Source organism: Bufo bufo, chromosome 7 (assembly GCF_905171765.1).
Source record: "Bufo bufo chromosome 7, aBufBuf1.1, whole genome shotgun sequence".
Classification (NCBI taxonomy): domain Eukaryota; kingdom Metazoa; phylum Chordata; class Amphibia; order Anura; family Bufonidae; genus Bufo; species Bufo bufo.
Window position 1 is genome coordinate 15,394,878 of NC_053395.1, and position 72,089 is coordinate 15,466,966.

General features: G+C 45.1%; 4 protein-coding genes across 5 annotated transcripts; 2 read left to right on the forward strand and 2 right to left on the reverse strand.

Annotated features, from left to right (window-relative positions):
- The first annotated feature begins 4,975 nt into the window (after positions 1-4,975).
- LOC121008700 (E3 ubiquitin/ISG15 ligase TRIM25-like) lies at positions 4,976-6,553 on the forward strand. Its single transcript, XM_040441397.1, has one exon. The coding sequence runs from the start codon at positions 4,976-4,978 to the stop codon at positions 6,551-6,553; it is 1,578 nt and encodes a 525-aa protein (XP_040297331.1).
- Positions 6,554-28,976: 22,423 nt separating this feature from the next.
- Positions 28,977-32,756, reverse strand: IGFALS (insulin like growth factor binding protein acid labile subunit). The gene is made up of 2 exons (XM_040440488.1): positions 32,246-32,756; positions 28,977-30,947 (listed from the first exon to the last, which is right to left on the reverse strand). The coding sequence occupies exons 1-2, from the start codon at positions 32,262-32,264 to the stop codon at positions 29,131-29,133; spliced, it is 1,836 nt and encodes a 611-aa protein (XP_040296422.1). The 5' UTR covers positions 32,265-32,756; the 3' UTR covers positions 28,977-29,130.
- Positions 32,757-42,296: 9,540 nt separating this feature from the next.
- Positions 42,297-51,305, forward strand: CCDC78 (coiled-coil domain containing 78). 2 transcript variants are annotated; one of them, XM_040440634.1, is made up of 15 exons: positions 42,297-42,540; positions 45,535-45,666; positions 45,970-46,056; positions 46,243-46,422; positions 46,681-46,839; positions 47,388-47,438; positions 47,582-47,670; positions 47,755-47,833; positions 47,929-48,054; positions 49,185-49,387; positions 49,638-49,812; positions 49,899-49,933; positions 50,448-50,523; positions 50,678-50,778; positions 51,022-51,305. In XM_040440634.1, the coding sequence occupies exons 2-15, from the start codon at positions 45,595-45,597 to the stop codon at positions 51,143-51,145; spliced, it is 1,557 nt and encodes a 518-aa protein (XP_040296568.1). In that variant the 5' UTR covers positions 42,297-42,540; positions 45,535-45,594; the 3' UTR covers positions 51,146-51,305. The 2 variants fall into 2 exon arrangements, with proteins under 2 accessions (XP_040296568.1, XP_040296567.1); XM_040440633.1 differs by lacking the exon at positions 42,297-42,540 and adding an exon at positions 44,850-45,210.
- Positions 51,306-51,760: 455 nt separating this feature from the next.
- ANTKMT (adenine nucleotide translocase lysine methyltransferase) lies at positions 51,761-56,888 on the reverse strand. Its single transcript, XM_040440761.1, has 6 exons — positions 56,839-56,888; positions 54,583-54,746; positions 54,373-54,477; positions 54,156-54,296; positions 52,902-52,952; positions 51,761-52,662 (listed from the first exon to the last, which is right to left on the reverse strand). The coding sequence occupies exons 2-6, from the start codon at positions 54,742-54,744 to the stop codon at positions 52,474-52,476; spliced, it is 648 nt and encodes a 215-aa protein (XP_040296695.1). The 5' UTR covers positions 54,745-54,746; positions 56,839-56,888; the 3' UTR covers positions 51,761-52,473.
- Positions 56,889-72,089: the final 15,201 nt, after the last annotated feature.

Sequence of the window (72,089 nt, forward strand, 5' to 3'; positions counted from 1 at the left end):
GGGACCCACATCCCATACTCCCTGCAGACCCCAGAAATGAACAGAGCAGCCGGTCTGGCATGCGTGTGGCTGCTCCATCCATTTCTATGGGAGGCCGGAGATAGCCGAGTACAGAGCTCAACTATTTTTGGAACTCTCATAGAGTACCGGCCCGTCCAGGTGCTACATTAATGTCAAGAGGCTGCTGGGGGTATGGGGGCCTACGTTCTCATGATGGGTGGAGGTCCCAGTAGTAAGACCCTCACCAATCTAATAGTTATCCCCTATCCTGTGGGGGATCTGCTCGTCTGAGGAGCTGAGAGCTGCCTTTCCACGCAGCAATCACCTCTCCAGTATGGAGGATACGGAAATTTTTCTTCCTCATTCAGATTTAATGTTTGTGGGCAACAGATTGCTGCTTAGATGGCGCGATCTTCAGGATTTTGTTCCTCTAAACGTATTAAGGATATTGGGGTGCAATAGAAGGTGGAAAACTTAACCTTTGCCTAGATCCCCCAAAAGGAGTCAACACTTTCCAGAAGGTCAGCACTTTCCTGACTTATTCAGAAACCCTTTCAGTGGTATATTGTACCATCTGCCATACACTTCATGGTGATTAGAGCCTGTAGTCATGTAGGCAGCTCTCTGTTGGGTGGCATAGGCGTATTTAAGTCTCTTTGCCGTTATAAAATATGGAGTTGTAAGACACTGGGTTGAGGGTTCTGCAAGCATAGAGTAAAGCGCTCTAATCTCACCTGTCCAGTGTGGAAGGTAAACGCTGGAACTGGAAGAGTCAATAGAGTTGGAGACAATCAGTTGCCACTAGGGAATATTTATTTGACCCAAAACCTTTTAGACTTTATTGATAATAGAGGGGTTGGACCATGACAATACTTTCCAATTGGGGGCCCAAGGAACCTGTCTGACTCTGGTTTTAGGTACAAGTAACATTTTCTAGATGGCCAATTTACCACACCCAAAAGTTTTAAAGATTTATCCAAGTTATTTAGGTCCTTTTGGATCCGGGAAATTAGGTGAGAATCCCGTAAGAGTCTGGATGAGCAGAGGAGTGCTGTTCCTTCAGTATGGGATTGAAGTGTTTTACCAAGAAAACGGAAAAGGGTCTGGAGGGATATTAATACAAAAAAATTGTGACTAGGATTTAATTGTGTAGTATGATATTGTACTAACTACTATAAGTGTGATACATCGATACTATAGAAATTACTGGGTTCTGGAACAGAATTATAATGTCATCTGCAAAGTCTAATTGCATGAGTGGTGCTAGCTCCTGGGATTCCTTGTATGAAGAGATGGCTTCTTATAGTTTCAGCCAGAGGACCTAAGATTAAAGCAAAGATAAGTGGGGAAAGAGGACACCGCCAGGATCTATTCCTATCTGGCTACGGAATGGAGCAACGGATGAGGACAGTACATGGTGTGCTGTCCGCATCTTTTGCAGTCCCATTGAAGTAAATGGATGCGCTCGGATGCAGACCCAAACGATGTTCATGTGCATGAGGCCTAATCGGATGTCCCTAAGTGGGTACCAGTTCACTACTCTACTAAAATGTAGTCATCAGGTGCCGTTCTGAACAATCCCGCACAACTACCTGTGACAATTCTTTATAGATTCTATACATAGGTTATAACTGACACAGACTGAACAACTCGTCCGGTATTGGTGGAAAATGTGTGAATGGAGTCAACTGGAGAGCGTATCATAGCCCTGGTACTGAACAGCCAAAGTTCTCCATTTCTGCTTTGAGTCCTCTGGGGACCAATGTTCGAAAATCAAATATTCTGGGATTCTGCCCTTGTCATCTGAGATGTATGGTCCTCCTCTCTCCAATCTCTATCTAATGTTTCAGCTGCTGCAAACATTATGTCCCAGGATTGTGATTGTGTATGAGCGTAAAATGGTTGGATAATGTCTGCTTTTCATCACCTGCTCTTCTATTCTAGGTTGTTCTAACACCTTTTATTAAAGTTCTAGAGGTTCTCCCGATATATTGTTTGTTATACGCTATTATGTGAATAACGTTTTTCTAGTGAGTTTTCACGTTATACGGCCTCCTGAAATTGTCCTTTATTTAAAGCCCTTTTTGCACTTGAATGGGGCTAACCTATGTCTTCTATGAGCGTTTGTTCCCAATCATAGCCCTGTGTAGACATCCCAACGATCAGCTGCTACGAGCAGAGAATTGTGAGTCGGATCTCTAATGCGGACTTAAAACTGCTCACAATCACTGAACACTGAGAACGATCGCTGCTTGTTAGGGGTAGAGGATATGTTGGTGTAAAAAGACCTTGGGTTCCTTTATATGGACAGATTTCTGCCTAACGATCGATGATACAGCATGTTGATCTGATAGCTACATGCAGAGATGACCATGAGAATGGGAACAAACAATTATTAATACGATCATTCATCCCCATACAGTTTTCTTTTGTTGGCAGGACATCCTATGTTTATAACAGGGCAATGTTCTGCAGTGATTTTTGCTTGTTTGTCGGGTGATTGGTCAGCAGTAGAACAAACAAACATCTGGTGAACATTCCTTTCACAGTATGGTAGGACTAGGGTTTTTTGGGCCCACCAAAGGAAAATATTCTTGGCGCCCAACCCTCATATATAATCAATAAAGTCTAATAGGCCTTGATTCAAAGAAATAGACCCTTGTGGCAAATTGTTGTCTCCAATGGCAGCATCAAATATTTTTTTTCTTTTGGGTTCTTTATGATATAAGAGCTTAGGCCCATTGGAGGATCCCTTGGTATTCTGGTGAGCCAGTCTGATGCAGACAGGTTAGTCGCTCCAGAGGAAATTATTCTCATCAATAAAGTCTTATAGGTTTTGATTTAAAGAACTAGACCATGTCGGTAACACTGACATGGAAAAGGATCTAGGAATTTTAATAAACAGCAAACTAAGCAGCAAAAACCAGTGTCAGGCAGCTGCTGCCAAGGCCAACAAGATAATGGGTTGCATCAGAAGGGGCATAGATGCCTGTGATAAGAACTAAGTCCTACCACTTTACAAATCGCTAGTCAGACCACACATGGAGTACTGTGTACAGTGCTGGGCTCCTGTAAACAAGGCAGACATAGCAGAGCTGGAGAGGGTACAGAGGAGGGCAACTAAAGTAATAACTGGAATGGGGAAACTACAGTACCCTGAAAGATTATCAAAATTAGGGTTATTCACTTTAGAAAAAAGACGACTGAGGGGAGATCTAATTACTATGTATAAATATATCAGGGGTCAGTACAGAGATCACTCCCATCATCTATTTATCCCCAGGACTGTGACGAGGGGACATCCTCTGCGTCTGGAGGAAAGAAGGTTTGTACACAAACATAGAAGAGGATTCTTTACGGTAAGAGCAGTGAGACTATGGAGCTCTCTGCCTGAGGAGGTGGTGATGGTGAGTACAATGAAGGAATTCAAGAGGGGCCTGGATGTATTTCTGGAGTGTAATAATATTACAGGCTATAGCTACTAGAGAGGGGTCATTGATCCAGGGAGTTATTCTGATTGCCTGATTGGAGTCGGGAAGGAATTTTTTATTCCCCTAAAGTGGAGAAAATTGGCTTCTACCTCACAGGGTTTTTTGCCTTCCTCTGGATCAACTTGTAGGATGACAGGCCGAACTGGATGGACAAATGTCTTTTTTCGGCCTTATGTACTATGTTACTATGTTACCATAGTGGCAGGTGATTAGCTCCAAAGGCAGCCTTTTTTTCTCCTGGACATTTGAGGCCACTATGGTATCAGAACCTGGGAACACAACAAGGACCTTCTGGTCCTCTGGTGGGCCGGTCAGACACTGCTCCACAGACACGGCACATTTTAGTCCATATTGGCTGTTAGAGTTGTTCAAATTACCCACCAGATGATGGATGAAAGATCTTTCTAGGAATGTTCTTTCAAAGAAAGATCTTTTGTCCGGTTATTGCATGAAAATATTAAACCAACCCAACTTTTTTTCAAAAGATAATGTGAATGGTTGGCTAATTTCACACGGATGAACTTAAGTTTTAATTGACATTATCCATTTTTATCCACTAATGTGTATGGCCACCTGTACACATTGTACCTGCCGGGTGGGATAGTAGTCACACCCCTGATTAGCATCTGTAAGAGATACTGAGGGGGGAACTCCAAGACCTCTGTATGTGAGGTTCAGGGTGAACAATGGACATTTACATCCTGATGAGAGTCATTCCATCCAGACATCGAACCAAACCCATGGCTCTCCATCCTAAATTCACATGAAATGAAATACCGGATATAAAATATAATACATCACAGTATACGGGCCTTTTACATGGGAAGATACATTATAAGACGAGCCTTTGTATTGTACATTTGTGTGTTTTATTACGTTCTCCAATGCCTCTCTTTTCTAATGTCCGATCTGCTCTAAAGATATAGTTCTGTTATAGTAATAGGCAATTAGTTTACTTTAGGGACTTCTGTCAGTCTTTTTTATGGTAGGAGAGGATGTTATTATTATTATTATTATGTTCCTCTGCCACCAACCGACCCAGAAGTGATATAATAATGAAAGCAATGTACGGAGCCGTGTAGTTCTGGCTCCTGAGCTACAAGGTGATAGCTGAACGGCAGGGAGTCAGACCTCGCCAATCTGATATGGGTGGCCTACCCTGAGGATAGACAATCAGTATCAAAACCCTGGACAACCTCTTTAACAGAGGTTCACATGATGAGACTCCTCTTCTCCTCCTTCAATACACCTTCATATTTATAACTTCAGTTTTCTAATTTCAACTTCTAGTTTTTCATTTTAGACCTTGAAATGGAACTCAGTGGGAATGTCTCCTGTGGCCATTTTACCATTGTCTAAATCACTTCCTTTCATTAAGAGAGGGGGTGGGGATGGGAGGGGTTAATTCTTCTTAAGAAACCTCATGCCCTTCTTATGTAAATCCTTCCTATTTAAGCTTTCGATTCCTGCTTCTCCGTACCACAATGGCGTCTGCTGATCTGAGGGCCGAGCTGGACTGCTCCATCTGCCTGAGCCTCTATACAGATCCTGTATCCCTGAGATGTGGACACTACTTCTGCCGCTGGTGTATTGTGAGTGCGCTGGATGCACAGGAGGCAGCCGGAGTGTATTCCTTTCCTGACTGCAGAGCAGAATATTCGGAGCGTCCGACCCTGGAGAAGAACAGGAAGCTGGGGAACATAGTGGACCGTTTCTTATCTGCTCAGCCTGATATGGAGGAGACCGGGATCTTCTGTACTTACTGTACTAAGTCTCCTGTACTGGCTGTGAGGACATGTCTGCAGTGTGAGGCCTCGTTCTGTGAAAAGCATTTAAGAAGACACAGTAAGTCATCAGAACATACTTTGGTTGAACCTACTGTTACCCTGGAGGACAGAAAATGCTCCACGCACAAAGAGGTTCTAAAATATTACTGTCCGATGGACGCCGCCTGTATCTGTGTGTCCTGCTGGGTGGCTGGAGACCACAAGGGACATGACGTGGAGCTACTGGACGTGGCCTCCGAGAAGGAGAAAGAGAAACTTAGATCTGTGATTGAGAAAGTGAAGTCTGAGAGAGAAGAAGCTGGAAGAAGAGTCCAGAATCTAAAGGATCATAAGACAGAAGAGGAAGAGAAATCAGTCAGACTCGCTGAGAAAGTCACTGGTCTTTTTACTGATCTCAAGGAGAAGCTGGATGATCTAGAAAAGAGAATCCAGGGTGAGATTTCCAGACAGATGGAGCAGGTGTCACTCTCAGTCTCTGATCTGGTGGAACAGGTGGAGCTACACAAAGATGAGCTGACCAAGAAGATTAATCAATTTGAAGGATTATTTAATTTCACAGATCCACTGACTTTCCTAAAAGAAAATGTAAACAGTGTTGACATCAGTGATAGGAGCTGTGATGTCGTCGGTGATGTAAGAGACGCTCAGTGTCTGGGTGAAGACTTAGTCTCACAGATATTACACAGAGGACTGTTACACTTTGCCAAGAATCTTACTGATATGAAGAAGAAGAGACAGTTCCCAGTGATGGAGAAATCCGACGTACTGCTGGATATAGACACGGCTCATAATAAGATTAATATATCACGGGATCTCAGATCTGCGTTTTATACCGCGACATCAAAGGGCAGACCCGATGGGCCCCAGAGGTTTATATCCTGTCAAGTTTTAAGCTCCAGCAGCTTCTCCTCTGGGAGACATTACTGGGAGGTGGATGTGAGTCGGGCAGAGAAATGGATCATTGGAGTGGCCGAGGAAAGTCTGGAGAGGAAGGTTTATGGAAATGAATCTTTTATTGGTTATAATGAGAAATCCTGGGGTTTGATGTTAATTAATAGTTTTGGTGTGCGTCATAACAATACCTATAAGCCACTGGTGTCAGATTCTTCTGTGAAGGTTGTCGGGGTCTATCTGGACTATAAGGCCGGGCGTCTGTCCTTCTATCAGCTGTGTGACCCAGTTAGACACTTACACACCTTCACAGCCTCCTTCTCCGAGCCGCTCTATGCCGCTTTCTCTCTGTTTGAAAATTCCAGTATTAGAATCATGAAATAAAACTAAATTATGTTTTAAAGTGAATCTTTGCCTTTTTATTATCCTTTGTGTGAGATATAACACTTACTATTAGCTGCTGGACCATGCCCGCATCTCTCCCTATACTGCTCCTCTCCTCATAGAGTGGTGTGCTCTTTATAAACGTCTAGGCTCCATTCCTGGGAGAGGAGCAGGTCCCAGAGGTGAGACCCTTACCAATCTAATAGTTATCCCCTATCCTGTGGGGGATCTGCTCGTCTGAGGAGGTGAGAGCTGCCTTTCCACGCAGCAATCACCTCTTCAGTATGGAGGATACGGAAATTGTTCTTCCTCATTCAGATTTAATGTTTGTGGGCAACAGATTGCTGCTTAGATGGCAAGATCTTCAGGATTTTGTTCCTCTAAACGTATTAAGGATATTGGGGTGCAATAGAAGGTGGAAAACGTAACCTTTGCCTAGATCCCCCAAAAGAAGTCAGCACTTTCCAGAAGGTCAGCACTTTCCTGACTTTTTTCAGAAACCCTTTCAGTGGTATATTGTACCATCTGCCATACACTTCATGGTGATTAGAGCTTGTAGTCATGTAGGCAGCTCTCCTTTGTTGGGTGGCATAGGCGTATTTAAGTCTTTTTGCTTTTTTAAAATATGGGGTTGTAAGACACTGGGTTGTGGGTTCTGCAAGCATGGAGTAAAGCGCTCTAATCTCACCTGTCCAGTGTGAAGGTAAACGCTGGAACTGGAAGAGTCAATAGAGTTGGAGACAATCAGTTGCCACTAGGGAATATTTATTTGACCCAAAACCTTTTAGACTTTATTGATAATAGAGGGGTTGGACCTTGACAATACTTTCCAATTGGGGGCCCAAGGAACCTGTCTGACTCTGGTTTTAGGTACTAGTAACATTTTCTAGATGGCCAATTTACCACACCCAAAAGTTCAGCTTTATCAAAATTATCTAGGTCCTTTTGAATCTGGGAAATTTGGTGATAATCCTGTAAGAGTCTGGATGAGCAGAGGAGTGCTGTTCCTTCAGTATGGGATTGAAGTGTTTTACCAGAAAAGGATCTGGAGGGATATTAATATCAAAAATTTGTGACTAGGATTTAATTGTGGGGGATTGAGTCAGCACAACCTGTATGTAGGTGCACATCACTATGGCGAAATACATATACAAACGGAAAATGTGATTGCACTCTGCATCCAGCATTCTGCCCTGCCTCCATGCTAGATGAGACATTGGTGTACATTTTGGCCAAAGCGTAATAAGCCACTCACCACGTCAAGGTCGCCTCTATGGAGTGGTCCCTAACACTAGTTCCTACCTGTTTATGGGCCATGACAGCCACACAAAGTCCAGGGAATGCAGGTGCAGCATGCACGCCAAGCACACTCTGCTTTTTACCCCGTCCGGTGCCATTACAGCTTTCATCGGATCCAGGGATGCAAGTACCAACATGCATGCTGAGCCCACTATATACTTCTCCTGAAGCCAAATGGCTACTGGTAGGTGCTATATAAGCAGACTCAGTTTTATACTGACTTTAAAACCAGCCTCCAGGACAGATTGACTGGTCAGGTGTGCATGACTCCAAGGAGATCGCCACGCCTCCAATATATACTACAAAGAGAAAATGTGGGGGATTCAATCAGCACAACCCTATATGCAGGTGCACATCGCTATGGCGAAATACACATACAAAGAAAAAGACACAAATGCAATAGCACTCTGCAACCAGCATTCTGCCCTGCCTCCATGCTGGATGAGGCATTGGTGTACATTTTGGCCAAAGCGTAATAAGCCACTCACCACGTCAAGGTCGCCTCATTTGAGTGGTCCCTAACACTAGTTCCTACCTGTTTATGGGCCATGACAGCCACACAAAGTCCAGGGAATGCAGGTGCAGCATGTACGCCAAGCACACTCTGCTTTTAACCCCGTCCGGTGCCATTACAGCTTTCATCGGATCCAGGGATGCAAGTACCAACATGCACGCTGAGCCCACTATATACTTCTCCTGGAGCCAAATGGCTACTAGTAGGTGCTATTTAAGCAGACTCAGTTTTATACTGACTTTAAAACCAGCCTCCAGGACAGATTGACTGGTCAGGTGTTTATATAAGCGTTGCCACACCATGTGAAAGAAACAGCAACTATCGTACCCGCAACAGGTACATTGAGGACTAGTTAATTTACGTATCTTAAATAATCTGCCAGGTGTTTAGTACAACACAACAACTGTGGATCCCCACGTGTGGCTCAGTTCTCCAAATCTACTACATCGTGCCTCCATTTGGTATAAGATCTATCAATCTGAGAATCTTGCTCAGCCATTAGTGTTGCATATAAAGTGGACACTGGTTTAGCTACTTGTGCTCTTCTTATCACTGCCTCCGCAGATCCACATTCCAGCCTCAGTGGACCCTTACCAAATTGATTAAGGTAGGCATGTCTGAGCTGAAAGTATCTATACAGGCAATGTTGGGATAAATTACATTCTTGTTTCAGACTATTAAAAACATGAATAGACCCTTATCATAAAGTTGTGTGAGATACTGCAATCCTTTCTGAGGCCAAAATTCAAAGTCTGCAAATAGCTTGGGGGAAACATGGCGGCCTTCTGCAGAAAGTATGGTGAATGGACTGCTGAGGACTGGGGCAAAGTTATATTCTCCGATGAAGCCTCTTTCCGATTGTTTGGGGCATCAGGAAAAAGGCTTGTCCGGAGAAGAAAAGGTGAGTGCTACCATCAGTCCTGTGTCATGCCAACAGTAAAGCATCCTGAGACCATTCATGTGTGGGGTTGCTTCTCATCCAAGGGAGTGGGCTCACTCACAATTTTGCCCAAAAACACAGCCATGAATAAAGAATGGCACCAAAATACCCTCCAACAGCAACTTCTTCCAACAATCCAACAACAGTTTGGTGAAGAACAATGCATTTTCCAGCACGATGGAGCACCGTGCCATAAGGCAAAAGTGATAACTAAGTGGCTCGGGGACCAAAACGTTGACATTTTGGGTCCATGGCCTGGAAACTCCCCAGATCTTAATCCCATTGAGAACTTGTGGTCAATCCTCAAGAGGCGGGTGGACAAACAAAAACCCACTAATTCTGACAAACTCCAAGAAGTGATTATGAAAGAATGGGTTGCTATCAGTCAGGAATTGGCCCAGAAGTTGATTGAGAGCATGCCCAGTCGGATTGCAGAGGTCCTGAAAAAGAAGGGCCAACACTGCAAATACTGACTCTGCATAAATGTCATGTAATTGTCGATAAAAGCCTTTGAAACGTATGAAGTGCGTGTAATTATATTTCACTACATCACAGAAACAACTGATACAAAGATCTAAAAGCAGTTTAGCAGCAAACTTTGTGAAAACTAATATTTGTGTCATTCTCAAAACTTTTGGCCACATCTGTACAATATTAAGGGCATTTTAGCCTTTTTTGCTCGACGTGTTTCTTAGTTGCAAAGATAACCAATTTAGTCATCAGGAGCATATAAAGATAATCGGGAAGCCATAGCAACAAACAAACAAACAGTGGATGTAGCACGCTCTCGTACACAGCGTGCAGACCCGTAGCCTACGGCACTGGGACGGCTGTAGCGCGGCCGCCCAATGTTGCTCCTAAAGAAGAAGAAGCCATGCCCCCCCTTGGACAAACGGAGAGAAGTTGAATTTTCCCTTTTTCTCTGTTATTGTATTGTTACTATTGTGTCTGGATGGTGCATATGATGTGAATATGCGCCTAGTTTACTAGGGTTAGCAGTATACCCAATTGTTGTTTAGTTTGTGTCGGTGTGTGGGGGGGTATGAATGTTTGCTCCTCCACGGGACTTAAGGATGCAGCTGCATTTTTCTGGTGGTTGTGTGGCGTCAGTTAAGTTGATGTCCTGGAATGTCAGGGGTCTTAACGATAAAGTCAAACGTTCATTGGTCTTCAATTACTTGAAAGGCTATAGCCCTGATATAGTGGTACTATAGGAAACACATCTACGAGGTCAGAAAGTCTTGGCGGGATCCACTTATCATGCGGTATACTCCAATTATGAGAGGGAAGTTTCTATTTTAATTGCTAAAAGCCTTCCGCTCCAGTTTATGTTAGTTCAAATAGATGTATCTGGAAGATATGTGTTATTACAGGCCAGTATTAGAGAATTGCAATATCTGATTGTAGGTCTATATATACCACCCCCATTCTGTAGGGAACTTCTCGATTCTATTATAAGTCGCAATGTTTTCAGCAACTCCCTTTATCATTATGGGTGATTACAATGCAACTTTGGATCCACTCAGAGATAGGCTACATCCTCAGGCTTCACACAATGGATCACTCTTACATTGGGCGGAAGCACATGGGCTCATAGAGATCTGGTCGCCACCTTCATCTTACCTCTACACAATTCTCATGGTACTCGGCCTCCACTGGTTCTACGTCTCGTAAAGACTTAGCTTTTGTCAATAGGGATCTGTTACCTTATATTAGAACCAGTGATTACTTGCCCCCCTCCTCTTGATTTTATCGCAGCCATTGACCCCTCCCACTAGATGGTGGGGGTCTAAATCCAATATGGCTAGATGTCCTCCCAGTGGCGAGCAGTTGCTACGAGACTATGGAACAATACTGGACGGAGAACGAAGGGTCCTCAGACCCTCTGCTAGAATGGGATGCCTTTAAGTCTGTGATGAGGGGAGCATTAATTCATGCGATAGCCTCGCACAGGAAAGAATTACGCGGACTAAGCTCGAGGTAGCGATCTCCGATAAGGGGCAAGAATTTCTAAAAGATCAGAGTAGCGAGTAGTAGGAAAACTATTCTGCTCTATATGCTTCTAAAACCACTTGTACTACAGCGAATATAACCAGTTTTTTAGCCGGCATTCCACTTCCCACTCTTGCACGAGAGAATAGGGAAGCCTTGGCGGCACAGATCACGGATGCGGAGATTAAACTGGCTATTAAATACCTGGGGATTACTATTCATAGGGAGGCTGCAAAGTTTGACCAGCTTAATGTAGTTCCCACCATGTCATATATCACTAGGAAAATTGAGGCAAGGGAGAATCCGCCCCAGACTCTGATAGGTCGTGTTAATGTTATAAAGATGATCCTCCTGCCTAAATTGTTATATCTCTATAGAGCGGCACCGCTGGCGTTACCGAAGAGACATTTTGTTCTTATGGATAAAATGTGTCCCAGAATAGCGAGACATACCCTTCAGGCGCCGTATGGACGGGGAGGCTTGGTGCTGCCGAATCTTTCCCTCTACTATGCGGCAGTACAGCTGAGATATGCGGCGTGGTGGATCAGAGCCGATACTAGTAACCCAGCGGCAGTGTTGGAAGCTGCTCTGGTGGGGTCTTATGAGCCCCTTACGAACTTAGTATATAGGAAGGGGGCCTACGCAGCGCGCCATTATACCCCTACTATGGCGATTTGGGTTAAGTGGGTGAGCGTACATACAGTTTAGGGTGGCGGAGAGAGATGGTCACCGTATGTGCCGATATGGAGGAATAAAGAATTATTCTCTCTGACATGGTGGCCCAAGTCACATAGTCATCAACCCAACCTTAATAAAATAAACACACAGACACAATCTATGTGGAAAAAAATGGCAGCGATGTTTATTAAGGATAACCTTATAATTAATAATTACATTACCATAATAAATAATTAGCATAAATTAATCAATGAAAATTCATCCCATATAAAATCACCAATTAAACTTCCAGCAAACCATAACTACCAGTCCACCCAGCATTAGCTGGGCGACAAACTCCCACTAATAAATATCGCGACAAACAAAATTAAAGGGCTTCTGTCACCCCACTAAAGTGATTTTTTTTTTTGGGCTAGTTAAATTAGTTATATTGCGATATATGACAATATAATTGTGTTACTTACTTTGATCCAGCAGTTTCTACAAAAAACAAGTTTTATAATATGTAAATTCGGTCTCTACCAGCAAGTAGGGCGGCTACTTGCTGGTAGCTGCTGCAGAAATCCGCCCCCTCGTCGTGTTGATTGACAGGGCCAGCCGGGATCTCCTCCTCCGGCCAGCCCTGTCGGCATTTCAAAAATCGCGCGCCTGTGTTCATTCGGCGCAGGCGCCTGCGCCGATGACGTCTTCTATTTCGGTGATGTCATCGGCGCAGGCGCACTGAGGGAGTTCTGAGGAGACGAGCCTCCTCATCTCAAAGCGCCTGCGCCGAATGAACACAGGCGCGCGATTTTTGAAATGCCGACAGGGCTGGCCGTAGAAGGAGATCCCGGCTGGTCCTGTCAATCAACATGACGAGGGGGCGGTTTTCTGCAGCAGCTACCAGCAAGTAGCCACCCTACTTGCTGGTAGAGACCGAATTTACATATTATAAAACTTCGTTTTTAGAAGAAACTGCTGAATCAAAGTAAGTAACACAATTATATTGTCATAAATCGCAATATAACTAATTTAACTAGCCCCCAAAAAAAAAATCACTTTAGTGGGGTGACAGAAGCCCTTTAAGGGAGGGGGGTGGGGCGCTGATCCAGGTCTTCTTCTCTTCTTCACAGGCACGGACCCCAGCGGAACACTCCAATATAAAGGAGAATCTTAACCACTAACAACGCGCGCATCTTATTCAATTTATCTTCAGGCAACCTAAACTCCATCTTAGCAGAATCAATAACTATACCCAAAAATTCCAAACAAACACAAAGTCAAACTGTATTTTCTAATGCTATAGGAATACCGAACAAACGAGAAAACTCTTCAAACCTGACTAACAATCGAAAACACATATCGGACCCTGAACTACCTACAAACAAGAAATCGTCTAAGTAATGCAAGATCCCTCCACCTGACAACTCAAAATCAATAACCCAATGCAGGAAACTAGCAAATGATTCAAAATAACTACAAGATTTTGAGAAACCCATAGGCAAACAGCGGTCAAAATAAAACTTCCCTTCAAATTGAAAACCTAAAGAGTTAAAACCATTAGGATTCACTGGCAACAATCTGAAAGCTGATTTAATATCAGCCTTGTCCAATAAATCACCCTGCCCAAACTGACATAACAAAACCAATGCCTGATCAAACGAAGCGTATTCTCCCGAGGCTTCGGATTTGTCCACCTCGTCATTAATGGAACTCTTATCTGAGTATGACATATGATGGATCAACCTGAAATCACCAGAATCCTTTTTGGGAACAATGCCCAAAGGAGAATAACGACAAAATGTCGATAAATTCCAAACGACAAATGCGCTCTTTAATAACGGAAGGCAGATGGTAACCTAACGGTGAAACCTCGCAAGGAATAAACTTTCCACTACACCTAAACTTTTATCAGATCTAGGTAACCCACCGACTGAAAGTTGTCCAAAACTGGCCCCAGCGGCGGGCATAGACGAGGTCACTACCGCCAGGACCAGCCCAAACCCCAGCAGCCGAAGGGTTAACAGACTTTGACATGAATTGTGAAAACATTTTCATAAAATCAAGGACTGTATTAGAGTCAGACTGCACATTGATGTTCTCACCACTAGGGGCCGCCTCCTGGCTTCGTCCAGAGGAACAGTGTGCAGGCTCTTCACCCACAACACTAGAAGGACAGGGGATCACACTTGAAGAGGTCTTCTGGGTCACAGAGGTAAGTAAATCTTCTCCCAATCTTCTAGGCAGCTGAAGGAGGGGGGGGGGGAAGCATCGCTGAAGAGGAGGGGGGAGACGTCGCACGCTGCAGCTGTTCGGCCAGCTCAGGATCCCTCTGCCTGCTACCGCTGCTCCTCCGCTGCTGCTCAGCTCTGCCACCAGGACCCCGCTCTCTGCTGACAGAAGCGCTGCGATCCCCAGCAGATACAGGACGGGGAAGCGCCTCACCGGAACGTCCCCTGGCTCTAGACACTGGCACACGACCTCCGCTGCTCTTCCTCCTGCTGCTGGCATCTGAAGGGGGAGAATATACTTCCCTAGCCTGTCTTAGTGTCACGGATGGTGTTGCAGAAAGCTGGAACTTATAAATAAACATCCGACTGGCTTGATCCCAAACTAAGGAGCATATGGGTGAGCCCTATAAAAACCCTAGAGCTCTCCCTGACTGCTATGCCCATGCAAAGGTCTTTATGGTAGACGATTGCATGTCCACGTACCTTATACTGTGTGACACCTGAAAACCCTATAATAGTGAGGGGACATGACCACCGACTCCCTACACTTAATACGGACGGAGTCAGGGTCACCTAGAATCAAGCCAGCAAGGAAACACAAATAAAGGAAAATGACTTATCTGAGGAATCAGGAGAAGGAGCATCCAGCAGTGAACAACTCATCCAGGAAGAAGTATAAACCGCAAAGTGAGGCAGTATGGGAGGGAATATAAAGGGAGACAATCAGTGCAAATAGGTGACAGCTGGGAGAAGGAAAGGAGATGACAAAGCGAAACCAAAACAAAGAACGTCATGCAAGAGGTAGCGAAGAATGTCTAACAGACCTTCTCACAGAGCTGGCGGTGACACTGAGGCGTTTTGCTGGCTTCACGCTGCGATCCTCCTCCTCTGCTATCTCCCCAGCTTTGCTGACAGGACCGGACCTCTGCGCTCGTGCCCCTTCTTCTAACTCCTCCGCTGCTGTATGAGGGCGCCCCAGACACGACCGCAGCCACTGTTCACCGCCTTCAGCTTCAGCCCACAAAATCAGCTCCTTCAGTAGGCTTTCCATCGCAAAGGTCCTCCCGCGCTGATCCAGGTCTTCTTCTCTTCTTCACAGGCACAGACCCCAGCGGAACACTCCAATATAAAGGAGAATCTTCCCGCCGTTTACCTCCTGCACCAATCAGGAACACAGAATCTTCCCGCCTCAGAACTGGACAGGACCAGAATTAACCACTCATGCCAAGCACAGTTGACCTCCAGATGACCAGGCCGATAAGTACCACTGAAACACAAGAGGGTGGGAACACACAAAAGGGGGGAGACACCAAACCGGCCATATAGAAGCCATATATATATATAGCCATATGGACCAAACCATTACACCTTCAATTTAACATGACAGTGACTAGGCCACCATGTGTCCCCCAAGCTATTTGCAGACTTTGAATTTTGGCCTCAGAAAGGATTGCAGTATCTCACACAACTTTATGATAAGGGTCTATTCATGTTTTTTAATAGTCTGAAACAAGAATGTAATTTATCCCAACATTGCCTGTATAGATACTTTCAGCTCAGACATGCCTACCTTACTCAATTTGGTAAGGGTCCACTGGGGCTGGAATGTGGATCTGCGGAGGCAGTGATAAGAAGAGCACAAGTAGCTAAACCAGTGTCCACTTTATATGCAACACTAATGGCTGAGCAAGATTCTCAGATTGATAGATCTTATACCAAATGGAGGCACGATGTAGTAGATCTGGAGAACTGAGCCACACGTGGAGATCCACAGTTGTTGTGTTGTACTAAACACCTGGCAGAATTTTTAAGATACGTAAATTAACTAGTCCTCAATGCACCTGTTGTGGGTACGATAGTTGCTGTTTCTTTCACATGGTGTGGCAATTATTCAGAACTTTTGGACAGAGGTACACGCTTATATAAACACCTGACCAGTCAATCTGTCCTGGAGGCTGGTTTTAAAGTCAGTATAAAACTGAGTCTGCTTAAATAGCACCTACTAGTAGCCATTTGGCTCCAGGAGAAGTATATAGTGGGCTCAGCGTGCATGTTGGTACTTGCATCCCTGGATCCGATGAAAGCTGTAATGGCACTGGACGGGGTTAAAAGCAGAGTGTGCTTGGCGTTCATGCTGCACCTGCATTCCCTGGACTTTGTGTGGCTGTCATGGCCCATAAACAGGTAGGAACTAGTGTTAGGGACCACTCCATAGAGGCGACCTTGACGTGGTGAGTGGCTTATTACGCTTTGGCCAAAATGTACACCAATGCCTCATCCAGCATAGAGGCAGGGCAGAATGCTGGATGCAGAGTGCAATCACATTTGCATTTTCTGTTTGTATAGGATTTAATTGTGTAGTATGATATTGTACTAACTACTATAATATACGTGATACGTCGCTACTATAGAAATTACTGGGTTATGGAACAGAATTATAATATCATCTGCAAAGTCAAATTGTTTGAGTGGTGCTAGCTCCTGGGTTTCCTTGTATGAAGAGATGGCTTCTTATAGTTTCAGCCAGAGGTCCTAAGATTAAAGCAAAGATAAGTGGGGAAAGAGGACAGCCCCAAGATCTACTCCTATCTGGCTACAGAATGAAGCAATGGATAAGGACAGTACGCGGTGTGATGTCCGCATCTTTTGTGGCCCTATTGAAGTGAATAGGTCCGTGAATGGTGGGACGCAGACTGAACAACTCGTTCGGTGTTGGTGGAAAATGTGTGAATGGAGTCAACTGGAGAGCGTATCATAGCCCTGGTACTGAACAGCCAAAGTTCTCCATTTCTGCTTTGAGTCCTCTGGGGACCAATGTTCCAAAATCAAATATTCTGGGATTCTGCCCTTAACATCTGGGATGTATGGTCCTCCTCTCTCCAATCTCTATCTAATGTTTCAGCTGCTGCAAACATTATGTCCCAGAATTGTAATTGTGTATGAGTGTAAAATGGTTGGATGATGTCTGCTTTTCATCACCTGCTCTTTTATTCTAGGTTGTTCTAACACCATTTATTAGTGTTCTAGAGGTTCTCACGATATATTGTTTCTGATACGCTATTATGTGAATGACGTTTTTCTAGTGAGTTTTCACGTTATACGGCCCCCTTAAATTGTCCTTTATTTAAAGCCCTTTTTGCACTTGAATGGGGAAAACCTATGTCTTCTATGAGCGTTTGTTCCCATTCGTAGCCCTGTGTAGACATCCCGACGATTAGCTGCCACGAGCAGAGAATTGTGAGTCGGATCTCTAATGCGGACTTTAAAATTGCTCACAATCACTGAACACTGAGAACGATCGCTGCTTGTTAGGGGTAGAGGATATGTTGGTGTAAAAAGACCTTGGGTTCCTTTATATGGACAGATTTCTGCCTAACGATCGATGATACAGCATGTTGATCTGATAGCTACATGCAGAGATGACCATGAGCAAACAATTATTAATACGATCATTCATCCCCATACAGTTTTCTTTTGTTGGCAGGACATCCTATGTTTATAACAGGGCAATGTTCTGTCAAAAAAGCTGTGATTTTTGCTTGTTTGTCGGGTGATTGGTCAGCAGTAGAACAAACTAACATCTGGTGAACGTTCCTTTCACAGTATGGTAGGACTGGGGTTCTTTTGGCCCAACCCTCATATATCATCAATAAAGTCTAATAGGCCTTGATTCAAAGAAATAGACCCTTGTGGCAAATTGTTGTCTCCAAAGGCAGCACCGAATATTTTTTTCTTTTGGGTCCTTTATGATATAAGAGCCTAGGCCCATTGGAGGATCCCTTGGTACTCTGGTGGGCCAGTTTTATGCAGACAGGTTAGTTGCTCCAAAGGAAATTATTCTCATCAATAAAGTCTTATAGGTTTTGATTTAAAGAACTAGACCATAGTGGCAGGTGATTAGCTCCAAAGGCAGCCTTTTTTTCTCCTGGAGTGGAAGCATCTATGGTATCAGATCCTGGGAACACAACGAGGACCTTCTGGTACTCTGGTGGGGCGGTCAGACACTGCTTCACAGACACGGCCCATTTTAGTCCATATTGGCTGTTAGAGTTGTTCAAATTACCCACCAGATGATGGATGAAAGATCTTTCTAGGAATGTTTTTTGAAAGAAAGATCTTTTGTCCGGTTATTGCATGAAAATATTAAAACCACCCAACTTTTTTTCAAATGATAATGATCTGTGAACGGTTGGCTAAATTTCCACTGATGAATGTTAGTTTTTAATTGACATTATCCATTTTCATCCACTAATGTGTATGGCCACCTGTACGCATTGTACCTGCCGGGGCGGGATAGTAGTCACACCCTTGATTAGCATCTGTAAGAGATATCTGGGGGGAGACTCCGAGACCTCTGAATGTGAGGTTCAAGTGAACAATGGACATTTGCATCCTGATGAGGTTCATTCCATCCAGACAAACCCATGGCCCTATATCTTAAATTCACATAAATGAAATACCGGATATAAAATAAAATACATCACAGTACACAGACCTTTTACACAAGGAGATACATTATAAGACGAGCCTTTGTATTGTACATTTGTGTGTTTTATTACGTTCTCCAATGCCGTTTACACGAGGAGAAGTTCCTATGACAAACCATAATAAAAGATGTGACAAACTACAAATAATAAAATTATTGTTCATTGTTAGATCGCGACGTCCGGTCACTAGAAAAGATTAGAACAAACTCTCTTTTCTAATGTCCGATCTGCTCTAAAGATATAACGTAGTTCTGTTATGGTAATAGGCAATAAGTTTACTTTAGGGATTTCTGTCAGTCTTTTTTATGGTAGGAGGTGTATGAATGTTGTTATTATTATTATCATTACCAACCGACCCAGAAGTAATATAATAATGAAAGCAATGTACGGAGCCGTGTAGTTCTGGCTACTGAGCTACAAGGTGATAGCTGAACGGCAGGGAGTCAGACCTCGCCAATCTGATATGGGTGGCCTACTTTGAGGATAGACAACCCTGAACAACCTATTTACCGGAGGTTCACATGATGAGACTCTTCTTCTCCTCTTTGAATACACCTTCATATTTATAACTTCAGTTTTCTAATTTCAACTTCTATTTTTTCATTTTAGACCTTGATCACATGAAATGGATCTCAGTGGGAATGTCTTCTGTGGCCATTTCTGTGGTCTAAATCACTTCCTTTTATTAAGAGGGGGTGGGTATGGGAGGGATTAATTCTTCTTAAGAAACCTCATGCCCTTCTGTAAATCCTTCATATTTAAGCTTTTGATTCCTGTTCCTCCATACCACAATGGCGAGCTGGACTGCTCCATCTGCCTGAGCCTCTATACAGATCCCGCATCCCTGAGATGTGAACACAACTTCTGCCGCTCCTGTATTGTGAGTGCGCTGGATGCACAGGAGGCAGCTGGAGTGTATTCCTGTCCTGACTGCAGAGCAGAATCCGGCCCTGGAGAAGAACACAAAGCTGGGGAATATAGTGGAGCATTTCTTATCTGCTCAGCTTGAAATGGAGGAGACCGGGATCTTCTGTACTTACTGTGATTCTCCTGTACCGGCTGTGAGGACATGTCTGCAGTGTGAGGCCTAGTTCTGTGAAAAGCATTTAAGAAGACACAGTAAGTCATCAGAACATACTATGGTTGAACCTACTGTTACCTTGGAGGACAGAAAATGCTCCACACACAAAGAGGTTCTGAAATATTACTGTCCGATGGACGCCGCCTGTATCTGTGTGTCCTGCTGGGTGGCTGGAGACCACAAGGGACATGACGTGGAGCTACTTCCGAGGAGGAGAAAGAGAAACTTTGATTGAGAAAGTGAAGTCTGAGAGAGAAGAAGCTGGAAGAAGAGTCCAGAATCTAAAGGATCATAAGACAGAAGAGGAATAGAAATTAGTCAGACTTTCTGAGAAAGTCAATGGTCTGTTTACTGATCTCAAGGAGAAGCTGGAGGATCTAGAAAAGAGAATCCAGGGTGAGATTTCCAGAGAGAACGATCAGATGTCACACTCAGTCTCTGATCTGGTGAAACAGGTGGAGCTACAAAAAGATGAGCTGACCAAGAAGATTAATCAATTTGAAGGCTTATTTAATTTCACAGATCCACTGACTTACCTAAAAGGAAACGTAAACTGTTGTGACATCAGTAATAGGAGCTGTGATGTCATCTGTGATGTAAGAGAGGCTCAGTGTCTGGGTGAAGACTTAGCCTCACAGATATTACACAGAGGACTGTTACACTTTGCCAAGAATCTAACTGATATGAAGAAGAAGAGACAGTTCCCAGTGATGGAGAAATCCAGCGTACTGCTGGAGATAGACACGGCTCATAATACGAATAATACATTGCGTGATGTCAGATCTGCGTTTTATACAGCGACATCAAAGGGCAGACCCGATGGGCCCCAGAGGTTTATATCCTGTCAGGTTTTAAGCTCCAGCAGCTTCTCCTCTGGGAGACATTACTGGGAGGTGGATGTGAGTCGGGCAGAGAAATAGATAATTGAAGTGGCCGAGGAAAGTCTGGAGAGGAAGGTTCATGGAAATTAATCCTTTTTGGTTATAATGAGAAATCCTGGGGTTTGATGTTAATTAATAGTTTTGGTGTGTGTCATAATAATACCTATAAGCCGCTGGTGTCAGACTCTCCTGTGAAGGTTGTCGGGGTCTATTTGGACTGTGATGCTTGGCATCTGTCCTTCTATCAGCTGTGTGACCCCATCAGACACTTACACACCTTCACAGCCTCCTTCTCCGAGCCGCTCTATGCTGCTTTCTCTCTGTATGAAAATTCCAGTATTAAAATCATGAAATAAAACTAAATGATGTCTTAAAGTGAATCTTTGCCTTTTATTATCCTTTTTGTGAGATATAACGCTTACTATTAGCTGCTGGACCATGCCCGCATCTCTCCCTATACCTCTCCTCTCCTCATAGAGCGGTGTGCTATATCTATCTACCAGGACGGAAGACACAGCATGTTGTATTATACCTTTATATGCACAATTTTTAATCAGATGAAATTGAGCTACTTTTGATTGGTCTTTTCCATCTGTTTATGGATTTCTATCCTAAAGTCCATGTATCCAACTTATGCTTCCCTTTTAATAATAATCATCTTTTTATGGTGCTAACATATTCTGTGGAGCTTCACAATCAGACGTGAAAATGAGGTTTAGATCACAAAACGCGTTGTCTTGGAAGCTTTTTAAGCTGTTAATTTGTGTTTGTCAATAAAAGACATGGTTTTATTATCCACGGACACAGAGCCGTTTCTTATATGCGCGCTGTCCTGGAGCCTGGTAGGACGAGAATCACTTTCAGAGCCCTTTGGAAGAGAGATTATGTTATTTGGAAATTCAAAATGTGAGTATATAAGGCCGAAAAAAGACATTTGTCCATCCAGTTTGGCCTGTCATCCTGCAAGTTGATCCAGAGGAAGGCAAAAAAAAACAAACTGTGAGGTAGAAGCCAATTTTCCTCACTTTAGGGGAATAAAAATATCCTTCCCGACTCTAATCAGGCAATCAGAATAACTCCCTGGATCAACGACCCCTCTCTAGTAGCTCCAGTAATGACAAGTATACATTGGTTAGGTTACAACTGCTAGATCAATAGGGGTCCCAAAGGATGAAACCCCACAACAATTGTCATGGTCAGACATACACACTGGTGCTCCATTCCAAGCCCATGGGACTGGTGGAGATGGCTGAGTAGAGCACTCTGTCAGTCCCATAGACATTGAATGATGTCTTATTGACCACTAGTCCTTCAGGCTAGGTTCCTGACACAGGATCACCCTCATCAGGTCAGCTAATACATTATAGGCAGTCAAAAAAGGAACACTTCTGGACAAGGCCCTTGTTCTGTGTCCTATTTCCTGCCATAATGGTATGTTATTCCAGAGATGACCTCTCGTGATATACATTTTAATGATTTTAATGCAAAGTAAAGCAGAATCTAGGACAAATATATTCACAACTCACAAGCCAAAAGTGGGTGGACAAAATGTAGTGTTCTGGTGACTTTAAACACAACCGGACTGCAGAGTTTTTTCTTCTACACAAAATCTCCACCCTTCCAATGTAAAGAAATATTTTAGGTTTCGTTTCTTGCTCCTCAGTACCGCAATGACGTCTGCTGAGCTGAAGGACAAGCTAAACTGCTCCACCTTCCTGAGCCTCTATACAGATTTGTATCCCTGAGAGTGGAGCATTGCTTATCTACTCAGCTTGATATGGAGGAGACCAGGATCTTCTGTACTTATTGCGATTCTCCTGCACCGGCTGTAAGAACATGTTTGCACTGCTAGGCTTCGTTCTGTGAAAAGCACTTGAGCAAACACAGTAAGTCATCAGAACATTTGTTAGTTGAACCCACTGATTCCCTAGAGGACAGAAAATGCTCCACGCACAAGGAGGTGCTGAAATACTATTGTCCAATGGACACCATCTGTATCTGTGTGTCCTGCTGGGTGGCTGGAGACCACAAGGGACATGACGTGGAGCTACTGGACGTGGCCTCAGACAAAGAGAAAGAGAAACTGGTAAACATTATGGAGAAACTCAACTCAGAGAGAGAGGACATGGAAAAGAAAGTTCACAATCTACAGGATTATAAGAAGGATGAGAAAATGAGGTCTGCGAATATCACTAAGAGAGTCATCATCTTGTTCAAAGACCTCAAGGATCAACTGAGTGCATTAGAGAGAAAAGTTCTTTGTGAGATCACTAGGCAGGAAAATCAAGTTTTGTTGCCAATCAGTGACATGATCCAAGAACTCGAGAAGCAAAGAGATGACCTTGCAAGAAAGCTCCTTCAGGCAGAAGGATTGTGTAAGCTCAGTGAACCTCTCACCTTCTTGACTGAGCTTAGTAAAAGTGACAAGATCAGTTACAGGACCAGCGATGTCACCAGAGATGTAAAAGATGTTGGGACTCAGAACCACGCATCAGTCTCTCAGATGTTACACCGGGGACTTGCACACATTTCAGACGGCCTGTTTATGAAGATAAAGCGACAATTCTGAGTGATAGAGAAATCAGAGGTTTTTTTGGATATAGACACAGCTCATAATAATATTATTATATCTCAGGATCTCCAATCTGCTTCTTATACCGGTACACCACAAAACAGACCTGATGGGCCCAAGAGGTTCAAATCTCGTCAGGTTTTAAGCTCCCACAGCTTCTCCTCTGGGAGACATTACTGGGAGGTGGATGTGAGTCAGGCGGAGAGATGGATGGTTGGGGTGGCCAGGGGAAGTTTGGAGAGGAAGGTGGTGGGTAACGAGTCATTCATTGGTTATAATGACAAGTCTTGGGCTTTATGTGCAAATTACTTTTTCAGAGCACGGCATAACAATATCCACACAAATTATGGCTGCTATTCTCCTATGAAGGTTGTTGGAATTTATCTGGACTATGCGGCCGGGCGTCTGTCATTCGTTAAGGTGTGTGACCCCATCAGACACTTACACACCTTCACCACCTCCTTCACCGAGCCTCTGCATCTCGCCTTCTATCTCTTCCCAGGTTCTTCTCTCAGGATCCTTAACTCATCTTAGGTAGCTGCTATATGAGCACCATGTCTGTGCTACGTGTACATTTGCCAAGGTGGCACTGTGCAGAAACAGTCTCTCTGCCCATAGCTGTGATTGTCCCTTTCAAACACGCCAAGAATCATCCAAATGAGTGTTCATAGAAACGCTTGTTCTCAGTCATTGCCCTTTGTCAGCCGAAATCGATCAGATGCTCGAAAAGCATAAAAATGTCCGCTAATCAGCAGCACATCTCCCAATGTTAATGTGTTCCTCACATGATGGAAACTACACGGGGGACAAACCATCATAGTAACAATAGTTTATCGGCCGGTGCGAAGGCTCTTTAAACGAGCAGCACCGATCAACTTGTTATACTGCTGATTGGCTTCACTTTGGCCCCACATCAGCCTGTCTAGAAGAACCCTGGGTCAGGCACAGGTAGACCTTATCTCAATTATGATGCCAAATGCTCTTTGGCAGTCTTTTGCTTATAATTTTTTTGGGCCAGAAGATGACATGAAGGGTCGACAGGGAAATCAGAGAGTCTTGGGGAACGGCCAATAATTTTGGGACATAAACCACCAGATTTCCCTGAAGTCCATTTCTAAATGTTGGCTAGTATGTATGTGCGTATGTCTTTTGCACTGAAGGTGTGTTTGATATGGGGCAGGGTGTGGGCCGCACAGACGCCTCGGCTGTATTTCTCATCCTCTTATGAACCTGTACTTCATTTATTTATAGGATATTTTGTTATGTGTCTATTTCTTGGTTCTTTGAGGAATTACTGTACTGGTGGTTTGCTTTTCTTATTTGATAGGACATATCTCTAGGGTGAACTTGTGAGGCTTTTATAGGGCTTTATCAGGACAGCATAAGATAGTTAAGGGCCCTTTACAAGGTGAACAATTGTCGGGAAGGAAACGTTCCTTTCTGACAATCACCAGTTTGTCAGTGGAGGAGACCGCTGCTATTCCATGCAGCAATCTACATGACCAGTTATTAGAGGGAGAATACTATAGAGTATAATAAAATTGTAAGCTGTTGTGCTGCACCGCAGGCTAGCCCCCACAAAACAGTTGTTCCTGATTTTAGCGTAATAACAGGTAAGGCATGCTGTTTTAGTTGACCCTGCCAGCAGGTAAGTTACTGCACTTACCTCCAGCATCCACCAGAGCTGTGCAGCACAAGGGACTTAGCCTTCAGGCTAGGTGTATGTACATTTAATTGTATATTCCCAGCATTTGTGGTTGTGCTCATTACCACGTTTAAGTAAAATACTGTTTTAGCAAAAGCTGGTGCTGGAGTTGCTTTCCTCGTTTGTGACTTCGCTATATCCAGGGGAGCCCACCTCGGTACACGGCTTACATCACCATAGATACTGATATTAATGAGGTGTGCAATTTGTTAAAAAAAAAACTAAAAACTTAAACCTGTTGTTATGGAGACAGATGCAAAAGAAGGTTTTTATATATGAAAAACATTTTATACTAGAATGTGCTAATGAGGCCGAGCCCGGTTTATATTCACAGAGAGGTGCGATCGCCCACAAAACAGTAGTGACCGGTCCGCCTTGTCATCAGCCTCACAATAGCAGCTTCCTAATTCTTTCATTCGAATGGTATTTTTTCTCCCTCGCTTCCAGCGATCGTATTGTAGATCTCTAATACCAATATCGGATCATGTAAATGGACCTGAACACTGCAGACGTGTTAGGAAATAAATAGTAAAAATTATCACCCCAGTAACTAATAAATCGGAAGCTTAGAGGCCATATTACTGCCTGCGAGGAACAATCCAGCTGCACACGGCCAGAAACCTCCTACAAGGGGTCGTCCCATAACCAGGACTTATCCACAACATTCAGCTCTAGTTCCCTTAAATTTCTTTACCATTTTGCCGGCTTTTAACCCATCCTGGTGTGGGATAGTCAAATATAAAGATGGCAGCGAGGATGGTTCTGTCCGGTAGGGTACCTAGTGCTAATAGTTTATTTAATAGGTCCGTTGTATCTTGAAGGCAGGTGTCTGGTTTCCATCACCACAGATGTATGAGGACCTGTCACTCATCAAGAAATGTTCTCAGTGATCGTACCTACAAATTAAATGATCGATCTCCCTGGATTTCCAGGTTTGTGGATTTTGGGAACACGTGTAAAATGTGCATAAATATGTGGTTCCTCAGATATCATCTTACCATGCCTGATGAAGAGATCTCAGAAGTCTCCAGAGCTGCTGTTATCTTTTCTGTTCACCATTGAAAGGTATCAACGACTGAGGACTCTCAGTCTTCCATCTTCCTTTTTTGCCGGCTAACATGGTATACAGATTTTTTTCTTAAAGAAGACCACAGGGGTTAATTATTCTACAGGAGCTCTCCACCTTCTTGAGAAGAGACTTTTGCACTTTCGATTCCTGCTCCTCCGTACCACAATGGCGTCTGCTGATCTGAGGGCCGAGCTGGATTGCTCCATCTGCCTGAGCCTCTATACAGATCCTGTATCCCTGAGATGTGGACACAACTTCTGCCGCTCGTGTATTGTGAGTGCGCTGGATGCACAGGAGGCAGCTGGAGTGTATTCCTGTCCTGACTGCAGAGCAGAATATCCAGAGCGTCCGCCCCTGGAGAAGAACACTCATGCATGCCCCTGCGGCTCGGACGCTGCGCCAGCTGGGATGGACTGGCCATAGAACCTATGAAGAAACTTCCCAATGGGCCAATGCCACGAGGGCTGCTTGAGTCCCCTTCAAGGCCACCAGCTAGAGAATTAATGGTCTAAGGCTACATGCACATGACGAGAAAAAAACAGCCATTAAAAACGGACACATTGTCCGTTTTTCATGGCCATTTTTCAACCATTTGTGCATCCATTTTCTGGATGTCTGTCCGTTGTATGCATGTAGCCTGAAACTCCCACAGTTAATTAATCCTGGGGGCATCATGCACTTAAGTACTTGGCCGGCAGCCTCAAGTGTCCTCCTAACTCCTGAAATCAACTGTATTACCATCCTAAGGCAACTGCAGAAGATGGAACGCAGCAGCTGGCACTGGCCACCACAGAGGGGCAGATTCTTGGGAGGTATTTTGTGCTGCACTCTGGTATTTGGTTCTGCTAGGGCAGTACTTTGTGCTGAAATGTGGTATTTCTGGCACCACCTACTTGTGTTGACCCTGCCTTCTTTCAATTTGGACCTACCTACAAATGGGGCCACTCTTCCTTTTTTTTAAGTCCCCAGTCCGTCTTGTGGTCCGGTACTACATTTTCATAATATGAACCTCGGTTCTGCTGAATGACAGTAAGATTTACCTTCATTTGTTGTCGATAAGGAAAAAATATCCTTAAAGGGGTTGTCCAGCCTATATAATTTTTTAAAGGGTTCTAATGGCAAAACAAAATTAAAAAAATAGATACTCACCAACCCCCCACTACTACTCTTCTGACGCTTCCTAGGTTCTTGGCGCTCTCTGCTTCCCGATCCTTCTCCCACTCAGGCAGTCATTGGCTGCAGCAGTGGCCCGCCTCAGGAACTGATTGGCTAAGCAGCGATATGCTCTGTGCTGAGAAATCTCAGGAAGCCGAGACCAGCAGTGACCTGGTAAGCATAGAGGCGGGAGTGGTGGGGATTGGAGAGGCGGATATTTTATGCTATTCTGGGCCCGTTTCGCTATACATGATTGGGCCATTTTTTATTCAGGTTGGCATTTTTTTTTTTGTCAATCCTCCCCAATCCTAATACAGCAGGTTGTAGGTTCTTGAGCTGGATAATTACACTGTACTCGTTATGTAGTAGATATATTCCACCTCCAGCCAGCAGGTGGCAGCAAAGTCCAAGCAATAGTGTCTCCCCCAAATAGAGAAAGAGGGAAATTATAATGGGGGGCTGGCTATGAGCAGGGGCAATATAGCTATCACTATATTAGGCCACACTGTGGTCATTTCTGCATATGGGGGGGGGGGGGCACCTTATTTGGGGCAATCTTCTGCTCATGGCTTCAAGATCTGACTAACAGCTCATCTTCTCAAGCACCCCATGCCTATGCCCTTCTCAATAGGTTGCCCTTTTTATATCTACACACTCCTGACCTTCTAGGGACCCTGGATGGTGGAGTTGCCAGTCCTGGATAGTATAAACTCTTCTCTTGAATGTTGAAAAATGTCAAATCTACGTAATCCACCTGCAGTATTCCTCCCTCTGTTACCTTAAATTTCAAGTCCTCTCCAAGAACCTGTTACTTCCCAGCCCCTTCTGACTAGTTGGCCATAGGTACCCGGCCCTAAGGAGATCTGATCGATGATATAACACTTTGATTGGCACTGGCAGATGCAAACTGAAAAGGGGCCAGTCGTTAATATGATTGTTCATCCCTCATTCTGTATATATATTGTTGGCGACACATCCCACATCTGCAGACCAATGATCGTTCTTATCACTCCACATAATTGATCTAGTCAACCTGTAGGTTGATCGGTGGGATCCTTAGATGAACCAGATTGTTCAAGATTTTTTGGCCTATGCAATAGGCCTTAATATATCTCAAACATTTACTTTTCTTCCTGTTTTGCACAATGGCATCTACAGATCTGAAGAATGAGCTACAGCGGAAAATCCCAAGTGAGATCTCCAGATGGGAAGATCAAGTGTCACTGTCAGTCTCTGACCTGATCAACCATCACAGAAGATGGTGCTGTCTTAAGAAATCAACAAAGCATAAGAGTTATACAATATTACTGGTCCCATCCCCTTGATGAGAAAAGACCTAAACAGTGGTGACATTATTCATGTGAGTAGTGAAGTAATTGACACGCAGCATCTGGCATTGTCACACTGGTGTTACCCAGGGGACTGTCACACTGTGGACAGTCTGATTGTTCTCAAGATAGAGGGATGGTTCTCAGTAATGGAGAAGTCAAATGTATTGTTATTTTTAACCCTTTTTTTTTTATACAAAATTTTTACACTATTCTGGCTACTTGCAGCCGCCAGTAGAGGGTGCTCATTGCATACTGTGTATACATTGAATAGTTTAATGGTATGCAGTAAGATGCGCAAAGTAGTGGCTAAAGATAACCAGAATGTGAAGGGGATGTGGAGCTCTGTATTAGAAAAAAAATGGAGCTCTGACAGCTTTAAAGATTTTTAGGATTTTTAATCTGTCTCTAAAGTGCTTTTACCTTGTAAGAGCCTTGTGCTTCTTGTATCTTGCTGAGACAGTGTGGTTTCTACCTATATCTATGTGGCAGTAATAGCAATGACATATAAGTTCCGCACAAGTGAGAAAAATTTATAGGGTTGACTACATTTTACATTTCCAAAAATGGTTGAGTCTGATGTCCTAAGGAGGTATCATCATTATAACATTGTAACATTGTGTAACTGGCATAAATCACCCCAGGTTTGTTGCCCTACCAACTTTATCAAGGACATTTAGAAAAATGTTCATCATTCAAATCACGTAAGTCCTGTCCTACAACCTGTGGAGGACTTGCACAGGTGATGTTGTTGTAGATGTAACTAGGGGGACTGGTATCATAACCCTCTGACACAGACTGTACCACTCTGGGGACAACGGTGGCGTTTCTTACGCAAAAATCTCTTAGGTCTTTCAGGGAACAGCCACAATCCCAGTGGTTCCCATGTAACCAGAGCTGTTGGATTGGAGAACCCATAAGCAGGGAACTAACTGAGATGGTTTTCAATGGGTTCCTTTGAAGGCTGAGATATCGAAGACGAGAAAACGGCTGAAAGATGTCTGTAGCAAAAACATTCAGCTGATTGTCTGAAAGGTCAAGCCACTGTAGCCTCTGAAACAGACTGAAGGTCTCTGAAGAAAGAGTCTGAAGTTGGTTGTTGGCCAGAAAAAGGTATGAAAGATCTTTAAGTCCTGTGAAGGATTTGGCTGAGAGTTGAGTCAATTTATTGAACCTGAGGTCCAATTCTAGTAGATCTTGAAGGTCAGAGAAGCTGTTGTCATCAATGACCGAAATGTCATTGCGCTGGAGAAAGAGCCTCCTCAGATTTGAGAGGCCCGTGAACATGTGTGGCTTTATCCTACTGATACAACTGTTCTCCATGTGCAAGCTGTGAAGCTTTCCAAGTCCTCGGAAGGAATGTTCATAAAGTATCTTGAGACAGTTCCCTGAAAGGTTCATCACTGCCACATTGAAAAGTCCTGTAAATGCTCCAGGACGAATCTCCTGAATGTTGTTGTTATTCAAAGACAGAAATTCAAGTTGTCCAAGACCTTCAAATACCCGTTCGACGAGGGTCCTGAGCTTGTTGTAACTCAGATTCAGCTCCTCTAAGAACTGTAAATCCTTGAAGACCCTCGGTCTTAAGGTGGTAATAGAATTGTTAGACAATCTAAGAACATGGAGACTTAGTAAACCGGCAAAGGTGTCTTCAGATAGGGCAGACAGACGATTTTGTGACAGATCCAACCATCGAAGGGACTTCATACCAAAGAAAGCTCTCGAGGCAATGGTGGAGATGATGTTGTGGTTCAGATACAATTTCTGAAGCTTGTGTAATTTGATGAAAATGTGAGCTTTCAAACCCCGTAACATGTTCCCACTAATGTCCAGCTCTTTCAGTTCCACCAAGCTGACAAACAACGGAGAGTGGACGTACGTCAGATGGTTTTTGGCCAGAATGAGTTCTCTAAGGTTAGGTAGGTCGTGAAACACGGTGTCTGGCAGGGCCACCAGTGAGTTCCATCCCAAGTTTAAGTACCAAAGGTTTGAAAGACCTGCAAATAAGCCATCTTCAATTCTTATAAAGAAATTGTTGTTGAGGCTCAAGGAAACTAAGTTCTGGGTGTGAAGAAAGGTGTTAGGGGCCAAGAACTTCAACGCATTCCGCTCCAAGTGCAAATGGGCTAAAGCCTTGAGTCCATGGAGAGCATGTGGCTCCAGACTAGTCAGATGACTGCTCTGCAGGTTAAGAAAGTCGAGCTGGGATAAGTTTTTGAAAGCTTCAGTGGGCATGGTGGTGAGGTTGTTGCCGTCCAGCCATAAGGCTCGAACATTCGTGGGCAGAAGATCTGGAACACGGGAGAGGTTCCGTGAGCTGCAGAAGATGTTGTAATCTTCATTGTAGTCGTAGCTGCAGAGACAAGGTGATGGACATTTGGGCTCGGGAGATGACGTAGTTGTGTCTCCTTGAGCAGGGCGAGACTCCGATGCCACACAATTCTTTGTCACAAAACTGCAGAGAAGGATCACTGCTACAACCTCTGCGAGGAAGAAAACAGGAAAATGGAGTTAGACAAGGAGTTGTCCCTCCCCTATGCTGTACACTGCAGCTCTGCTTGTTTATATTGGATCATTTCTATAAGCACAAGTTTAGCAGGAAGTCAGTAGATGGAGAGCTGAATAATATAGATTTTAATCTACAATCATATAAGACCCCAGGTAACTACTGCATATAGACTTGTGGGAGGGGCCCTGACAAGGGGGAGGAGCCTGGAGATCACAAACTCCCACATTAACTGAACAGTATAGAAACCTGTCCAATCACTGGGTGGATATAAACATATTGATCTGTGTCCAAGGGATCGAAATCCAAAATATTTCCCCAAGTTCCCCTCATTTGTATCATCTCTATCCATTCCTGGGAAAGCTGGGTCACAACCAACATGGCTGCCAAAAACATGGTGGCGCCTCCTAGGCCGGTGATATGTATATTTGGCCAATGCCTTATAGGACAGTATTCACTATGCAATCCTGAATTTTGGGAAGGTGTCAAAAACCACTGGCATCGCGCCGCCTGCTCCTGACTCAGCATGTCATGCGAGCCCGCAGGCGGAAATATTTGACGGGGAAGAGGGCGTGCATTTGGGATTTTATTAACCCCTCGAGGTAGCCTAATAATTCTGCAGCTGAAGAGACACATTAAAGGTCAATGAATCCGACTTATCACCTATGACTGGAGCCCATCAGCAAGAAGGACGGTGTTTCCTAGAGGCTGTGACCCCCTTCAGCTATACATGGACCCTAGGAGGAGGGAGCTCAGCTCAGGCGCCTTCCCATGGGTGGTTGGAACCCCTCCAAGAGACCCCCATTTTTACAACGGGGTCCTTCGCCTTCATGAATGGACCCTTCTTATATTACACACTATAGATGGATCCTCCGCGGCACAATCAATATGGACCAGGGGGTGCTCCGCCGCCCCCCAACCAGACGTCTGGCAAATGGGGACCCCAAGAATGAATGCAGCTGTCATTGGGGGTCCCAACAGCCAAGTTAGATGTGACTATATATACTGTATTATATAACGCTATGATGCATTCGCAAGCGGTACAGAGTGCATATCCTCAGCAGTGAATGGGTTAACAGTGGGCACCTTATGGGCCACACCCTGAATGGGAAATCATCAGCAGGTAGCCCTGGACGCAGCAGCATCGGGGCGGCGAGGGAAGGACATGGACATCACCAACTTCACTTTGTTTAACCCCAATTCTCCAGGAGCTGTCCCAACCCCCCCCAGAGCCCCTGGACACAGACAACTGGAGGGGTTAGGAGGGTCACCTACCTGCGCCTGTAGGTCCCATACTGACTGTCACATAGCAGAGTGGACACTGCGGCTCCTGGGTCACTGCGAGCACTAAGCGGGGTGATGACAGCGAGCGCTCCTGGCCAGCTTCAAATAGGCAGGGTCCTGGAAAGCGCTCGCCTCATTAACCCTCTCACTGCCGGGGATCGCCAGGTTAACACATTGGTTACTAGGTGGCCGCCTATTCATAGCTGATGATGTCACACACTGGGGAATTAAAGGGACGTGTCCTGGAAAGACTCTGCGTCGTTGGTAACTTATTCGCTGCCTTGGAAGGGGTGAACTGTAACCCATTTATTAACAGCTTGGATGCTGGAATACACCTGGAACCCGTCAGCAAGCTGCTGTTGACGGATCTGCTTTCTTCTGTTGCCGTCTTTGAGTCAAGAATGATGTCCTGCCACGAATGGGCCGTGGATCTGATTGATCTATTAGATGCCCTCTGCAGCTCTCCTGCTTGATGACGGTTTCCCTGCACTAACATACAGGGTGCGCAATGGAGTCTCTTCCTTTATATGATGTATGCACCAAAGACGGGGGAGATGGGACCTGCTGCTCGGATTAATGATAACCGCGCCGTGTACACAGGACCGCCGCCAAGACAGACAGGACTTTGTTTTCAAACAAGACTCGTGATAAGAATCCTCATAATTACTGTCATTATCAGACTGGGAGGTGTCAGCAGCCTGCTGTGACCGGAGTCTGCCAGCAGGGGGCGTCTGATCGAGTCTCATACATGAGCTGCGGTCTGTCTGAGCTAGTGAAGCTGTGGTATAGACAGTATCACACAGGAGAGGATTAGATACACAGCTCAGCAGACTGTATCACACAGGAGAGGATTAGATACACAGCTCAGCAGACAGTATCACACAGGATAGGATTAGATACACAGCTCAGCAGACTGTATCACACAGGATAGGATTAGATACACAGCTCAGCAGACAGTATCACACAGGACAGGATTAGATACACAGCTCAGCAGACAGTATCACACAGGAGAGGATTAGATACACAGCTCAGCAGACAGTATCACACAGGAGAGGATTAGATACACAGCTCAGCAGACAGTATCACACAGGACAGGATTAGATACACAGCTCAGCAGACAGTATCACACAGGAGAGGATTAGATACACAGCTCAGCAGACAGTATCACACAGGATAGGATTAGATACACAGCTCAGCAGACTGTATCACACAGGAGAGGATTAGATACAGAGCTCAGCAGACAGTATCACACAGGAGAGGATTAGATACAGAGCTCAGCAGACTGTATCACACAGGAGAGGATTAGATACACAGCTCAGCAGACAGTATCACACAGGAGAGGATTAGATACAGAGCTCAGCAGACAGTATCACACAGGAGAGGATTAGATACACAGCTCAGCAGACAGTATCACACAGGGGAGGATTAGATACACAGCTCAGCAGACAGTATCACACAGGATAGGATTAGATACACGGCTCAGCAGACTGTATCACACAGGACAGGATTAGATACACAGCTCAGCAGACAGTATCACACAGGAGAGGATTAGATACACAGCTCAGCAAACAGTATCACACAGGAGAGGATTAGATACACAGCTCAGCAGACAGTATCACACAGGAGAGGATTAGATACACAGCTCAGCAGACTGTATCACACAGGATAGGATTAGATACACAGCTTAGCAGACAGTATCACACAGGACAGGATTAGATACACAGCTCAGCAGACAGTATCACACAGGATAGGATTAGATACACAGCTCAGCAGACAGTATCACACAGGAGAGGATTAGATACAGAGCTCAGCAGACAGTATCACACAGGATAGGATTAGATACACAGCTCAGCAGACAGTATCACACAGGATAGGATTAGATACACAGCTCAGCAGACAGTATCACACAGGACAGGATTAGATACACAGCTCAGCAGACAGTATCACACAGGGGAGGATTAGATACACAGCTCAGCAGACAGTATCACACAGGGGAGGATTAGATACACAGCTCAGCAGACAGTATCACACAGGATAGGATTAGATACACAGCTCAGCAGACAGTATCACACAGGATAGGATTAGATACACAGCTCAGCAGACAGTATCACACAGGATAGGATTAGATACACAGCTCAGCAGACAGTATCACACAGGAGAGGATTAGATGCACAGCTCAGCAGACAGTATCACACAGGATAGGATTAGATACACAGCTCAGCAGACAGTATCACACAGGGGAGGATTAGATACACAGCTCGGGACTCAGTATCACACAGGAGAGGATTAGATACACAGCTCAGCAGACAGTATCACACAGGAGAGGATTAGATACAGAGCTCAGCAGACAGTATCACACAGGAGAGGATTAGATACACAGCTCAGCAGACAGTATCACACAGGAGAGGATTAGATACACAGCTCAGCAGACAGTATCACACAGGATAGGATTAGATACACAGATCAGCAGACAGTATCACACAGGATAGGATTAGATACACAGCTCAGCAGACAGTATCACACATGATAGGATTAGATACACAGCTCAGCATACAGTATCACACAGGATAGGATTAGATACACAGCTCAGCAGACATTATCACACAGGATAGGATTAGATACACAGCTCAGCAGACAGTATCACATAGGATAGGATTAGATACAGAGCTCAGCAGGCAGTATCACACAGGATAGGATTAGATACACAGCTCAGCAGACAGTATCACACAGGATAGGATTAGATACACAGCTCAGCAGACAGTATCACACAGGAGAGGATTAGATACACAGCTCAGCAGACAGTATCACACAGGATAGGTTCAGATACACAGCTCAGCAGACAGTATCACACAGGATAGGATTAGATACACAGCTCAGCAGACAGTATCACACAGGAGAGGATTAGATACACAGCTCAGCAGACAGTATCACACATGATAGGATTAGATACACAGCTCAGCAGACAGTATCACACAGGATAGGATTAGATACAGAGCTCAGCAGACAGTATCACACAGGAGAGGATTAGATACACAGCTCAGCAGACAGTATCACACAGGAGAGGATTAGATACACCGCTCAGCAGACAGTATCACACAGGATAGGATTAGATACACAGCTCAGCAGACAGTATCACACAGGATAGGATTAGATACACAGCTCAGCAGACAGTATCACACAGGATAGGATTAGATACACAGCTCAGCACACAGTATCACACAGGATAGGATTAGATACACGTCTCAGCAGACAGTATCACACAGTAGAGGATTAGATACACCGCTCAGCAGACAGTATCACACAGGATAGGATTAGATACACAGCTCAGCAGACAGTATCACACAGGATAGGATTAGATACACAGCTCAGCAGACAGTATCACATAGGAGAGGATTAGATACACAGCTCAGCAGACAGTATCACACAGGATAGGATTAGATACACAGCTCAGCAGACAGTATCACACAGGAGAGGATTAGATACACAGCTCAGCAGACAGTATCACACAGGAGAGGATTAGATACACAGCTCAGCAGACAGTATCACACAGGATAGGATTAGATACACAGCTCAGCAGACAGTATCACATAGGAGAGGATTAGATACACAGCTCAGCAGACAGTATCACACAGGATAGGATTAGATACACAGCTCAGCAGACAGTATCACACAGGATAGGATTAGATACACAGCTCAGCAGACAGTATCACACATGATAGGATTAGATACACAGCTCAGCAGACTGTATCACACAGGAGAGGATTAGACACACAGCTCAGCAGACAGTATCACACAGGGGAGGATTAGATACACAGCTCAGCAGACTGTATCACACAGGAGAGGATTAGATACACAGCTCAGCAGACAGTATCACACAGGATAGGATTAGATACACAGCTCAGCAGACAGTATCACACATGATAGGATTAGATACACAGCTCAGCAGACTGTATCACACAGGAGAGGATTAGATACACAGCTCAGCAGACAGTATCACACATGATAGGATTAGATACACAGCTCAGCAGACTGTATCACACAGGATCGGATTAGATACACAGCTCAGCAGACAGTATCACACAGGAGAGGATTAGATACACAGCTCAGCAGACTGTATCACACAGGAGAGGATTAGATACACAGCTCAGCAGACAGTATCACACAGGAGAGGATTAGATACACAGCTCAGCAGACAGTATCCCACAGGATAGGATTAGATACACAGCTCAGCAGACAGTATCACACAGGATAGGATCAGATACACAGCTCAGCAGGCAGTATCACACAGGAGAGGATTAGATACACAGCTCAGCAGACAGTATCACACAGGAGAGGATTAGATACACAGCTCAGCAGACAGTATCACACAGGAGAGGATTAGATACACAGCTCAGCAGACAGTATCCCACAGGATAGGATTAGATACACAGCTCAGCAGACAGTATCACACAGGATAGGATCAGATACACAGCTCAGCAGGCAGTATCACACAGGAGAGGATTAGATACACAGCTCAGCAGACAGTATCACACAGGAGAGGATTAGATACACAGCTCAGCAGACAGTATCACACAGGATAGGATTAGATACACAGCTCAGCAGACAGTATCACACATGATAGGATTAGATACACAGATCAGCAGACAGTATCACACATGATAGGATTAGATACACAGCTCAGCAGTCAGTATCACACATGATATGATTAGATACACAGCTCAGGACTCAGTATCACACATGATAGGATTAGATACACAGCTCAGGACTCAGTATCACACATGATAGGATTAGATACAGAGGCCATTTTTCGTCTTAAGGACCAGGCAAATTTTTGCAAATCTGACATGTGTCACTTTATGTGGTAATAATTTTGGAACGTTTTTTCTTGTGACACATTGTACTTCATGACATTGGTAAATTTTAGTAGATATATTTCCCCTTTATGTTTAAAGAATCCCAAAGTTACCCAAAATTGGGAAAAATTATTTTAAAATATTTATTACTTAACATTCCCCATATGTCTACTTTTAGGAGCAATTCTTAAAATTTTTATGAAAATTTCCAAAACCCATTTTTTAAGGATCCGTTCAGTTTTGAAGTCACTTTGTGGGGCTTACATAATAGAAACCACACATAAATGACCCCATTTTTTAAAACTAAAACCCTCAAGTTATTCAAAACTGATTTTACAAACTTTGTTAAGGTGTTCCAAAAGAACTAAAAGAAAATGTTGATAAAATTTCAAAATTTTACTTTTTTTTGGCAGATCTTCCATTTTAATCCATTTTTTCCTGTAATACATCAAGGGTTAACAGCCAAACAGAACTCAATATACACTGCTCAAAAAAATAAAGGGAACACTTAAACAACTCAATGTAACTCCAAGTCAATCACACTTCTGTGAAATCAAACTGTCCACTTAGGAAGCAACACTGAGTGACAATCAATTTCACATGCTGTTGTACAAATGGGATAGACAACAGGTGGAAATTATAGGCAATTAGCAAGACACCCCCAATAAAGGAGTGGTTCTGCAGGTGGTGATCACAGACCACTTCTCAGTTCCTATGCTTCCTGGCTGATGTTTTGGTCACTTTTGAATGCTGGCGGTGCTTTCACTCTAGTGGTAGCATGAGACGGAGTCTACAACCCACACAAGTGGCTCAGGTAGTGCAGCTTATCCAGGATGGCACATCAATGCGAGCTGTGGCAAGAAGGTTTGCTGTGTCTGTCAGCGTAGTGTCCAGAGCATGGAGGTGCTACCAGGAGACAGGCCAGTACATCCGGAGACGTGGAGGAGGCCGTAGGAGGGCAACAACCCAGCAGCAGGACCGCTACCTCCGCCTTTGTGCAAGGAGGAACAGGAGGAGCACTGCCAGAGCCCTGCAAACTGACCTCCAGCAGGCCACAAATGTGAATGTGTCTGCTCAAACGGTCAGAAACAGACTCCATGAGGGTGATATGAGGGCCCGACGTCCACAGGTGGGGGTTGTGCTTACAGCCCAACACTGTGCAGGACGTTTGGCATTTGCCAGAGAACACCAAGATTGGCAAATTCGCCACTGGCGCCCTGTGCTCTTCACAGATGAAAGCAGGTTCACACTGAGCACATGTGACAGACGTGACAGAGTCTTGAGACGCCGTGGAGAACGTTCTGCTGCCTGCAACATCCTCCAGCATGACCGGTTTGGCATTGGGTCGGTAATGGTGTGGGGTGGCATTTCTTTGGAGGGCCGCACAGCCCTCCATGTGCTCGCCAGAGGTAGCCTGACTGCCATTAGGTACCGAGATAAGATCCTCAGACCCCTTGTGAGACCATATGCTGGTGCGGTTGGCCCTGGGTTCCTCCTAATGCAAGACAATGCTAGACCTCATGTGGCTGGAGTGTGTCAGCAGTTCCTTCAAGATGAAGGTATTGATGCTATGGACTGGCCCGCCCGTTCCCCAGACCTGAATCCAATTGAGCACATCTGGGACATCATGTCTCGCTCTATCCACCAACGTCACGTTGCACCACAGACTGTCCAGGAGTTGGCAGATGCTTTAGTCCAGGTCTGGGAGGAGATCCCTCAGGAGACCGTCCGCCACCTCATCAGGAGCATACACAGGCGTTGTAGGGAGGTCATACAGGCACGTGAAGGCCACACACACTACTGACCCTCATTTTGACTTGTTTTAAGGACATTACATCAAAGTTGGATCAGCCTGTAGTGTGTTTTTCCACTTTAATTTTGAGGGTGACTCCAAATCCAGACCTCCATGGGTTGAAAAATTTGATTTCCATTTTTTTATTTTTGTGTGATTTTGTTGTCAGCACATTCAACTATGTAAAGAACAAAGTATTTCAGAAGAATATTTAATTAATTCAGATCTAGGATGTGTTATTTTTGTGTTCCCTTAATTTTTTTGAGCAGTGTATATTACCCTGATTCTGTAGTTTACAGAAACACCCTACATGTGGTGGTGAACTGCTGTACGGGCACACGGCAGGGCTCAGGGGGAAAGGAGCGCCGCATGGTTTTTGGAGGGCAGATTTTACTGGACTGGTTTTTAGGCACCATGTCACATTTAAAGACCCCTCTGATGCACCCCTACAGTAGAAACTCCCAAAAAGTGACACTATTTTGGAAACTACAGTACGTGATAAGGGGACAGTTGTATGGATACTATTTTGGGGTACATATGATTTTTGATCGCTTTATATTACACTTTTTGTGAGGTAAGGTAAGTTTAAATTTTTTCGTTTTTTACAGCGTTCACCTGACAGGTTAGATCATGCGCTATTTTCATAGAGTTGGTTGTCTACTTTTATTTATTTAGTTTTACATAATAAAGCATTTTTGAAAAAAGAATCATGTTTTTGTGTCTCCATTTTCTGAAAGCCATAATTTTTTAAATTTTTCTGCAGGGGCTTGTTTCTTGCGGGAAGAGTTGCGTTTTTATTGGTACCATTTTGGGGTGCATATGATTTTTTGGATCATTCAATATGACACTTTATGGGGCAGTTTTTTTTTGTTTTTTTTTACAGAATTCACCTTAGAGAGTAGGTCATGTGATATTTTTATAGAGCAGGTTGTTAAAGATGCAGTGATACCTAATATGTCAACTTTTTAAAAAAAATTATTTCAGTTTTACACAATAAAAAAAATCATGGGGGAAAAAAAAATCATGTTTTTGTCTCCATTTTCTGAAAGCCATATTTTTTTCAAACTTTTTGGGCGATTTTCTTATGTAGGGGCTCATGTTTTGAAGGATGAGGTGAAGGTTTGATTGGTACTATTTTGGGGTACATACGACTTTTTGATCGCCTGGAATTACAGTTTTTGTGATGTAAGGTAACAAAAAATTCATTTTTTTTCGCAGTTTTTAGTAATTTTTTTTATGGCATTCACCTGATGCAGTGGATTATGAGATATTTTTATAGAGCCAGTCATTGCATATGTGGCGGCGATACCTAAAATGTCTGTTTTTCTTCTTTTTTTTTTTTACTTGGAAGGCAAGCCCCGATGCCTATGAAAGGCCTCAAGCTGCCTTTTCAGCCATCAGGTCCCCGTCACCGCAGCACGGGGACCCAATGGGGACACGGAGCCGCAACTGCCAATCATCAACAGATGGGCAGGGAGAGCAGGAGATTATGAATAACTAGGACTCTTCTCAGGTAGATTTGACTCTTTTCAAGGCCTGGTCTGCAATGATTATGATGCTGGTTCTCAGCAACCGCTTACTTTTAGCTCATGAGTGACACAGCGCTGACATCAGCATTTCTGTCACTAATTTATGCTGCCATCAGTGAGGTCAGCATAAAGTTGATGACAGGATCCCTTTAAGGCATCATTTCTGGATACTTTTGCAGAACAAGACACGTGTGTGTATAAACAGGGGCAGGGATCTGTCTCCGTTGAGGCATAATTTTTGGGATGCTTGGTCTCAACAAGCCACAGTTTTTTTCACCATAACACTGGGTATGTTTAAACACCTTCTGTGCCCATAAGGGACAATTTTTGGAAGCTTTGGAGTATGAAAAAGCATAAAACGTGTGCCGGTGCAGTGTGTTTTTAAACACACTGTTCATTTACACCGTCATCCATGTAAGTCAGTGTCACTCAGACATGATTTACTATTGATGCCATTGTGTTCAAGAGCTAAGAGAAGGGTGGGAAGGGGCTGAGAAAAAGCAAACATTTATTTTAAAAATGAACCAAAAATATATAATAAATATAGTTGTAGGACACTAGAGGGTGTTATATACTAATTTTTAGGGCAATTGAAGCAACTTCGATTCGCATAGAATTGATTCGAATATTAATTGAACTTTTTGAAAAATTTGTCAAAGCAGATATGAAACAAATTTCAAGAAGTTAGCTCATCTCTACAACAGTGGTGTTCTTGTTCAGACTTTTAATCAGCCAAAGTCTGTTTGATGTATCTGTGATTTGGGCTGAGTCTCGGTCAACTCTGTGATCCTGACGACTCCTCGGTCATTGACCCTGGGACAGTTGGCTGCTCGTCACAATAAACACTGGTCACCATCCATTATGAATCTGGAGAGCTGCGTTCATGATAAGGACACACCTGGAGCCAGAGCACCACAACAAAGGGTTAATGTAACCTGTACAAAAAGGGGAAAGGAAAAGGAGTGATCGAGGGGCATTCACCGACCCAGAGCAGGAGCAATCAAGGGGGTCCCATTCAGCAGGAGCGATCGAGGGGGTCTCACCCACCTGAAGCAGGAGCGATTGAGGGGGTCCTACCCACCCGGAGCAGAAGCGATTGAGGGGTCCCACTGACCAGTAGCAGGAGTGATCTAGGGGGTCTCACCCACTATGATCAGGAGTGATCGAGGGGGTCCCACCAGGAGCAGGAGCGTTCAAGGGGATCCCGCTTACCAGGAGCAGGAGCGATCAAGGGGGTCTTACACACCTGGAGCAGAAGCGATCGAGGGGGTCCCACCCACCAGGAACGATTAAGGGGGTCACACTTACCTGAATCAGGAGCGATCGAGTGGGTCGGACCCACCCGAAGCAAGAGTGATCGAGGGGGTCCTACTCACCCGAAGCAGAAGCGATTGAGGGGGTCACGCTTACCAGGAGCAGGAGCGTTCCAAGAGGTCCCACCCACCCGCAGCAGGAGTGATCAAGGCGGTCCTACCCACCCGGAGCAGAAGCAATTGAGGGGGTCCCACCAACCAGGAGCAGGAGCGATCTAGGGGGTCTCACCCACCAGGAGCAGGAGCGTTCAAGGGGATCCCGCTTACCAGGAGCAGGAGCGATCAAGGGGGTCTTACACACCTGGAGCAGAAGCGATCGAGGGGGTCCCACCCACCAGGAACGATTAAGGGGTTCACACTTACCTGAATCAGGAGCGATCGAGTGGGTCGGACCCACCCGAAGCAAGAGTGATCGAGGGGGTCCTACCCACCTGAAGCAGAAACGATTGAGGGGGGGTGACGCTTACCAGGAGCGTTCCAAGGGGTCCCACCCACCCGCAGCAGGAGTGATCAAGGCGGTTCTACCCACCCGGAGCAGAAGCGATTGAGGGGGTCCCACCAACCGGGAGCAGGAGCGATCTAGGGGGTCTCACCCACCCGAAGCAGGAGCTATCGAGGGGGTCCTACCTACCTGCAGCAGGAGTGATCGAGGGAGTGCAAGAAGGCTGTAAAATTGCAATCATATCCAAAGCTGCATAGACAACTGTACTGGTCATCAACAGACTACTGAATAGCTCCACCTGCTGTCCGGCATGTGAAGTCTAACTTTGAGCTTTTACTTTTGAATGCAGCTTTGGATGTGAGTGGAGTCTGTTATTATTGATATTGGGTACCGTACAGTATTATGGGGGTGTGGTCTGATGAGTTGCCATGTTATTGGGGGCGTCCTAATGTACAGGACATAGAGATATGATGCTAGAAATCACTAGTGGAGGGTGCGGGAGGCGTCACGTGTTTACAGATCAGGGTTAGGGTTAGATAAAGAGCTGACGACACTTCCAGGATTTTATGGAACAAAATGTTCCCGGGAGGGTGACCTATAGACCTACTGTAAGTCTACAAGCGAGGACACGTTGGTCACTATACCGGGGAGCATTGACTTCGAGGAACGTGTCACAATCTACACCAAACCTTGCTGCATTATTAAACACAGCAAACGTCTCATCCTGGAGAGAGACACAAAAAGATGGCGGCAGTGACCCTGGAGTCCAGACTGCTTGTACCCGAGCTAATAACAGAGAGCAATAGATTGTATGCAACCACAGGAGAAGGATGGCAGACTGCAGGGTCTGTGTCTACATAATCCAGATGCATGAGTCTCCAGTCACATCCAGAGCTGCAACAAGCAGGACGTAAATAGACCATCAGAATCGTGAATACAGCTCTGGATGTGACTAGAGTATAGACCACAGCTATGATGATGATCCCCTGAGGTAGCCGGACACCCACCCCCTGAGGCTCTACCTTTGTCCACCATGCTTTACACCGCAGCACATCTTGTTTGGTAAGTGCAGATATCCTACAAGTGCCCCCCCCCCCTTCCTCAGCCCATAAATCAGAATACTGTATGTGGCCTGTGAAGGGTGCCATTTGTTTCAGCATCACCCATACCCCCAGCGTCAAGCACCTGGGTCCCCATAACTGCGGAGGGAAACAAAAAGATGATACAGGGAAGAATCCAACCCAGTGGGTTCTTGTTTCCCTCCAGCCATCCACATAGACATTAGATAGTCAGTGGATCGGGTCAGGATCCAAAGGATCGGCTAAGCTTGACCAGTAAAGGATCCTAAATCCTGACAGATCCCATTAAAATCTAATGGGTCCATCAGGTCTCCATTGTTTTCTATCTGTATTTTGTTGCTTTTATTCTTTAGCACTGTCCCTTTAAATTATTTATCTGTTGCTAAGCAACACAGCCTTCCCCAGGAGTCACTGAGCTGTTCCTAGAAGCATGTGACAACGTTTCCTTGGTAACCAGCTAGAACTTCATCACACATGTGGAACGCAAGCCACTTCCTGTTTCTGGCTGTCTCTGACAGGAAGTAAGCGTTGCTTAGTAACCATAAAGCTACAGCTGTCAATTCAAGGGGTTGTACAGGATTGCAGAAACATTTCAGGGTTTCTGTCATCAGTATTAGGCCTCATGCACACGACCTTGTGTGCATCCGCGTCCGTTCCGTCATTTTTCACAGTTTAGCGGAGGTCCCATTCATTTCTATGGAGCTGTGAAAAAAAACTGATAGTCCTCAGTTTTTTCTCCGCATCCGTGATCCGTGATTCCAGTCCGTCAAAAAAAATAACCTCTCCTATTCTTGTCAGTGGAAAACGGAGGACGGATCCATTCAAGTCAATGGGTCCGTCAAAAAAAACGGATGCACAACTGGTATGTCCTCAGTGTCCGCTTTTTTCTACAAGACCTTGATGCAATAAAATTACACTTTTCATTAACCTTCCCTTTTTCCCCCCCTTGTCAGACAAAAAAAAAGGAAGACACAACACAACTGAAGCAAAATCGGACACGGACCACTGAAGCCAAATCACTGACAGTGAAAAAACACTGTCGTGTGCATAAGGCCTTAGGCTACATGCACACGACCGTATGTGTTTTGCGGTCCGCAAATTGCGGATCCGCGAAAAAAACTGATGACTTTCCGTATGGCATACGTTTTTTTTGCGGATCCGTTTTTTTGGCGGATCCATTGTAATGATGACTATCCTTGTCCGCAAACTAGAAAAAAATAGGACATGCACTATTTTTTTTGCGGAGCAACGGAACGGACATACTGATGCGGACAGCACACGGTGTGCTGTCCGCGTTTTTTGCGGACCCATTGAAATGAATGGGTCCGCATCCTATCCGCAAAAAAAACTGAACGGACACGATAAAACAAAATACGGTCGTGTGCATGAGGCCTTAACCCTATTAAACTAGCTGACATTAGCGCGTTGTTCCTGCTCCTAAAAGCTCAGTTTTCCCTCCTCTGGACCTGCCCCGCTGCACTTGATTGACAGGGCCAAGCAGCCTTGGTCTCCTCCTGCCGGCCCTATCTGCCACCACTCACTGCGCCTGCGCCGAACACTTAACGGGATGGCGCAGGCGCGAGATACATGGCAGACAGGGTTAATTCTGATGACAGAAACCCTTTAAGACTCATCTCGTGTGTTCTCCTCCACACACACATAAAGCTTTGTGCTTGGTGTCATCACAACTGCATTATAAATAGACCTGGTGACGTCACCGCGCCTCCGTTGTATCCTGTGCTGCAAGCCTTGCATTCCCCTCCCTGTCACTGGGGAGTCACCGGCTGATTGCTTGCCAGGTCTCCATGGTAACTCCTCTCCCGGCTGTAAACACATCCAGCCCGGGGTGCATTGCTCTGCCTTTCTGTGCTGTGTGACAACCATGGACGCCTCTGAAGACAGTGACTTCTCTCTGAAGGAGCAGGTCAGGCAGCTGAGCAACGAGAATGTGAGTAGATCGCAACGATTTAAGAAAAAGTGGGTCGCTGAATGAAGCTGCAAGGAATCAACTAGTTATGCCTGATAAAGTCATATCTCTCTTTGGAGCCCGCTTCATCGGGTCCAGCTTGACGAAGGGGGTCAGCATTTCGACCGAAATGCATGAGAGTCCATACGTTACACCTCCAAATAGTGGGTCTGTGTTATGGTTTGGGAGGTTGGGGGGTGCTGTCCTTCTAGGTTCTCATTCATGGTCAACGGAGGACCTCCATAGTTGGAGCACTCTTCTATATCTTGTGCCGTTGAGCAGGGTCTGATTTCTTTGATCTCTCAGGTTCAGCTGCAGGATCGCAACGAGAGACTGTACGCCAAGCTGACCGAACTGCAGGACAAGATGGGGAAACTAGCTGGGTCCAAGACGGATCTGTCGTCACGACTGGTGATGAGCGAGGAGGAGAAGCTGAAGGTACGAGATGTTCTATGGACTCTAGAACGAGGTGGGTCAAGCTGGAGAAGTTGGATGTTCTAGAACCCTACCTTTCGTGTTTTAGTACGAGGTGGGTCATTCTGGAGAAGTTGAATGTTCTAGAACCCTACCTTTCGTGTTTTAGACTCCTACAGAACCTTGTTGTGTATGTTCTGCAGCACTTCATAGTGGTTGAGACAGCTGAGATATGAGGAGCTGTTTGATGGTGTCCTGTGACATGGATCTTGATGCATTTTATGTCCGTCCGTCCCCCTTCCCCAAGTTACATTTTTCTTTTCACAGATTTCTAAGGAGTTGATAGAACTTCAGATTGAAACCAACAAGATCAGGGAGCACTACGAGGCCGAGATTTTTGAACTCAAGAACATAGTAAGTTGGACTGAAATCAAATCTCCATGGACTCACTTCCTGCAGAGCTTTTGTTGATACATAGCAGCCAATGTGAACAATCTGAGCTGCAGTGTAAATCATGGAGGACAGACAGAGCAGCCTCCTGAACCTTTGATGAAACAGGAAGTCTACTGGCCCCCTAACTACATTCTGACTTCCACGTAGATCTTGACACTGGAGAACAGAATGATGACCGTAGAACTTCATAAGGAGAAGTTATCTGGAGAGTACGAGGCCTTGAAGGAACGTCTCCGATCTGTGGAGGTGAACCGTAAGGACCTGGCTGACGAGTACATCGTTTTAAAGAGTAATTACCTGGCACTGAGCAAAGAGCATGAGCGTGAGGTGAGGACCACGCCTGCAATCAGTCCGTGACTTTTATTTTACTGTTCAGCTTGTGTGTCAGTTTACACTGTAGTTCAGGAATTTTATTCATGAACCTGGAACATCAGGATGGACATATATATATCTATAGGGCTTCATGGAAAAACTCTTTTCTACATTTTTTGCCAATCTCATTGCTCTATACAGTAGTTCACCAACCTTCATAGATTGTTGTTTTTGGATTTTTTTCGCTGTTGTCTAATGTCTCCGTCCGCACAGGTTGCCAAAAATGATGAGCTGAGCATGGAGCTTCTCAATCTGGTCAACCGAGAGCGAAATGATGCCTACACGCAGTCTCAAGCTCTGGTCAATGAGGCCACGTCAGAGCTGGACAGGGTGCGAGCCATGGTCAACCGCATGTCAGCGCGAAATATCAAGGTAGGTGGGTCACATTCACACCATTGCCTGCAATGTAATATGTTCATACGGCGGTTTATGTCGCTGGAATTTCAGCGCATACTCCACACCCGCAATTTCCTGTGCCGGCTGCGTGGTGTCTGCCGCCCATTGTTTTCAGTGGGTCACCGATGCATTAGTCATCTGAATGGCCACGATGTCCACATCGCTCCTGTAGTGGACACATTCATATGACCTACTGGAGCACATAGGCTGGGGTCACCATGATGGGACAACACCTTTAAAGGGGTGTTCCAGGATTAACATATTGATGACCTATCCTCAGGATAGGTCATAAATATGAGATCGGAGGGGGTCCGATGCCCGGGACGCTTTTCAAATTGTGAATTCTATGCCACAGGGTCTTCCAGAATTGTCCTCAGGTAGGTGTCCTTTAAGTCACATGACTGACCTTGCGCTCACCATATATAGGTTGAACTATACGGGGTTTGTAGACGGTATCACAGGTAAATGTTACAAAAAATTACAGAAATTCAAACAAGTAATTATGAACACGTTGGGTTTTTCAGCCTGAAGAGCTGGTGGCCTCAGAGCATGAACGGAAAAAACTAGAAAGAAACGTAAGTCATGATTTCATGTTTAATCATCATCTATAGGACTCTGGTTTTTAGAGAAGATGGTGGAGCTTGCTCCAGGCTGGCGGTCAGCAGGAGCGGTTTATCCGTCTCTATATCTGCTCACTTTGACCTTTGTGTCTTTGCAGCTTCTTGGGAACCAAGATGAAATCAAGGAAGAGATTCAAAGCATGAAGAAAATCCACGACACCCAGCAGCAGAAGTTAGAGGAGCGAGTGTAAGTTCTATTCAAGGTTACTTCAAGATCTAGAAAACCCTGTAAGAAGATGTCTGTCTCACGTGTTTCATCATCTAACCACAGCATTGCCATGGGTAAGGAGCTCCAAGAGGCGAAAAGAGGCATCCGCAACACTCAGCACAAGATGGCCGAACAGTCTGCAGTGAGTGATGGCTCTGTTGTGTCCTTTGTGTCTACTCTTATCACCTGGGGAAGTGGAATTTTCAGATCATTTTCTTTATCTACCCTCTTCCTTAGGTTCTCTTGACATCTCAGAGTCAGCTGAAGGAAATTGAAGCTGAAAACTCTCGTCTCCAGATGCAGCTGAAGGAGCTCAATGAGGAGTATCGATCAAGGCTCAACCACTATATTCAGGATCTAGCTGTGAGAGCCTTTATAAGCTACGGCTACTCATAAACGTGGAATGGTGGTAGGGTTGTGAGATGATGGTGAGATGAGGGATGAAGGAGGGGATGTAGGATGATGGTGAGATGTAGAATGAAGACTGGATGTAGGATGATGGATGGAAGAAGACAGGATGTAGGGTGATGTGAGATGAGCACTAGTAGCATGATGTAGAACAGAATGATGGTGGGAATTAGGATGATGGGTTGTAGGATGATGATGGGATGTAGGATAATTTTAGGATGTAGAATGATGGCGGGGTGTGAGATGATGGTGGGATGCAGGATGATGATGGGATGTACGAAGATTATAAAATATAGGATAATTGCAGGATGTTAAGAACATGGCGGGATGTAGGATGATGATGGGATGGAAGAAGATTATGAGATATAGGATTATGTTGGGATGCAAGATGATGGTGGATTGTAGGTATATGACAAGATGTAGGATTACAGTGGGATGTAGAAAGATGATGAGATGTAGGATTATGGTGAGATGTAGGATTATGGTGAGATGTAGAAAGATGATGAGATGTAGGATTATGGTGAGATGTAGAAAGATGATGAGATGTAGGATTATGGTGAGATGTGGGATTATGGTGAGATGTAGAAAGATGATGAGATGTAGGATTATGGTGAGATGTAGAAAGATGATGAGATGTAGGATTATGGTGAGATGTAGAAAGATGATGAGATGTAGGATTATGGTGAGATGTGGGATTATGGTGAGATGTGGGATTATGGTGAGATGTAGAAAGATGACGAGATGTAGGATTATGGTGAGATGTAGGAAGATGATGAGATGTAGGATTATGGTGAGATGTAGGAAGATGATGAGATGTAGGATTATGGTAAAATGTAGGATTATGGTGAGATGTAGGATTATGGTGAGATGTAGGATTATGGTGAGATGTAGAAAGATGATGAGATGTAGGATTACAGTGGGATGTAGAAAGATGATGAGATGTAGGATTATGGTGAGATGTAGGAAGATGATGAGATGTAGGATTATGGTGAGATGTAGGAAGATGATGAGATGTATGATGAGATGTATGATGATGGTGGGATGATGAGAAGATGTAGAATGGTTTACTCTTTGCTCCCTTATAGGATTACGTGGATGGGAATCTGAAGAGTGGAACAGGAGGTAAATTGGAGCCGGCTCGCATGAAGCAATATGTGGACAACATGCTTGGTGACATCAAAGCTTCTCACAGGTCTAGGGAGGAGCAGCTGGCGACGGCGGCGCGGCAGTACAAGAAGAGGATGCAGAACCTCCTCAAGAAACATGAGAACCTGATGATTGCATACCGGTAATATCAGACCAGGAGCAGGAGGAGACACAAATGTGGCCCTGGGCAGAAATCCTAGTGGGGGCCCCAGCATGGTCACTGAATCTGACACCCAAATCCATGTCTCATTCAGTTCCTGTTGGGATCTTCACCAGGAAATCTCTTCTATGTATGCTCTAAATGGCTATCCATAGCATAAAGGGAGTTGTAGTCCCACACCCCTAGCCACTTCCCTTATACCGTGCAGTGATCATTTCCCATCCATTTCCAGAATGCAGAGGGAGCAGATCCTGGCTTTGGGGGACAGTGACGTTGACCCCGGCCCCCCCGAACATCATTTCTCTATCACCGACCCCGATCTACAGTCTCAGTCGTCCCTGGAGTTAAACCGACTGAGAGAGGACAAGGCCCGGCTGGAGTCACAGATCCAGGATCTGAAGGAGAAGGTTGGTAGATTAAGTAAATATTCATTGTGGGCGGAGTTACCTGTTAATTATTCCAATTACTAATTGTTTGCCGTTTCATGTTGCAGAGAAGAATAAATGACAATGCCGTATTCAATCAAAAGTAAGTTAGAGGGCGGGGCTAGATTTAAAGGGGCTTGTCCACTTATGACTGTGCTGCAGCTCATTGCCCGGGTTCCCTCTAATACTTCCATTTGATAACGTAGTGGACAATCCCTTTAAGCTACTGCACTTCAAGCAGGTAGGGCGCTCATCACTGTTGGCAAGTCTCATGTGCCCCCCCCCCCCCCTTCCATGACGGGGGTGGGGAAACAGGACATGTGACCCTCTCAGCATTGCAGAGTGGCTGACAAGGCTCTGGGGAGATGCATAAATACATACTGATCACCACGTTAGTGGGACGTTTAAAGGGACTGTCCAAGGTTAGAAAAACATGGCTGCTGTTTTCAGTTGCGCCGATATGGGGTGGAGCTGCAATACCGCACACACCCTGTGGACAGGTGTGGCGCTGTTTTAGGTAGAAGCCAGACATGTTTTTTCTAACCATGGACAATCCCTTTAAGAGATTCAGTCGGATCAGAGTCCACAATCGGTGACGCGTCTCCTTTACTCTACAGACAACGCAACCAGATGAGCGAGGAGAACTGGGCAGAGATCAGGAAGCAACTGAGAGAGTTCACCCACAACACACAGGTAAGTGAACCCCAGGTCCCGCCTTTCCCTGTCGCTAGCGGCCATAAACTGTTCTGATGACATCAGAGTAATGGCCACTACTGCCTCCTAGTGGTGGGGATATGCTGCTCTGGTTGGCACCGTTGACTTCATAAGTCCTTTTTGCTCCCCCTAGGAGGACTTGGAGAAGGAAAGGAGTCAGCTGCTGGCGAGAGCAGTGGTAGCGGAGGAGCAGGTAGCGGAGCTGCAGGAGTATGTGGATAAGCACTTGGGAAGGTGAGGAAATCTCTATAAAACGTATGTCCACCTATATTATACTCCAGAGCTGCATTCACAATTCTGTAGGCTTCAGAGCTGAAATCTCCAAGCTCTGTAGTATAACACAAGTAGTAATGCAGGCTGTAATGTAGTCTGTGTCTACGCTGCAGATGTACTAGGTGCGCACTATAATGTGCGGGGGGGGGGGATGGATCTATTATGACGCACGGCAGAACTGTAGCTCATGATATCTTTCCACAGATATAAACAGGAAATCATGCGGCTGCGGAAGCTGATGGGCAGCGACGGTCAGAGGGCCTTCAGCGCTGACGCTCCTCAGTCACTGCACATCAGGGCTCTGAGGAAGAGCAGCCATGAGATGTGATCCCCCTCTACAGGCTGTCAGTGGTACTGCGTGCCGGACTCTTCACAGACTGTATGACCTATGGAAGGTCTCCGGCTGTAATCTGGGGTCGGAGGACCTCTCTGTCATTGACTTTATTAACGACCATATTATAGTCAGAAATATTTATTTTTACAAAAAATTTCTGCTTCTTGAAAATCTATTTATTCTCTTCGACCGGTGCAGGATGAGGTTGCTCAATCCTACTCCATGAGTGTACAGCTCAGCTGCCTCGTCTGTTGGAGTCTATGGTAGTCTGAAATCCGCCTCTCGCCTGCATTATCCTCATACTTTACACTGCCAATTTGCTCCATTAGTGCACGGCCATGATCAGCGACTTCAGCTCATTGGGAGTCTGAGTTGGCCAGAAATCTACCCCCCGTCTCATCAGAGGCACAGACTGCTGCTGTACCCCCCATGCTTTACACTGCTGCTATGTAAAAACTCAACAGGAAGTCAGTACGTGATTGTTTCTGACTTATAATGATTATAAACCGCAAGAGGAAAGAATATTATCAGGAGATGGATCTGGAGTAAGGGGGAGGGACCATAACAAAGGGGAGGGGTCTGGTCAGTAAGGGGGAGGAGTCTAGACTAGCTGCCAGTTATAGAATTGAAAATGCTCCAAATGGGAGGGCTGACAACTTACCTGACAACTATAATGGGCGATAAATAAGTGGTCACCCAGCTTTCCCAGAAACGGATAAAACTGAAAACTCTCTTCTTCCAGGAACAGCGCCACCCTTGTGAGTGGGTTGTGTCTGGAATGGCAGCTCGGCTTCACTGAAGCCTATGGGGATGAGCTGTAATACCAGACTTGACCTGTGGACAGGCGTGGCGCTGTCATGATTTATTTATTTTTTTAAGCCTGGACAACTGAAGAGAAGTCACAAACCTTTCAGCTTAAAGGAAGTGATAAAAAAAAAAAAATATGAAAATTCATTAAAATAAACCATTTATTGATGATATCAGTGATAGGTTCTCAGAGAATTTAAAAATGATCGCACATTGTAAAATCAGAAAAACTAAAAAAAACTAAAACCTACATAAATAGCAATAAAATGATCATTGTGCAGTTCATAAAATACATTACAGCCTGTGTTATACTCCAGAGCTGCATTCACTGTGCTGCAGACGTCAGAGCTGAAATCTCCCAGCCTCCTCTCCAGAACCTGCTGATCGTACACACTGCCCCCATGTTATAGGGCGGCTCTGATGACGACAAGCTTGCTGACGGTTTCCACTGACAGTCCTTCTAGGTTCAGACCCAAAGAGGACACAGTGACGGGATGTGAATGTCCCTTCCGTGGTCACACCTCGGTGCCCGGCTCTTTGGTCTTCACAGCTTGCCGTACAGTCCCAATATCGTAGGCCCAGGCCCGGTCTACACCCTCTCCGATGATGTCACTGGGTACCCACGTGGGTAGTGGGAACCGTCCAGCCACCACCCGGGCACCGCTGGGCAGCTCCGCCAGCATCTTGTTCTCCAGCAGCGAGAGCTGTGAGCAATAAGTAAATTATAACCCGAGGCAATCGCTTAAATAGCAGCTGCGTAATATATCGCTGGGATGGCGGACTCCAGGCCGCTGTGTATACCGCCTCCACGCTACAGGCTGGCGTAAAACAGCAGCGCGCCCCACGGCTCCTCCACAGTCCTGTGTGTCAGGCTGCAGCGCATCCGGCGATTGCTATTTAAGCCTTACCGTAGGAAAAGCGTCCGGAAGCAGCGACCACTTACCACGCTGGGGGCCAGAAATACGGAGACGTTGTCACAGTCGTGCAGCTTCACCTGCGCAAGGAAGACGCCGTGTTATTCTAGACACTGCGGATGGCGGATTATCAGACGCTCTGGATTATCGAGTCAAGTAAACTCGTCGGGAGCCCCTAGGGAGACAGCGGGTCAGCCATCGCACCGCCCCGGAGAAGGGGTGATGTGCGCCACCAAGAGGAGGCTGGCCGCCAGTGCGACTGTGTCCCGGGGGTTCCCGACAGCAGCAGCAACCAAGAGGTTTTATATTCACGTGTGAAGCTATCACATATCATAAAGTGAAAAGTTCCCGTGGACTTTGTGAAGATCTCTGCTTGCTGTCAGTGAATTTGAACCTAACCAGAGGCTAAAAACCTTTCCTGACCTAATACTTCTCACAGCTGGGGGTTTGTCACAGTTGTGTCCAGTCTGTGAGGTGAACCCATCGGCAGCACAGATCTCTCTTTCTCCTGTCCTGACAGTTTGTTACAATGTATCAGTGCAGGTAAAATGCATCCAGACCGATCAGCTGGCAGAGAGTAGGCTTTACTGGATACAACTGTAACAAACCCTCAGCTGTGAGAATTAAAGGGGGTCGTCTGATCTGGGACTTTGATGGCACATCGATAGGGCAAGCCACCAATGTCCGATAGGTGTCGGTCCCACCTCTGAGACCGGCACCTATCTCTAGAATGGGGCCCCCGTGGTGAACAAGAGCGCACTGCGCACGCGCAGATTTTTCTATACTGACTTCTATGGGAGTTCCAGAAGCCCCATAGAAATGAACAGAGCGCACCCTGCGCATGCGTGGCCACCGGTCTATTCACTTCTATGGGATTTCCGGAAGCCCCATAGAAATGAATAGAATGCACCCTGCGCATGCGCGGCCACCTCTCTATTCACTTTTACAGGACATACGGAAGAACCATATAAAAATACACAGAGCTCACCCTGCACATGCGCGGCTCCGGAAGTCCCATAGAAATTAACAGTGCGCACACTGTGCATGCGCCCCTGTCAGGATGGGGCCAGGGCGGCTGGACATAAGAGCGCAGCTAAGAGAGTCCGATCGGCCTTCCTGGTCGCTGCATCTGGTCTGAACTGGGAGTGTCCCTTTAAGAGACCAGGGTAGGTTTTCAACTACTGGATGTAAAACAAGGTTGTTTTCATTCACTGGCAGCAAGCAGTGATCTTGACACAACGCTGTGTACATGTTGAGCGGGGCTCAGGCGGCGGGGGCGTTACCTTCCACAGGTCCTCTCGTAAGTATGTGACCCGCCGGTGGTATCCAGCCCTCCAGGCGTAGAGATAGGCCAGGCGCACCAGCCACGGGTTCAGCTCGTACCCCACGGTAGGATGGAACCCCCTCCTGGCGGCCTCCAGCACCTGCAGGGTGAGCAGCGTCATCAATATGGCCGCAGCCATAAACATGCGCCGGGACATAAAGAAGTGAATGTCTCACGATTCTGCCGTCCCCGGAGCCCAGGTCCGCCATCTTTCCTGCGCGCCCCCTCAGCAGCGTCATGACGTTCTCCACTTGCTTGGCACTGGCTGGCACGTAGGGCACCTGGGTATAGAGAAAGAGATACCATCACACAGCCAATCCAATCGCGGGAAGCTGGTGACATCACTGAACCTCACGCGGTGACCTCATAGGCGGTGAGAATTTTACCTGTAATCTTAGCGGCACTTTTCGGAAGCCGGGCATCAGCACCAGCGCCCAGACCGAGTAAGCCACCAGCCCTGTGCACCCTGCGATCTGCAGGAGCCCCCAGCCGCCCACATCCTTCCCCTCCAGCTCCGACACCACGTCCTGGGCGCCACCGTCATCCATTCCTGCAAGGAAGAAGTAGTATTACTGACACCTTACATAGGACTGCAGGTGACATCTACTACGTGATCTGTACTCAGAGAGTTCTCACTGTGTTATCTGTGGTCTTACATAGGACTGCAGGTGACATCTACTACATGATCTGTATTTAGAGAGTTATCCCTGTGTTATCTGTGGTGTTACATAGGACTGCAGGTGACATCTACTACATGATCTGTATTTAGAGAGTTATCCCTGTGTTATCTGTGGTGTTACATAGGACTGCAGGTGACATCTACTACATTATCTGTACTCAGAGAGTTATCACTGTGTTATCTGTGGTGTTACATAGGACTGCAGGTGACATCTACTACATGATCTGTACTCAGAGAGTTCTCACTGTTATCTGTGGTGTTACATAGGACTGCAGGTGACATCTACTACATGATCTGTACTCAGTTATCACTGTGTTATCTGTGGTGTTACATAGGACTGCGGGTGACATCTACTACATTATCTGTACTCAGAGAGTTATCACTGTGTTATCTGTGGTGTTACATAGGACTGCGGGTGACATCTACTACATTATCTGTACTCAGAGAGTTATTACTGTGTTATCTGTGGTGTTACATAGGACTGCAGGTGACATCTACTACATTATCTGTACTCAGAGAGTTATCACTGTGTTATCTGTGGTGTTACATAGGACTGCAGGTAACATCTACTACATTATCTGTACTCAGAGAGTTATCACTGTGTTATCTGTGGTGTTACATAGGACTGCAGGTGACATCTACTACATTATCTGTACTCAGAGAGTTATCACTGTGTTATCTGTGGTGTTACATAGGACTGCAGGTAACATCTACTACATTATCTGTACTCAGAGAGTTATCACTGAGTTATCTGTGATGTTACATGGGACTGCAGGTGATATCTACTACATTATCTGTACTCAGAGAGTTATCACTGTGTTATCTGTGATGTTACATAGGACTGCAGGTGACATCTACTACATGATCTGTACTCAGAGAGTTCTCACTGTGTTATCTGTGGTGTTACATAGGACTGCAGGTGACATCTACTACATTATCTGTACTCAGAGAGTTATCACTGTGTTATCTGTGGTGTTACATAGGACTGCAGGTGACATCTACTACATGATCTGTACTCAGAGAGTTCTCACTGTGTTATCTGTGGTGTTACATAGGACTGCAGGTGACATCTACTACATGATCTGTACTCAGAGAGTTCTCACTGTTATCTGTGGTGTTACATAGGACTGCAGGTGACATCTACTACATGATCTGTACTCAGAGAGTTCTCACTGTGTTATCTGTGGTGTTACATAGGACTGCAGGTGATATCTACTACATCATCTGTACTCACAGACTTATCACTGTGTTATCTGTGGTGTTACATAGGACTGCAGGTGACATCTACTACATGATCTGTACTCAGAGAGTTCTCACTGTGTTATCTGTGGTGTTACATAGGACTGCAGGTGACATCTACTACATGATCTGTACTCAGAGAGTTCTCACTGTGTTATCTGTGGTGTTACATAGGACTGCAGGTGGCATCTACTACACGATCTGTACTCAGAGAGTTATCATTGATGTTACATAGGACTGCAGGTGACATCTACTACATCATCTGTACTCTGAGCTATCACTGTGGTGTTACATAGGACTGCAGGTGACATCTACTACACGATCTGTACTCAGAGAGTTATCACTGTTATCTGTGGGGTTACATAGGACTGCAGGTGACATCTACTACATGATCTGTACTCGGAGCTATCACTGTGGTGTTACATAGGACTGCAGGTGACATCTACTACAGTACATTATATGTACTTTTCTCTGCAGGTTTTTTATTATTTCTACGACATGCAGTGATCTATATGGGGAGGTTACAGTAAAGGCCTCCTGTCAGCGCTATGACCGCTGCTGCCTTCGCCCCTCAGAACTCTAGAGGTCACGTGTATCCTCTCTTCCTCGCAACCCGTTTCCCGCCCAAAAGTTCCCACAATACCCCGCGCAGACTGACAGCTGTCTGCTCTCCCAATGCCCCTTATCTAGCGCCTATCACCATAGCAACTAGAAAGCATCTTACCCCTCTTAGCCGAACTGAGAGAACCGGAAGTGTGCGCACTTTACGACCGACCGGCCGGAAAATTGTCTGACGTGTTCTGTTCCGTGTAGGTGACTTTGTGTCTCAGGTAACAGCGTGGTGTGCAGCAGTTGTATGGAGATGCTGGTAATTGTAAGATGCATTCAGTAGTCGGCCTGGAGACCACCAAATGTTCGTCCAGTAACCGAGTCATTAAAATCAATGGAGTTAGTTAGTTCCCACACAACATCAGAATTAGGTTTCTGTTCAGAAAGTCTAATCATATTAATTAACACAGATGACTGCAGATTCCCCCTAGACCTGTCAAATTAATAGAGGACCCTAACAACAGACCTCAGACCGGACCCCCTGAAAATACAGACCTTAGACCGGACCCCCTGAAAATACAGACCTTAGACCGGACCCCCTGAAAATACAGACCTCAGACCGGACCCCCTGAAAATACAGACCTTAGACTAGACCCCCTGAAAATACAGACCTCAGACCGGACCCCCTGAAAATACAGACCTCAGACCGGACCGCCTGAAAATACAGACCTCAGACCGGACCCCCTGAAAATACAGACCTCAGACCGGACCCCCTGAAAATACAGACCTCAGACCGGACCCCCTTAAAATACAGACTTCAGACCGGACCCCCTGAAAATACAGACTTCAGACCGGACCACCCTGAAAATACAGACCTCAGACCGGACCCCCTGAAAATACAGACCTCAGACCGGACCCCCTGAAAATACAGACCTCAGACCGGACCCCCTGAAAATACAGACCTCAGACCGGACCCCCAGAAAATACAGACCTCAGACCGGACCCCCAGAAAATACAGACCTCAGACCGGACCCCCTTAAAATACAGACCTCAGACTGGACCCCCTGAAAATACAGACCTCAGACCGGACCCCCTGAAAATTCAGACCTCAGACCGGACCCCCTGAAAATTCAGACCTCAGACCGGACCCCCTGAAAATACAGACCTCAGACCGAACCCCCTGAAAATACAGACCTCAGACCGGACCACCCTGAAAATACAGACTTCAGACCGGACCCCCTGAAAATACAGACCTCAGACCTAACAACAGACCTCAGAACAGACCCCCTGAAAATACAGACCTCAGACCGAACCCCCTGAAAATACAGACCTCAGACCGGACCCCCTGAAAATACAGACCTCAGACCAGACCCCCTGAAAATACAGACCTCAGACCGGACCCCCTGAAAATACAGACCTCAGACCGGACCCCCTGAAAATACAGACCTCAGACCGGACCCCCTGAAAATACAGACCTCAGACCTAACAACAGACCTCAGACCGGACCCCCTGAAAATACAGACCTCAGACCGGACCCCCTGAAAATACAGACCTCAGACCGGATCCCCTGAAAATATAGACCTCAGACCGGACCCCCTGAAAATACAGACTTCAGACCGGACCCCCTGAAAATACAGACCTAACAACAGACCTCAGAACATACCCCCTGAAAATACAGACCTAAGACCGGACCCCCTGAAAATACAGACCTCAGACCAGACCCCCTGAAAATACAGACCTCAGACCGGACCCCCTGAAAATACAGACCTCAGACCGGACCCCTGAAAATATAGACCTCAGACCGGACCCCCTGAAAATATAGACCTCAGACCAGACCCCCTAAAAATACAGACCTCAGACCGGACCCCCTGAAAATATAGACCTCAGACCGGACCCCCTGAAAATACAGACCTCAGACCTAACAACAGACCTCAGACCGGACCCCCTGAAAATACAGACCTCAGACCGGACCCCCTGAAAATACAGACCTCAGAACAGACCCCCTGAAAATACAGACCTCAGACCGGACCCCCTGAAAATACAGACCTCAGACCAGACCCCCTGAAAATACAGACCTCAGACCGGACCCCCTGAAAATACAGACCTCAGACCGGACCCCCTGAAAATACAGACCTCAGACCGGACCCCCTGAAAATATAGACCTCAGACCAGACCCCCTAAAAATACAGACCTCAGACCGGACCCCCTGAAAATATAGACCTCAGACCGGACCCCCTGAAAATACAGACCTCAGACCGGACCCCCTGAAAATACAGACCCATGAAGAAATATAGACAGACCAGACAGTCCCTAAAAAATAGAACCTAGACGAGACTCGGGAATAAATACAGACCCCCTAAAATATATAGACCTTAGACCAGAGCCCCTAAGATATACAAATATCTGAATAAATAGAGACCCCCTAAAAACATGAACTCCAGACCAGAGCCACTAAGAAAACAAACAGACCAGTTCCCCTGTTTACAGACCCCAGACCGGACCCCCCTCCTGCATAACGGAAACGGGGCGGATCCATTTTGCAGCCCATAGACTTCTATTATGACGGAATGAATAACGGAATGCCTCTAAAGGCGTTCCGTCGTAGAATCGCGTCATGGTCCGTGGTAACAGAATCCATAACGCAATTCTGCTTTTACCACCAAACGAAGCGTGAACGGATTTCACCCTAATGATAGTATACGCTCTGTTAGAGTATTCCATGCCGGATTTCTGGTCCTTAGGACTGAAGAGCCGCTGATTCTGTGTCCCCCCCGAATAGGACCCTCCACCATTACCTAGACCTGGGAGCGGTGGGGTTAGTGGGGGCTCCTGACACCCCTCCTCTGAGTTCTATGTGAACCTCCAGCCGTGTCCACATGTTACCGGTGTGGAGGATTTCTGCCTCCTGCAAATATTAAAGGATTTCTTGAAGACACATCAACTCTGCGAGGGGGTCTTCCTTGATACCTTAAACAATCCCAGCTGCCCCGTCAGTCATATTCTGGGGGGGTTCGGTGAGAATCGACAATACTGCTCCAAATCAAGAACAGACATCAGCTCTATGGGGGGGGTTCATACTTTGGACACATCTTCCTGCAGTACCCTGCGCTGACACTAGGTGTCGTCTTGCACCGCTCCCTGCATACATGCCATATGTAATGACTCCATACACTACGAGAGCACAGGCCGTATACATCTTTAGTGGTGACGAACGAATGACGGGTTGTATATGACGGATATATATGTAGTATATAGTGTATATGACGGGTGTATATGTAGTGTATATGACGGGTGTATATGTAGTATATAATGTATATGACGGGTGTATATGTAGTATATAGAATTTATATGAGGGGTGTATACGTATTATATAGTGTATATGATGGGTGTATACGTATTATATAGTGTATATGACGGGTGTATATGTATTATATAGTGTATATGACGGGTGTATATAATGTATATAACGGGTGTATGTGTAGTATACAGTGTATATGACGGGTGTATATGTAGTGTATATGACGGGTGTATATGTAGTGTATATGACGGGTGTATATGTAGCATATAGTGTATATGACGGGTGTATATGTAGTGTATATGACGGGTGTATATGTAGTGTATATGACGGGTGTATATGTATTATATAGTGTATATGACGGGTGTATATGTAGTATATAGAATGTATATGACGGGTGTATACGTATTATATAGTCTATATGACGGGTGTATATGTAGTATATAGAATGTATATGATGGGTGTATACGTATTATATAGTCTATATGACGGGTGTATATGTAGTACATAGTGTATATGACGGGTGTATATGTAGTATATAGTGTATATGTAGTATATAGAATGTATATGACGGGTGTATATGTATTATATAGTGTATATGACGGGTGTATATGTATTATATAGTGTATATGACGGGTGTATATGTATTATATAGTCTATATGACGGGTGTATATGTAATATATAGTGTATATACGGGTGTATATGTAGCATATAGTGTATATATAATCTGCACTCCCACAATGCATTGGAAAGCAGAAGGACTGTAAATGCAGCTCTGGCTGTGACTGGAGTATAAATCATAGCCGTCAGTGAAGTATCTGTAAAGGTATTCAGTATTGTACAGGGGTTTACACCGCGACGCGGACTCGTGTCCTTAATGGCTTCCTCCTTTGTCACTCGCGCAGTAATTGGGTTGGATAATCCCCGAAAACCTCGAATATTCAAAGTACTCGTTAATTAGCAATGTTTTACATTAATCCCCCTCCTGGAGGCGACAGAAGGAGGCACAATGGGGGGATTGGGAGACAATAGAGAGGTGTAACCTGAGGGCCAAGCGGAGGAGGCGTCCGGACTTGTCACCTGTGCGTGGATCAGCAAGGCCACCATTTTGAGGGTCGGCTTCGCCCCCCGGGGGCAGCGCAAATGTCCAGACTTTGTGACACTTCAAGGGAACACATCCGTGTGTGATTGACATGGTGACCTGAGGGTCACTCCTGCCGATTAACAAGACCCCCACCTGTCTGGAGGATGGGGGTCCGGAGCAAGCGACTACGATGGCGGGAGCAGAGGAGATCTGTCCATTCACTCCCCTCCTGCATTTGGGGTCTGAAGCTGCTCGATATGTACATCGGGGGCCCCCCGGTGGGAGGTGGTGGTACCTGAGTATCTGCTGTGATGCTGAATCCTCCACATCCAGGACATTAACATCTGAATGACTCCATCTGTCCTGCTGGACAAGTGAGGACACGTCTGAGGTTACCTGCGGACTGCCCGGGCCGCCATGATGACCTCTCCGTCCTCAGGAGCGTTCTCTATGATCAGTGACAGCGGATGTGGCTGTGATGTCACACAGGGCTCATTGGGGTACGGTGATGTCACAGTATAACGAGGCAGAGCTGCCATCCAGGAAAGCTGGGTGATGACCCCCGAGGGAGCTGTCATGGCCGCCAGGGTCCAATAGATGACCTAGTGGGCCATAGCCGGTAATGGGGTCCTCAAATTGCGGATTTCCAAAACACGGACATCGGCATGTGCGTTCCGCACTTTGCAGAACTGAACGTCCGGCCCTCTGTAGAACAGTCCTATCCGTGTCTGTAATGTGGGCAAGAATAGGACACGTTCTATTTTTATGCGGGGCTGCGGGATGGACATACGGACAGCACACGGAGCGCTGGCCACATAGTCTGCAGCCCCATTGAAGTGAATGGGTCCACACATCCAACCCGCAAAAAGCACGGATCAAATACGGACCAAAAATACGTTCATGTGCATTAGACCTAAAAGAGACGTATAATGTATGTAGCATATAGTGTATATGACGGGTGTATATGTAGTATATATGATGGGTGTATATGTAGCATATAGTGTATATGACGGGTGTATATGTAGCGTATAGTGTATATGACGGGTGTATATGTAGCGTATAGTGTAGATGACGGGTGTATATGTAGCGTATAGTGTATATGACGGGTGTATATGTAGCGTATAGTGTATATGACGGGTGTATATGTAGCGTATAGTGTATATGACGGGTGTATATGTAGCGTATAGTGTATATGACGGGTGTATATGTAGCGTATAGTGTAGATGACGGGTGTATATGTAGCGTATAGTGTAGATGACGGGTGTATATGTAGCGTATAGTGTAGATGACGGGTGTATATGTAGCGTATAGTGTATATGACGGGTGTATATGTAGCGTATAGTGTATATGACGGGTGTATATGTAGCGTATAGTGTATATGACGGGTGTATATGTAGCGTATAGTGTATATGACGGGTGTATATGTAGCGTATAGTGTAGATGACGGGTGTATATGTAGCGTATAGTGTAGATGACGGGTGTATATGTAGCGTATAGTGTAGATGACGGGTGTATATGTAGCGTATAGTGTATATGACGGGTGTATATGTAGCGTATAGTGTATATGACGGGTGTATATGTAGCGTATAGTGTATATGACGGGTGTATATGTAGCGTATAGTGTAGATGACGGGTGTATATGTAGCGTATAGTGTAGATGACGGGTGTATATGTAGCGTATAGTGTAGATGACGGGTGTATACAGGGAGTGCAGAATTATTAGGCAAATGAGTATTTTGACCACATCATCCTCTTTATGCATGTTGTCTTACTCCAAGCTGTATAGGCTCGAAAGCCTACTACCAATTAAGCATATTAGGTGATGTGCATCTCTGTAATGAGAAGGGGTGTGGTCTAATGACATCAACACCCTATATCAGGTGTGCATAATTATTAGGCAACTTCCTTTCCTTTGGCAAAATGGGTCAAAAGAAGGACTTGACAGGCTCAGAAAAGTCAAAAATAGTGAGATATCTTGCAGAGGGATGCAGCACTCTTAAAATTGCAAAGCTTCTGAAGCGTGATCATCGAACAATCAAGCGTTTCATTCAAAATAGTCAACAGAGTCGCAAGAAGCGTGTGGAAAAACCAAGGCGCAAAATAACTGCCCATGAACTGAGAAAAGTCAAGCGTGCAGCTGCCAAGATGCCACTTGCCACCAGTTTGGCCATATTTCAGAGCTGCAACATCACTGGAGTGCCCAAAAGCACAAGGTGTGCAATACTCAGAGACATGGCCAAGGTAAGAAAGGCTGAAAGACGACCACCACTGAACAAGACACACAAGCTGAAACGTCAAGACTGGGCCAAGAAATATCTCAAGACTGATTTTTCTAAGGTTTTATGGACTGATGAAATGAGAGTGAGTCTTGATGGGCCAGATGGATGGGCCCGTGGCTGGATTGGTAAAGGGCAGAGAGCTCCAGTCCGACTCAGACGCCAGCAAGGTGGAGGTGGAGTACTGGTTTGGGCTGGTATCATCAAAGATGAGCTTGTGGGGCCTTTTCGGGTTGAGGATGGAGTCAAGCTCAACTCCCAGTCCTACTGCCAGTTTCTGGAAGACACCTTCTTCAAGCAGTGGTACAGGAAGAAGTCTGCATCCTTCAAGAAAAACATGATTTTCATGCAGGACAATGCTCCATCACACGCGTCCAAGTACTCCACAGCGTGGCTGGCAAGAAAGGGTATAAAAGAAGAAAATCTAATGACATGGCCTCCTTGTTCACCTGATCTGAACCCCATTGAGAACCTGTGGTCCATCATCAAATGTGAGATTTACAAGGAGGGAAAACAGTACACCTCTCTGAACAGTGTCTGGGAGGCTGTGGTTGCTGCTGCACGCAATGTTGATGGTGAATAGATCAAAACACTGACAGAATCCATGGATGGCAGGCTTTTGAGTGTCCTTGCAAAGAAAGGTGGCTATATTGGTCACTGATTTGTTTTTGTTTTGTTTTTGAATGTCAGAAATGTATATTTGTGAATGTTGAGATGTTATATTGGTTTCACTGGTAGAAATAAATAATTGAAATGGGTATATATTTGTTTTTTTGTTAAGTTGCCTAATAATTATGCACAGTAATAGTCACCTGCACACACAGATATCCCCCTAAAATAGCTAAAACTAAAAACAAACTAAAAACTACTTCCAAAAATATTCAGCTTTGATATTAATAAGTTTTTTGGGTTCATTGAGAACATGGTTGTTGTTCAATAATAAAATTAATCCTCAAAAATACAACTTGCCTAATAATTCTGCACTCCCTGTATATGTAGCGTATAGTGTATATGACGGGTGTATATGTAGCGTATAGTGTATATGACGGGTGTATATGTAGCGTATAATGTATATGACGGGTGTATATGTAGCATATAGTGTATATGACGGGTGTATATGTAGCATATAGTGTATATGACGGGTGTATATGTAGCGTATAGTGTATATGACGGGTGTATATGTTGCGTATAGTGTATATGACGGGTGTATATGTAGCATATAGTGTATATGACGGGTGTATATGTAGCGTATAGTGTATATGACGGGTGTATATGTTGCGTATAGTGTATATGACGGGTGTATATGTAGCATATAGTGTATATGACGGGTGTATATGTAGCGTATAGTGTATATGACGGGTGTATATGTGATGGATATGAGCAGTGAGTGGTCTCGCTCTCGGCTGGGATTCCTCTGCTAATGAAAGCCATTCTCTTCCAGAAGCCGGGCTGTGGGAAAGTTCTGAGCGGAGACAAAGGTGGGCCTGAGAGCGGAGGAGGGGGCAGTGAGGGGCCGCGGACCTCCTGAGCCCCTCTCCTCTGCTTCTTTCTCACACATCTGGATGGAGGCCGGACAGGTGCAGCGCGGCCCCTCTGCCTCCAGGACGTGGGGCTTACAGCCCAACAGGTGCAGGAACCGTACGACGGGGCCGCCAGGACAAGGCAGGGGCACCGCTACCTCCAGATCTGGGCATGAAGGGGTTACTATCATTTTATAGGCTGCATTACCCATAATCCTGTGCTCCGCACATCTGTCTGCAGGGGGCTGTCTGCTGCCAGTGGGCATGGGGTGTAATGTCAGCCCCCCGCCAGCTGTGCGGACTGGCGGGTTATCAGATACCGTCTGACACCCTTAATATTCGTCTGATGCCCGCGACAGGCAGGAATTTTAACCCCTGGAATGATGGAGGATTAACCCCCGACATGCTGGGATGATGCATGAAAAATTAACCCTCGGCATGGTGGGACGATGCATGAAAAATTAACCCTCGGCATGCTGGGATGATGCATGAAAAATTAACCCTCGGCATGCTGGGATGATGCATGAAAAATTAACCCCTGGCATGCTGGGAAAATGCATAGAAGATTAACCCCTGGCATGCTGGGACAATGCATGGAAAATTTACCTCCGTCATGCTAGGATGATGCATGGAAGATTAACCCTCGGCATGCTGGGATGATGCACACATGTGTACACTATGTGTAGGTGTGTGTGTGTATATATGTACATGTGTGTACTGTGGATGTAGCATGTTTGTATGTGTACTGGTACATGTATTGTACATGTTTATACATTTATGTATGTTGTATGTACAGGATATGCATGTTTGTGTACATGTATGTGCCCGCTCCCTCATCCTCCTGGCACGTTGCCACCTCGCACTCATTTTCCGGTAAGACGCGAGTATAATTGTGTTGCTGAGATTGCAGCAGGTGGAGAGTGAAACCTCCGAGGGTTGTCATATGTCTTAATGACAGAGCCATGTACGGGCTGCTGGGAAAGTGGGCTCCGGGCCCTCAGAGGCTGTTAAGTAGCAGTGAATGCAAAGAATTTGTCACTATGCATTGGGAACGATGGTCTTCATCCAGCTGTCGGCAGCCACTGCTTCCTGCAGACACAGGGAGGAGAGGAGAGAGGCCGACGAGACCCCAATAACATACCCCGAGACACAGGGGAGGAGAGGAGAGAGGCCGACGAGACCCCAATAACAGGCACCGAGACACAGGGGAGGAGAGGTTAGAGGCCGACGAGACCCCAATAACAGGCCCTGAGACACAGGAGAGGAGAGAGGCCGACGAGACCCCAATAACAAGCCCTGAGACACAGGAGAGGAGAGAGGCCGACGAGACCCCAATAACAAGCCCTGAGACACAGGAGAGGAGAGAGGCCGACGAGACCCCAATAACAGGCCCTGAGACACAGGAGAGGAGAGAGGCCGACGAGACCCCAATAACAAGCCCTGAGACACAGGCGAGGAGAGGTTAGAGGCCGACGAGACCCCAATAACAGGCCCTGAGACACAGGGGAGGAGAGGAGAGAGGCCGACGAGACCCCAATAACATACCCTGAGACACAGGCGAGGAGAGAGGCCGTCAAGACCCCAATAACATACCCCGAGACACGGGGGAGGAGAGAGGCCGCCGAGACCCCAATAACATACCCCGAGACACAGGGGAGGAGAGGAGAGAGGCCGCTGAGACCCCAATAACAGGCCCTGAGACACAGGCGAGGAGAGAGGCCGTCAAGACCCCAATAACATACCCCGAGACACGGGGGAGGAGAGAGGCCGCCGAGACCCCAATAACATACCCCGAGACACAGGGGAGGAGAGGAGAGAGGCCGCTGAGACCCCAATAACAGGCCCTGAGACACAGAGGACAGAGGCTGCCGAGACCCCGATAAGTGAGTGGAAGTGGGTGGACTGTGAGGACATGCAGAAACCTGCCTACCCCCAAAAAATGTCCCAAACCTCCAGAGAGATTTACATCCATATGTGACTGATATCAGCAGCTCCTCTTATTACGCTCCTGCACTATTATAAGCTGCAGATGGTTACTAGTCCTTTAAATCCCGTTTCACTTTTAGGTTAAATGCACAATGAGTTTATTACGTTCCTGATGTGCATACTCTCAATGGCAGAATAAAGTATAATGCTGTGAAATCTGTACGCCATATCTACCCAACTAAAAGTAATCTATGACCAGCGCTATAAGTGGGACGACGTGACGGTAACACATCAGCCCACGTTCTCACACTGACACGTCCCATTGCTTCACATAAACAGGACCGATCTCCAGATCGTGGCAGCGCGTGAAGCCTGTGAATGGGAGAAGTTACTCTGTATTCCCAGGATAGCAGCTCAGCATCCAGCACGTCCCTCCATGACCTCCAAGCATTCATTCACTAGAAGTACATGACCCCAAAGCTTAGGACAACTGGGGTGAGATCATAGAGAGCAGAGGGAGTGGAGGCATGAAAGTAACAACGGCACTGAGCAAAACCCAAAAAAGAACATACAGTCAGGTCCATAAATATTGGGACATGGACACAATTCTAACATTTTTGGCTCTATTCACCACCACAATGGATTTGAAATGAAACAAACCAGATGTGCTTTACCTGCAGACTGTCAGCTGTAATTTGAGGGGATTTACATCCAAATCAGGTGAACGGTGCAGGAATTACAGCAGTTTGCATATGTGCCTCCCACTTGTTAAGGGACCAAAAGTAATGGGACAATTGTCTTCTCAGCTGTTCCATGGTCAGGTGTGTGTTATTCCCTCATTATCCCAATTACAATGAGCAGATACAAGGTCCAGAGGTCATTTCACGTCTGCTATTTGCATTTGGAATCTGTTGCTGTCAACTCTCAAGAGGAGATCCAAAGAGCTGTCACTATCAGTGAAGCAAGCTATCATTAGGCTGAAAAAACACCACAAACCCATCAGAGAGATAGCAAAAACATTAGTCGTGGCCAAAACTACTGTTTGGAACATTCTTAAAAAGAAGAAACACACCGGTGAGCTCAGCAACACCAAAAGACCCGAAACAACTGTGGTGGATGAGCGAAGAATTCTTTCCCTGGTGAAGAAAATACCCTTCACAACAGTTGTCCAGATCAAGAACACTCTCCAGGAGGTAGGTGTATGTGTGTCAAAGTCAGCAATCAAGAGAAGACTTCACCAGAGTGAATACAGAGGGTTCACCACAAGATGTAAACCATTGGTGAGCCTCAAAAACAGGAAGGCCAGATTAGAGTTTGCCAAACGACATCTAAAAAAGCCTTCACAGTTCTGGAACAACATCCTATGGACAGATGAGACCAAGATCAACTTGTACCAGAGTGATGGGAAGAGAAGAGTATGGAGAAGGAAAGGAGCTGCTCATGATCCTAAGCATACCACCTCATCAGTCAAGCATGGTGGTGGTAGTGTCATGGCGTGGGCATGTATGGCTGCCAATGGAACTGCTTCTCTTGTATTTATTGATGATGTGACTGCTGACAAAAGCAGCAGGATGAATTCTGAAGTGTTTCGGGCAATATTATCTGCTCATATTCAGCCAAATGCTTCAGAACTCATTGGACGGCGCTTCACAGTGCAGATGGACAATGACCCAAAGCATACTGCAAAAGCAACCAAAGAGTTTTTTAAGGGAAAGAAGTGGAATGTTATGCAATGGCCAAGTCAATCACCTGAGCTGAAACCGATTGAGCATGTATTTCACTTGCTGAAGACAAAACTGAAGGGAAAATGCCCCAAGAACAAGCAGGAACTGAAGACAGTCGCAGTAGAGGCCTGGCAGAGCATCACCAGGGATGAAACCCAGCGTCTGGTGATGTCTATGCGTTCTAGACTTCAGGCTGTAATTGACTGCAAAGGATTTGATTTATGATGATTATTCTGTCCCATTAATTTAGGTCCCTTAACAAGTGGGAGGCACATATGCAAACTGTTGCAATTCCTGCACCGTTCACCTGATTTGGATGTAAATCCCCTCAAATTACAGCTGACAGTCTGCAGGTAAAGCACATCTTGTTTGTTTCATTTCAAATCCATTGTGGTGGTGTATAGAGCCAAAAATGTTAGAACTGTGTCCATGTCCCAATATTTATGGACCTGGCTGTAACTAGTATAATACTGCCTTTAATGTACAAGAATATAACTACTATAATACTGCTTCTATGTACAAGAATATAACTACTATAATACTGCTCCTATGTACAAGAATATAACTACTATAATACTGCCTCCTATGTACAAGAATATAACTACTATAATACTGCTCCTATGTACAAGAATATAACTACTATAATACTGCTCCTATGTACAAGAATATAACTACTATAATACTGCTCCTATGTACAAGAATATAACTACTATAATACTGCTCCTATGTACAAGAATATAACTACTATAATACTGCTCCTATGTACAAGAATATAACTACTATAATACTGCTCCTATGTACAAGAATATAACTGCTATAATACTGCTCCTATGTACAAGAATATAACTACTATAATACTGCTCCTATGTACAAGAATATAACTACTATAATACTGCCTCCTATGTACAAGAATATAACTACTATAATACTGCCTCCTATGTACAAGAATATAACTACTATAGTACTGCTCCTATGTACAAGAATATAACTACTATAATACTGCTCCTATGTACCGGAATATAACTACTATAATACTGTCTCCTATGTACAAGAATATAACTACTATAATACTGCTCCTATGTACAAGAATATAACTACTATAATACTGCTCCTATGTACAAGAATATAACTACTATAATACTGCCTCCTATGTACAAGAATATAACTACTATAATACTGCTCCTATGTACCGGAATATAACTACTATAATACTGCCTCCTATGTACAAGAATATAACTACTATAATACTGCCTCCTATGTACAAGAATATAACTACTATAATACTGCTCCTATGTACCGGAATATAACTACTATAATACTGCTCCTATGTACAAGAATATAACTACTATAATACTGCCTCCTATGTACAAGAATATAACTACTATAATACTGCCCCTATGTACAAGAATATAACTACTATAATACTGCTCCTATGTACAAGGATATAACTACTATAATACTGCTCCTATGTACAAGAATATAACTACTATAATACTGCCTCCTATGTACAAGAATATAACTACTATAATACTGCTCCTATGTACAAGAATATAACTACTATAATACTGCTCCTATGTACAAGAATATAACTACTATAATATTGCTCCTATGTACAAGAATATAACTACTATAATACTGCTCCTATGTACAAGAATATAACTACTATAATACTGCCTCCTATGTACAAGAATATAACTACTATAATACTGCCTCCTATGTACAAGAATATAACTACTATAATACTGCCTCCTACAGGGAGTGCAGAATTATTAGGCAAGTTGTATTTTTGAGGATTAATTTTATTATTGAACAACAACCATGTTCTCAATGAACCCAAAAAACTCATTAATATCAAAGCTGAATATTTTTGGAAGTAGTTTTTAGTTTGTTTTTAGTTTTAGCTATTTTAGGGGGATATCTGTGTGTGCAGGTGACTATTACTGTGCATAATTATTAGGCAACTTAACAAAAAACAAATATATACCCATTTCAATTATTTATTTTTACCAGTGAAACCAATATAACATCTCAACATTCACAAATATACATTTCTGACATTCAAAAACAAAACAAAAACAAATCAGTGACCAATATGGCCACCTTTCTTTGCAAGGACACTCAAAAGCCTGCCATCCATGGATTCTGTCAGTGTTTTGATCTGTTCACCATCAACATTGCGTGCAGCAGCAACCACAGCCTCCCAGACACTGTTCAGAGAGGTGTACTGTTTTCCCTCCTTGTAAATCTCACATTTGATGATGGACCACAGGTTCTCAATGGGGTTCAGATCAGGTGAACAAGGAGGCCATGTCATTAGATTTTCTTCTTTTATACCCTTTCTTGCCAGCCACGCTGTGGAGTACTTGGACGCGTGTGATGGAGCATTGTCCTGCATGAAAATCATGTTTTTCTTGAAGGATGCAGACTTCTTCCTGTACCACTGCTTGAAGAAGGTGTCTTCCAGAAACTGGCAGTAGGACTGGGAGTTGAGCTTGACTCCATCCTCAACCCGAAAAGGCCCCACAAGCTCATCTTTGATGATACCAGCCCAAACCAGTACTCCACCTCCACCTTGCTGGCGTCTGAGTCGGACTGGAGCTCTCTGCCCTTTACCAATCCAGCCACGGGCCCATCCATCTGGCCCATCAAGACTCACTCTCATTTTATCAGTCCATAAAACCTTAGAAAAATCAGTCTTGAGATATTTCTTGGCCCAGTCTTGATGTTTCAGCTTGTGTGTCTTGTTCAGTGGTGGTCGTCTTTCAGCCTTTCTTACCTTGGCCATGTCTCTGAGTATTGCACACCTTGTGCTTTTGGGCACTCCAGTGATGTTGCAGCTCTGAAATATGGCCAAACTGGTGGCAAGTGGCATCTTGGCAGCTGCACGCTTGACTTTTCTCAGTTCATGGGCAGTTATTTTGCGCCTTGGTTTTTCCACACGCTTCTTGCGACCCTGTTGACTATTTTGAATGAAACGCTTGATTGTTCGATGATCACGCTTCAGAAGCAAGAGTGCTGCATCCCTCTGCAAGATATCTCACTATTTTTGACTTTTCTGAGCCTGTCAAGTCCTTCTTTTGACCCATTTTGCCAAAGGAAAGGAAGTTGCCTAATAATTATGCACACCTAATATAGGGTGTTGATGTCATTAGACCACACCCCTTCTCATTACAGAGATGCACATCACCTAATATGCTTAATTGGTAGTAGGCTTTCGAGCCTATACAGCTTGGAGTAAGACAACATGCATAAAGAGGATGATGTGGTCAAAATACTCATTTGCCTAATAATTCTGCACGCAGTGTATGTACAAGAATATAACTACTATAATACTGCTTCTATGTACAAGAATATAACTACTATAATACTGCCTCCTATGTACAAGAATATAACTATTATAATACTGCTCCTGTGTACAAGAATATAACTGCTATAATACTGCTCCTATGTACAAGAATATAACTACTATAATACTGCTCCTATGTACAAGAATATAACTACTATAATATTGCTCCTATGTACAAGAATATAACTACTATAATTCTGCTCCTATGTACAAGAATATAACTACTATAATACTGCTCCTATGTGCAAGAATAT

Excerpts from the sequence above, each read along its gene's own strand:
- LOC121008700 (XM_040441397.1), top strand. The coding sequence starts at position 4,976 with ATGGCGTCTGCTGATCTGAGGGCCGAGCTGGACTGCTCCATCTGCCTG.
- CCDC78 (XM_040440633.1), top strand. The coding sequence starts at position 45,145 with ATGGACGCCTCTGAAGACAGTGACTTCTCTCTGAAGGAGCAGGTCAGG. Across the intron at positions 45,211-45,534 it reads GGCAGCTGAGCAACGAGAAT|GTTCAGCTGCAGGATCGCAA; the intron begins GTGAGTAGATCG and ends TTGATCTCTCAG. Across the intron at positions 50,524-50,677 it reads AGTTCACCCACAACACACAG|GAGGACTTGGAGAAGGAAAG; the intron begins GTAAGTGAACCC and ends TGCTCCCCCTAG.
- ANTKMT (XM_040440761.1), bottom strand. The coding sequence starts at position 54,744 with ATGGATGACGGTGGCGCCCAGGACGTGGTGTCGGAGCTGGAGGGGAAG. Across the intron at positions 54,478-54,582 it reads AAGTGCCGCTAAGATTACAG|GTGCCCTACGTGCCAGCCAG; the intron begins GTAAAATTCTCA and ends CTCTATACCCAG. Across the intron at positions 52,953-54,155 it reads TACGAGAGGACCTGTGGAAG|GTGAAGCTGCACGACTGTGA; the intron begins GTAACGCCCCCG and ends TTCCTTGCGCAG.